At 35.9% G+C, this 72,089-nt stretch overlaps 1 protein-coding gene across 1 annotated transcript; it reads left to right on the forward strand.

The window, feature by feature from the left end:
- The first annotated feature begins 31,377 nt into the window (after nt 1-31,377).
- LOC136216830 (putative two-component response regulator ARR21) lies at nt 31,378-36,770 on the forward strand. The gene is made up of 9 exons (XM_066003406.1): nt 31,378-31,449; nt 31,534-31,737; nt 33,931-34,007; nt 34,084-34,436; nt 34,714-35,263; nt 35,378-35,464; nt 35,948-36,016; nt 36,129-36,200; nt 36,363-36,770. The coding sequence occupies exons 1-9, from the start codon at nt 31,434-31,436 to the stop codon at nt 36,450-36,452; spliced, it is 1,518 nt and encodes a 505-aa protein (XP_065859478.1). The 5' UTR covers nt 31,378-31,433; the 3' UTR covers nt 36,453-36,770.
- Nucleotides 36,771-72,089: the final 35,319 nt, after the last annotated feature.

Below are 72,089 nucleotides of genomic sequence, written 5' to 3' on the forward strand. Positions count from 1 at the left end.
AACGTGATTAAGCATACAAGTCCATTTATTTTTGTACAAAACCATTTGAATAGGAAAACGATTCAAAACACTATTATGTACAATGGAAAGACGATTTTAATTACAAGGTTCGCTTAATCCGTCGTTGGAACGAATTAAGGTTTTAAAACATGATATTTTGAAAACGGTTTAAAAAGGACAAGAAAATGTTATTTACACTTTAGGAATATCTAGAAAAGCTTTAATTTAAACAAACAAATTAAACTCTCTTTTTGTGGTTTATTTTCCCCTTTTTCCACTCAATTATCCTTTATGTGAATAAAATGACAACAAGTAAGGAATTAAATCCAAATTCACCCAACCAAAACACTTTTCAAATCATATATATAAATATAGGAAATTTAAAAGGAGAAGAAGAAAAATATACATATATATTTTGATAGAAGTGATAACTATACATATATATATTTAAAAGGTAAACAATAAAGACTTTGATTAATAGATAAAAATGATAATAATATTCACAAATAATAAGAAATTAAATTTAACCCCAAAACTATTATCATAAGTGTATATAGGAAATAACCCCCAATAACCCCAAAATGTCTACCATGTCTAGTTTAAATGAATTTAAGGAGAAAATCTATATATATACATATAATTTTATTAAATCAAATTAATGAAAAATAATATCCAAACACATTAAATAAATATATACAAAATATTTAAAAATTCTCTTGGATGCATATATTACATAATTATACATATGTATATAAAGGACCAAAAGTCTAAAAGTTGAGAAAGAGGGACCAAAACAGCATTTTTTACATTTCAGCAGCTTTACCGACGGAAAATCCGTCGGTAAACAGCCTTTAGTGATAGAAAACGGAAAATTACAGAATTAGTCCAACAGTTTCCAGATTCGTTCAAAAGCTTTAGATTAAGTCTAATTCGATCATTTTGGATCTTCGAACTACCAAAAATGGATCATAGTCTATAACGGAGTTTCCTAAAACGACGTTTTTATTTTCAAACGTTATTTGAAAATATCTTTTTAAAACTTATAATTACAACGTTTTTAATACCTGAACTACCTTTTAATCGGATCACGGTTCGTATTGGGATATCAAAACGAGGTTTTTTATTTTAAAACAAAACCGAATTTTAACACGGGATAAAAATAAATAAATACGGGAAATTAAATAAAACGTGACAAATAAATAAATAACTAAATAAATAAAATTATGACATGAAAATAAATAAATAAAGGAAATAAATTAAATAAAATAAAACGAGTCTAGTCCTCGGATAATACCTCAAGTTCGGTATTGACGGTCGAAGTCGGTTGATTCCACAAATCGTGATTTTCCGGTTTTTTTTTGTGTTTTTCGTCTTTTTAGCAAAAATTTAACTTTTGGGAAATTCGGACTTTTTGAGAAAAAAAATATTTTTCTCAAAAAAAATCACTTTCTCTCTCTAAAAATGTCTTGAGTGAGAAAGTCTCCAAAAATCCCCCTCACCCAAATGCATGGGGATCCGTGCCTTATATAGGCATGGATCCCCGGAAACATTGGGCGACGCCCGATTAAAATTGGGCGTCGCCCGAAGTAGGTTGGGCGAACGCCCAACTTATGTTGGGCGAACGCCCAACATAGTTGGGCGAACGCCCAACTTTCGTTGGGCGTCCGCCCAACAAAAGTTGGGCGTTCGCCCAACCACGTTGGGTGTCCGCCCAACGAAGGTTGGGCGTTCGCCCACCGGTGTTGGGCGTTCGTCCAACGCCCGTTGGGCGTTCGCCCAACATCGAGGGGCGCTCGCCCAGAGGCTGCCAGGCGCGTGCGCCCAGCGACCGTCGGGCGTATGCTCCGCGCTGTTGGGTGTGCACCCCGCGCTGTCGGGCGTACGTCCAACTGTCGTCGGGCACGCGACGACTGCCGCTAGGCGCTCGCACCATGTTGCTGAGCACTCGCGAGCCGTCCACTCGGCGATCGCGACTCCTAGTGACCTCTCGTTTTCGTTTTTTTTTATTATACATTTTTTTCGCGTTAAAACTCCCGGAACCAACCGCTTCAACCGTCTTGTTTCAGGTTTTCGTCACAGGTCCTCCGACTCGGTGTCTACAGTAACATCATTCTTTCTTGTTAATATTGTATTTTATTTCATTCTTTTTATGCACACCCGATCTCGAAGTTGTCCTCTCATTCCTATTGATCTCGAAATTGAACGTACTCTTTGTAGGATTCGGAGAGAGAAAATGGCAAACCCCAACGTCGAGGTCAACCAACCCGAAGGAAACCAAAGGCCGCATGTGAATAACATCCGCGGGGGCAACGACACGCGTTCGATGATGGAGATCCTTGCTGCGCATCGTCCCCAAAACCGTAACGGAATTGTCACCCCCACGATACCGGCCAACACGTACGAGATAAAGACTGGCATGATCCAGCTGATGCAACAATGCGGTCAATTCGGAGGGGAACTCCATGAGAACCCCAACGAACATCTCAATAAATTCCTTATGTGTGCCGACACCTCTCGGCAAAATGGTGTTCCCGTTGAGGCTGTGAGACTAAAGTTGTTTTCTTTTTCTTTAACAGGACAGGCGTAGGAGTGGCTACACTCGTTGGAGGCGGGATCCATCACGTCATGGGAGGAGCTCTAGAAGGAGTTCCTTTCCTACAATTTCCCACCGTCCAAAACGGTCAAGTTACGGACTGATATCACGTCTTTTAGGCAATTGGAATGCGAGGCCCTTCATGCAGCTTGGGCTAGGTTCCGGAAGTTGCTCCGAAACTGCCCCCACCATGACATCCCAAAGCACGACTTGGTAAGCACCTTTTACCACGGTTTAACCCCTACTAATCGTGCGACTGTTGATTCCGCTGCAGGTGGGGATCTATTTCAGAAGTCAAAAAGTGAGGCCTACGAGCTCATTCACGAGCTCGCGAGAAAAAGTGTGCAATGGCAAGAGGATCGGCTTGCCGGACCGTCGCGACATCAAACGTTCGCTGTGGAGAAAGAGGCTCTGAAAAGTTCCATAGCAGAGACGAATAAGAAACTTGACGCGTTAATAGCCCAGCTGAGCCTCAACAAAAGTGCACAGGTCCTGATGTGCAATCACTGTAGTGGAGACCATGACGGACTCAATTGCCAAGATGGCAGCCCTTTCGTCGGTGACATCGAGAATGTAAGTTATATAGGAGGCAATCCAAGGTATAATCCTAACCCGAACTCCTATCACCACTACAATAATAATAACAGCGGTTGGCGGCCTCGGTACCAACACCCGAACTTGTCATATGGCAATAATAATAATGTGTTGAGGCCCCCATCCGGCTTTGAGCAAGAATATCGGGAAAACGGGTTAGGGCAATCACAAGCGATGCCCGGTAATTAGAACACACAACCCCCCGATAATGTGCACGGCCAGTCCGTAACGTCCTTGCTAAAGGATATCTTAACTCGTTTGGCCGATAGTGAGGTGTTTTTTAGGGACCTTAGCCGCCAAGTAGCCCATCTGAATCGTCAGCAACAAGAAAGGCCACTAGGAACCCTCCCAGCGAACACCGAACAAAATCCGCGGGGCAAAAATCGGAAGTCCGGACAGGCGATAATGCTCCTGAATAGTGGAAGTTCGGACCCGTCAAGTTCCAACACGGACAACTTACATTGAGCCACCGCACGAGAAAGTCGAGCTACTTCGACTCTAAACGTAGCATTGGTTTGAATTTCTCGAACCTCTTGTTTATATGTATCATATCCGCTTGTTCTTTTAGGCGCTATCCTTATTTTCTTCAATTAAAATCAACGAAAAACAAATCCCATACGAATCCAAATAGCTCACGCGGGGCATGCACACCGTCATGCCCCGCGCATCTGAGCCTTTGGCCAAAATCGGCCTAAAATGCATCGTTCACGCATGGCATACTCCCTTTTACGCCCCGCGTGATCGCCTTTCTTTCCCATATCAAAAGCCCGGAAACTGAAACACGCGGGGCGCCCCTCTTCCTGCGCCCCGCATATTTGAGTCTGTGCCCAAAAAAGAGCTCAAAACGCAAAGCCTACGCGGGGCGCCCCCTTGGGCACGCCTCGCATAGGACAAGACCTTTAAAGGGCCTAATTTTTAATTTCATGTCTATTTTTGTTTTTGTTTTTCTCTTCTTCTACGACGTCCTTGGAATAAACGTCATTTTAATAACGCGGAGGGTCGTGCAACCCCGCACTTTCAGTTTGTTTTGCACTAGCAAAAACAAAAATAAATAAAAATCAAATAAACAACAAAATAATTGAACTAATTTATCGATTCTGAAATTTTTCCAACACATACCTCCCTCGGAAATAAAAATAAAAGTTCCGTTATTTGTCCTTAAAATAAAAAGACGGAACACAAAGGATCGGTTTTAGTAAGAAATTTTAGTCTTAATTTTGAAGTTCTAGAATTTATGCAAAGCCTAGATTTATACTAAACAAAAGCATCGAGTCCTAACCCACATGTCATCTCCATAATGAAATTTAATAAGGCAATAAAAACGGGATGTTTGAAAGTTTAGCGAAGACTCGATAGTACACAATTTGAACCCGAAATTTTGTGAGGTAATTTTGAGCCTAAAGGAGTTCGTACGAGAACTCTATTTCTTTCACAATTTTTCGAGAGCTTTGACTTCACTCGACTCATAGAGTTTGCACCTAATACCGGGTTAAGTACACCTAGTTTGGTTAAAATGGAAATAGATGATAAAACGAGCCCACTTAGTCTAATTCTTTTTTTAATTTATTTTTCTCGTTTTTATCAACCTCTAGGAAACCCCCTTGAGCCTACTAACCGACTTTTTTGTGTAAACACCCTTTTTAACAGTTAACCCTTTTCCCTCTTGATTAAATACCAACAAAATCGATTTGCACCCGAAATAAGTCAAGGCCTTAAAAAGTGAGCTCCATAAGTTCTCGAGATCGTTTTTATGCCGCGCTCAAAACAAAAAGAAAAAAAAAGAACATAATAAAGAGCAAAAAGGCATTCTCAAGCTCCACCCGAGCAATTTCGAGTTATATTTTACAAACTCATCAAGGCCAAAATAAGATACGGTGTAGTCATCAAAATGGTATTTAAACTCGAGTCTTCAAAAATTAACCACTAAAAAAGCCACCCACATTACAACCCCCCTCCGGGTTCATTTTTAATATTGTCTAAACCATAACATAGGAGAAAAAAAACCTGGATAAAAATGCAAACTCAAAGTGATCTCGGGTAAGTGCAAAGAAGAGTGTTAAAACACCGACCCACCAAAGTTTGAGCGTAAGAGTGAAATCCCTTGGTGAGATACTATCGGGTTCTCAAAAGATAATCAACCCCCGTTAATATTGCCTATTAATTTTGATCATGGAGGTTTCAAATAAGTTTTGGTCACTCGATTGTTTGCATAGGTGTTTACCGAAAACTTTGCATAAAACTTTAACTTTGAAATCACGCACTTGGTAAAACCAACAGACGGTTTGTTTCTTAATAATCTCAATCCCTTGTCTTTAGATTTCTTTTACTTGAGGACAAGTAAAACTTTAAAGTCTGAGGAGGTTTGATAGGGGTATTTTACCCCTATCTTTTAGTAAAATAATGAAATAAAAATAAATTCCGTACTCTCGGCTAATTTTCCTTATTTTTGCTTAATTTAGAAAATAAAACGTCAAGCTAACTCGACTCTCAAGAAGTGTATTTCAGGTACGAGCAAGGAGTGAAAATATACCAAGATACGTGGGGCGTATCATTCCTCACGCAGGGCGTGAAACATCAGGTCAGAAATAATTGACTTATCCGCAGGCACCACGTGGGATCTAGTCATCAACACGCGAGGCGTGTACCACCATACGCAGGGCGTGGAACATATGTCAGAAATGATTGGCCTAATCCTAAAAGTCAGACTGCACGGTCTCCCTAGGTCAACTATCCATACGCGGGACGTACCACCTTACACGCGGGGCGTGTAAGGAAGTTCTTCAATGCAAAAAGCTCAGAGACACATTTACGCGGGGCGTGCTTCAGCTACGCACGGCGTAAAGGACCCAATTCAAGCAATAAAAACTTAGAAACTCAAACACGCGAGGCGCATCCCAGTCTACGTGGGGCGTGTTTGAGACAACAAGATCTGGAATTGGTCCACATGCAGGAGATTTCTGACGGAATGGGCAAACACGCGGGGCGTTCCACACCCTACGCGAGGCGTATTATGGGATTTCTGCACAAAATCATGTTCCTCCATGCTTGCACCTTGTGGAATTACAATTTTACCCCTAGCTTGATGTGTATAAATAAGAGTGACCAGCACTCATTTGAGACACCACCATATAGATCATACATATCTTAGACACCTTGTAATTCTTGTCATTAGTAGTTTTAGATTTTGTTTTAGGCTTTATATAGCCAAACTCTTCCACCTTGAGAGCTTGTTCGTTGATTCCGGCATTCCATCAAAGTTCGCTCCATTTCCGTGCACCAAGCTCGAAAGCTCCACTATCCAAGTCCTAACAGACGGCTTTGAGTCCGGTTAGCTAGTTCCGAGGGTGGATTCTTCCCTTTACACTTGCTAATTAGCTTGAACTCATCCTATGTACTAGGCTTGGTTGTAATTCATATTTACATTCTCCATATTTATAATCTATGATTCATAATCTTCTTTTCTATATACGTGTTGATGTTTGTTACTTGTTTTGATATTCATAATTGATCATTGTGTAGGAGAACGCGATTTCCGACGCCATTCGGGCTATCTTTAGGGATTCATATATGTGTTGCCTTACCGGAAGTGACAAATCGGAAACCGTAGGAATTGACAAGCCACGGAACTTACGGGCCCTAATTTCTGATCCCGAGCATTAGACACACCTTTACTAGGAACCACGTAGTCTAAGCACTTCACGGGTCGGTCACACTACACGTAGTCGTCATTGCAAGAACAAACCATCAACCGTGTAAACATTAGAAGTCATTATTTATCATATTTATATCTTATCGCATCCACATCATTTCATAGAGTTTCGTTATATAAATTCGCCTCACCCGTAGTTAGGAGTAGTTTGTAGTTGGCCCCCACATCAACCTCAAAATATTCACCGCTTAAATAACGTATAAAACCGAGTCGTTTAATACTTGCAGTTATAAATCCCGCGGATTCGATACCCGGTCTTAACCGGATTATTAATTGATACGACGGGGTACACTTGCCCCTAAGTAGTGACGTCTAGTAAAGATAGAGCACTCAGAAAGATCACATCCATAGTCACAACGCACTTACCATATATATTTTGTCGTAGAAAACACTACGCTAGACGTTAACCCTATCAATGAACTCAGATTTAGTTTGGTGGACGGATATTCCGCCTTTTTGTATCTCAGCTTTCTTATGTAATTTAGGAGGTTGGCAGGTCTACAGATTTGTTTAGTTAGCTTTACTCTGTTTCTGACTACTCTTGTAATTCTTTATTTTCCTTTTAATAAATTGGTTTAGGGATCTAGTGTTGAGAGTGGGGGTGCCAACCTAGTTGGGATGCCTGCAATTAGCACTCTTTGATTGCCAGCCTTTCAATCAAAAAAAAATTAAAGCATTCAATTGTGGATAATTAATTAGGATAGCTTGATTCAATTGTTCCAATTGAATTATTGGTTATATATAATATTTTAAAAGAAATTAAAAAAAAAATCAAACATTACCTTTGGAGAGGGCTGCAGAACCCTATATATAATCGGTTGATAATATTAATTTTGTATCATACTCTCTCCAATGAGAGAATATAATATAATAGGATATATTGAATTGTTCAGTATACTTCATTATAGATGCTCTAATAAATTATTTATTCTTTTGAAGAAATATATCATGGAGAGATCACATTCGCTCTAGAAAATATTTTTTATGTTTATTTAGGATAGTGTAAATTTACTCTCATGTAGATATTTTAGCTCATTTTTGCGTTTACGACAATATTTAGTTGGTCATTAAATGTTATTGAGAATAGCAACATTTTTGTAGAAAATAGTAAAATTGAACTACGGTTTGTGTTAATAGGATAAAATTGAATTTTTTTTTATGATAAGAGTATAATTGAAATTTTCCAATAATTTTTTTTGGACCCAAATTATTAGTAGAAAAATGAAATTATGAAATAGATGGTGCAATATTGCAAATTAACAATTTTTAAATGCGTATTTGAAAACTCCTTCAAAAAAAAGCGTATTTGAAAATTAAAATTCATACATATAATTTTATTTGTTATTATTAATTTCTTTTGCAAATACATTCGATTAATTGCTTGGTCATACTTTTTAGCAGTTTCCAAATAATTTCACGAAGAATAATAAAATTTGACATATTTTGCAGGGGCAAAAGTCCTTTTACTACATGACCAGAATTTCACATGACTAAGTTTTTCCAATATTATTCATACCGTAACGACATTATATCTATGGGTACCCGGCACTATCTGATCTTAATGGGACTATCCGTACCTTGTATAAAAAGATATGGGATGGTTATGTAATCAAAATCATTATCTATTAGGGCAATAAGACGAGTATGTGAATACCTCTAGGGTACCCGATGCCCATTACCAGTTATAACTCTTTTATATATTAAAAATATTATTGTTTTTTTAGATGTGAGATTTGAATCTCAACCTTTTGTTCTTCAACTATTGAGTTATACCACTAAACTACTTTATTCTTAATTATTAAGGTTCAATTTGTCTAACTTTGTTTGTCTAACTAGGAAATTGAAGACAACATACAAGTCTTCTAGACCTAACTTGTTTGTCTAACTAGGTTCAATTTCTTCCATATGGCAACTATTGAACATCTATGCATTGTTTGGCATGTTATGCTACCTATAAGCAATAGACCAAAAACAACTAGCCACATACAACATTCTAAAATGTAAATAAATCAATCAACAATGCAATTGTTTCAACTATGACAAGGGTTTCACTTTAATAAATAAGAGCATGCTAATAGACAAACAATAACAACTATACAATGTATGGCATGTTATGCTACCCACGGGCAACAGACCAACAACAATAAGTTAGAGCATGTTCCAAACAACTGTTAAACATTTATGCATTGATTCTGACCTTGTGAAGTTCATCCAATGAAAGTACTTAGCTATGCAATCAACATTAGAAATTGCTACACAACTGGGATGTAAGACTACAAGGTAGATAAATTGCCCATGTTTGTTTTAAGCCATAGAGTGACTTAAACAACTTGTAAATAGTTCCATAGGGTTCATTTCGTAAAGTATTGAACATCTATGCAATTGTTTCACTTCAAGTAGCCAAAGATTTTATTTCAATAAATAAGACCATGCTAATATGGATTCTGTTATAACTATTAAACATCTATACAATGTTTGGCATATTATGCTACCCACTAGCAATAGACTAACAACAACTAACCACAATTCCAATACAACATTCTAAAATATGAATGAATCAATCAAAAAGGCAATTGTTTCACTTCAAGTGGCCAAGAGTTTCACTTCAATAAATAAGAGCATGCTAATAGGGACTCTGTTACAACCACTGAACATTTATGCAATATTTGACATGTTATGCTACTTGTAAGGGGGGGAGTTCGACTATAGGCAAACTCAACCCCAACCATTAGCAAAGCTACGAGAAGGCTTCGGCGTCGAATGGCGAATGGAACATATCAACGTACACTGATGGTAGAGGCCGAGTTGGTATAAGCAACACTATAGGGGATATGGACTACCCTAGCGTTGGATCTCCGCCACCCCCTAGGTCAGTAGTCGGTACTGGCTTAAGCGATCCACCCTCGTCCACTAGGCACAGGAGAGTCGGGAATTCGTCCTTCGTGAAGGAAGGCAGATGTCTCCATAAAGGGGAACTCTATGGACATTATAGGGATGGCGAGTGCCCATAGTGCGTGCCCGTTATAGGGCGAGGTTTAAGCATATGGAGACCCTTTGGGACGGAATACCGACATACGTATTGACGGGATGCTGGAAGGGGGTAGACCCCTTTGATAGGAGTTGGATGGCCGAGACTTGGGGGAAAGTCGAGGCGCCCATGGGGTTTTGGCCTGGCTCAGACCTGGCCCCATGACTTTTGGTATCAGGAAAAACCCTAGGGTTTTTCGATTTGGGGTTCAACTTCCAATTCGAACTCATCCCGAGGGAGAAGAGAAGCAATCCAATGCAAAAATCGGAAATTGATAGAAGCAGAAAATAAAGTTGGCGAACAACAACAACAAGATGTCTATCAAGCAATATGTGTAATGAGTTTTACTTAATTTCAGTAAATCAGAGGATTTAGATACTTGATCAATCGTGTAAGTGGGCTTACCTTTGTCTCATGATTAGTTACGATAATATTATTTCCTTGATGTTTGGTTTCGGTTGTGAATGTTGGTATGGTTGCATTAGAATGTACTTTGACTCCCAACATTCACATAAAAAAATTGTGAATACTGTGGTATTTCCTTTGGTTCTTTTGCGAGGTGCAAAGTTTAAGAAGAGCTTGTTTGGCTAGTCGACATTGATGGTCTTCGTCGACCTACCAAACCCTTGCTCTCCCGAGCAACGATCAATGGGGACGTTGATCCTCAAGTGGGGGAGCGTCCATGGAGGAGGATTGGACCCAAATGGACCCCCTTTACGGTATATTATGGTAAATATATTGAATGGTGGGTTAAATGAAGATGGAAAATAGAAGAACAATGAGATGAAAGAACCTGGAGGAAGGAAGAAGACTCGGATAAAGGTCTTGAAAAAAGAAAGAGTACTGGGATGAAGACCCTTGACAATAGAAAAGCATTTTTCAAAAGTTTGAAAACTTCGGAAGGTTACTTTGCTATTATAAGGGAATGTGTCGGCATTGGCAACGCAAGAAAAGATCTTCGGTTGAAGATATTCAAGTGGCAGAGAGTAATAACAACAAAGTGATGGGTGAGGTGATCCATTTTCAAAGACAAGCGAATGTAAGTGGAGATCGATTGGGAAAGAAGAGTGCGGACAAACTTGGTAGAACCTCAGTGATGTTCGAGGAGGAAGTGAAGCTCCGTTTAGAGGAGGCGGCCTTGATGAACAAGGACATTGATCCTCTAAGTGGGGGAGGATGTAAGGGGGGAGTTTGACCATAGGCAAACTCAACCCCAAGCATTAGCAAAGGTACGAGAAGGCTTTGGCATCGAATGGCAAATGGAACATATCAACGTACGCTGATGGTAAAGGCCGAGTTGGTATAAGAAACACTATAGGGGAGAGGGACTACCCTGGCGTTGGATCTCCGCCACCCCCTAAGTCAATAGTCGGTACTGGCTTAAACGATCCACCCTCATCCACTAGGGATAGGAGAGTCGGGCATGTTGGTCCCGTGTAACGTGACAGTATTAGTTCCAAGGGGGGGGGGGTTAGGAACTATTATAAAAAATTTCTATGAAGGCTGACTTATTTTAAGTTTAATATTTTTACTCAGTCTCTAGGTCAGCATCGCTGAGTAGGTTTTGAGACAGCTTTAGTCAATTGCTAACCAGAGTTGTTTCAATTGTGAGTTAGGAAGCAACACTTAAGTGAGTTTCCAACTCAGCACTCAGATTACTCAGCTCAGAGTCTACAAGTTGTTGTTTTTCTGAGTAATATTTAGCAAGCAATATATATATATATATATCAAAAGATAAAGGGTTAGAAGTTACTCAGCAGACTTATCTTGGTTCGGCCTCTCTGCCTACGTCCAGTCCCCGGAATCCTTCCAAGCTTTTTGAATCCTCTACTGAGCTCTTTAAAAGTAGAGCACAAACCGTTTACAATAGCAACTAAGTATGCAAGAGTACCGTCCTCTATTCGTCTACTCAATCCTATCTCTACCACTGAGTACTATAACCGAGTACTCAGCCTCTCTCTACCACTGAGTACTATAACCGAGTACTCAGTCAGGCTCTCTTTTCTAACCTATTACAAATGATTCAGAATTTGTTCTCACTGAGTGAAGAACACTTTAGATGAATAAAATCACTCTAGACTTTTACACAAAGATAGGAGTTTGGTGTAAGTGCTTGCTTTTTCTTCTCAAGACAGAGCTTCTATTTTGTACTTTATCAATGAATAGACTTGATGAAGATCTGTTTGTCTGTCTTCTTTGATTCAAGTGATGGATTGGTCTTTTTATAGAGATATTTAAGGCGCCAATGATTTGAATCCGACATAGCCGTTGTGGGGAAACGGTCTTCATTCGTCATCACTTGGTCAGCATACAATGCTGCAGGCCAATCCTGTCTTCTGATTGTTTCAGGAAATTGTCAGACCTTGTCTTCCAAGTTGACGGATCATTGACGCTGACCTGATGACTACTCAGCTTGACTCAGCAGCTTCGCCTTCAAGCTTTTCTAAAGAAGACATTTCTTTTCATAGAGCTGAGTTGCATTCTACTCAGCTTCAGCTGTGTGACTTGCATCCGCTGACTTTCTCTTATAGATATTCAATTCCTGTTCTTGTTAATTAACTTACTCAACATTGAACAAACACATTAGTACAATTAAATCAAAGCACTTAAATTTAATTGTTTTGGAATGTTTTTATCATGGTGATTTACTTAAATAATTTTGTCAAATCAAAATCGTGTGGAAAGGTGTTTCAACAAATTCCCCCATTTTGATGTTGGTAAAAATATTCAGTAAGGAACTCAATGTTGAGCTCCCCCATGATAGTTGACCTTTTCAAAAGCTTCTGAAGATACTCCCCTGTAAGGGTTGAATCCATTGACTTAGTTCAGCTCTAAACCTTTTAAGATTTAATCGAGTGAGTCTAAGGTTTGAATCTACTGACTTAGTTCAGTTCTAAACCTTTTAAGATTTAATCGAAATGACTCTAAGGTCAGCTTCAGAAGAAGATCAGTACTTGGAACATTTTTCCATTACTCAGTGTCAACTTGAGGCTGAATTGGGATTTGAGGTGGAATTAGTTCAGAGTTGTCTTGAGCATGAGTATTTTCCTTTGCTAGCTCGGTGTGTTGAGCAGCAGGAACTTCGAGCGCTTGCTCAGTAGAAGATGGAGCAGCAGTGTCGGCAGAAGATTTCCCCTTTTGGATTAGGGAGTCGGCATGTTCCTGAGTTTGAGGAACAGACGCTTGATTTTCCTTAACCTGACTTGGAGTGGGTTCAGTGATGTTGGTGAAGAAGTTGAATTGTAACCCAGTCAAGTTGGTAATTGGGTCCCTCAGTGGCGAGTCGTCAATGACATCAATAAGCTGAGGTTTGTGCGACTTCTTCTTAAACCTCTTACCACTGCTATCTTTGGAAGTTTTCGTGTTGGGTGAAAAGACAGCAGTTGGTTGCTCAGGGGACTCAGGGGAGGAGTTGAGTCCGAAGTCAGCATAAAGGTCTTCAGCAACCTTGTTCTTCAATGGAGACTCATCTCCTTATTGTTCAGTATGCTCAGATGCAGCTGTGTTACTGGGTTCAGTAAATTTTAGATTGTCAGCTCCAGGCTGTTCCTCAGTAACAATTTGCTCTTCCTCCTGACCACGAGGAGTCTTTTCTAGATCTATCTCCTGAGCTCACAGGAAGTGAGAGTCCTTTGAAACAACGAAGTCAAGTGGAGTTGCATCCATATGAGTCATCTCAAAGGATCTCTTCCTCTTTAGGGGTTGCTCAGGTGTACCGTCACTTTCCTCTTCAGGCTCAGTTCTCTTTTTCTTTGCCTCAGTTCGTTCAGCCTTTTTCTTGGCTAGGTCAGCTTGAGGAGGTTTGGTCATCACAACCTTGATCCTTTTAGCTGTCTCAATGACAGGTTTAGCTTTAGGAGCACGGTCAGCTTTTCTCTTCTTTTCCTTTTTGGGCAGCTCAGCTTGCTCCTCCTCTTCCACGATTTCCTTCCCTTTCTTAGACTTTCTTTTGAAGGGAAGACTGTGTGCTAAGACGGCTAAGATTCCTGAGGTGATCTCAGTTCCAGTTACACTTATTTCCCCCTTGAAGCTGAACTTGTGATCTTGAAGAATTTTGGTGATGAGAGAGCCCATCCTGAGTATCCCGGTGCTTCGTTGGAAAGCCCCAATGAGAAAGACATGCATGTTGAGTGGTTGGTAGTTGAGCATATGCCAGATGAAGCATTACTCAAAGTTTGACGATGAGGAGGTGGCGTTGACCTTTGGGAAAAGGTAGTTAGTCAGAATGTAGTGTGCTTGTCTTTGAGGCTGACCCAAACAAGTACTGGAAACTTCACCCAGGTGATCCTTGGGCTTACAAAACTCAGCCTTGTACTCAACGTACTTGTAGTCATTTGTTCTCCTCAGTTCTGCTCCTTCTTCTTTGAGGTCTAGCAGTATGGCGAGATAGGATGGGGTAATGGTGATTTGCTTCTAGTAACGTAGGTTACCATATAGTCAGCGTCATCATCAACCACAGTCAGGTTAGCGTAGAACTCAGTTACTAGTCTTGGATAGGTTGTTCTAGGTAGTGAAAAGAGGGTAGTCCATCCTTTCTTTAAAATCCACTCGCAGAAGGGTTTCTCAGCTTCAACTAAGCTCTTAGAGAACCAGCGGGAATGGAAGACGTTGAGTTTCCTAATGCTTTTGAAGACAGGAGTGAACTTTCTCTCCTTAGGTTTCTTGTTCTTCTTTGAAGGAGTTGATTGCTCAGTACGGGGGTTTTCACCGAGGATGCTGACCTCACCCATGGGTTGGTCAAGCTGACCATGGTTTTTTTGTTGGGATTCTGAGGAAGAGGTTTCTTGGTATTCCTGCTCAGCTGGAGAGGGAGGATTAATATCAGAGCGGTTGTCCTCGTATTGGTCACTAGAATTGTTCTGGGAATCGTTCGACATGGTGCCCTTGGGAAGTTCTTGTGAAAAACGCAGAAGGTTGGAGTTTGAGAGAGAGAGAGAGAGAGATCGAGTGCGAAATTATCAAGTGTAGGGTGAATAGTGAGAAATCGTCCACTATATATAGCCGAGAGAGGTTGATCTGATAGGTCAGAGTGGCGGTGCGAATTTGAACCACTCAGAGTCAATTAATTTTGAGATTAATGACACGTTTGGCGCATGGTTCTCCTAATGATTACCCTTACGTCATCCTAGTTGGCTACTCAAATTCGCGTGCAAGCATTAATTGGGCAAGTTGATTTACTCAGTATCTATGGTGCCCAACGTTTGAGATTCTAAGAGTCATATATTTGCATTGTGAGTCACTCAGTGTGCATACCTACTCAGTGTGAAGCACTTACTCAGCATGCATAGTAACTTAGCATTTAATGATCATTCAACATGGTTAACAATTTAACACATAGTGATCATTTATCACAGACGTTTACTCAGCATATGCAATAATTACTCAGTATGTTATGATCACTCAGCATTTAGCGTACTTAGGAATTTATTGAAGAGGATTAAACATACCGATAGTTTCCCTTAATACGCCAAACTATTCATGAGCCATCGGCTTCGTGAAGATATCTGCAAGCTGTTCATCCGTTGGAACATAGGTCAGCTTGATCTCACCTTTGAGTACATGATCTCTGATGAAGTGATGCCTAATACTGACATGCTTCATCCTGATGTGCTGGATTGGATTCTTTGACAAGTCAATGGCACTCTTGTTGTCACATTTGACTTCAATGGTTTTAGTTTGAACTCTATAGTCCTCTAGCTGTTGTTTGATCCATAGCACTTGGGCAACACAGCTTCTACTAGCAATGTACTCAGCTTCAGTTGTTGACAGGGCTACTGACGATTACTTCTTACTGAACCAAGACACTAGACAGCTTCCAAGGAAATGACATCCTCCTGAGGTACTTTTCCGCTCAAGCTTGTCTCGTCCATAGTCAACGTCAGTGTACCCAACGAGTGTGAAATCATTTGTGTTAGGATACCATAAACCTGCATTCACTGAGCTTTGCAAATATCTAAGGATTCTTTTTACAGCTATGTAATGAGATTCCTTAGGGTTAGATTGATATCTTGCACAGTAGCATACTGAGTACTGAATATCTGGCCTACTTTCCGTTAGGTAGAGTAGAGAGCCAATCATACCTCGGTACAACTTGTTGTCTACTGACTTGCCTTTTTCATCAGCACAGAGTACAGTGTCAGTACCCATTGGGGTAGATATTGGCTTACAATTTTCCATTTCGAATTTCTTCAATATCTCCTTGGCATACTTAGTCTAGCTGATAAAGATGCCATTCTTGCCTTGTTTGATTTGGAGTCCAAGGAAGAAGTTGAGTTCTCCCATCATTGACATCTCAAACTCAGTTTTCATCTGCTTAGTAAATTCCTTGCACATAGACTCATTAGTAGCACCAAAGATAATGTCATCAACATATATTTGTGCCAGCAGGGTATCTTTACCCTTTCTCTTAATGAATAAGGTTGTGTCAGCTTTTCCTTTGACATAATTTCTGGTCAGTAGGAAGTTGGTCAGCCTTTCACACCAAGCATGTGGTGCTTGCTTTAGGCCGTACAAAGCCTTTTTGAGTTTATAAACATGGTTTGGGAACTTTGGATCCTCAAACCCCGGAGGCTGACTAACGTACACCTCTTCATTTATAACTCCATTAAGAAAGGCACTTTTGACATCCATTTGAAATAATTTAAAGTTCATAAAGCTAGCATATACACACAATATCCTTATAGCTTCTAATCTAGCCACAGGGGAAAAGGTCTCACCATAGTCAATACCTTCCTGCTGACTATAACCTTGAGCTACGAGTCTGGCTTCCTTGTTCATCTAGCTTATTTCGAAATACCCACCTTGTTCCAATAATTTTCTGGCTTATTGGATTTGGCACCAAGTCCCACACTTCATTTCTTTTGAATTGATCAAGCTCCTCTTGCATTGCATTTATCCAAAACTCGTCGTTCTCAGCTTCTGAGAAGTTTCTTGGTTCAAGAACTGACACGAAGGCTACGTTGCTGAGATATCTCCTGAGTTGATTTCTGGTCATCAAGGTGTTCTCATCGGCATTAAGAATGCTACTTTCAGAATGTCCTCTTGGAACCTTGATCTCTTTTGGCAATGTAGTGTCCTCAGGGGTAGGTGTTTCAACAATCTCTGCAGGTTTGATTTGGTCAGTAAAAATAATTTGAGGTTCGTTTTTACCTTTGGTCAGCCCTTGAGGCAATGACTCAGTGGCTCCATTTTGGTCAGCTGATGCTGAGTATTGGTCATCCTCAGATGATTGATTTGCCTTTCCTGCAGGGTCAGTTTCTTCGAACTCAACATGTACAGACTCTTCTAGGACCTGAGTTCATTTATTGAACACCCTATATGCTTTACTGTTTGTTGAATAGCCTAAGAAGATAGCTTCGTCAGCTTTTGAGTCAAACTTAGCAAGGTTGTCTTTAGTATTTAGAATAAAACATTTGCAACCAAAGCATGAAAATATCCAATGTTGGGTTTTCGTCCTTTCCAAAGTTCATAGGGGTTTTTTTAAGTATAAGTCTGACTAAAGCCCTATTGAGTATATAGCAAGCTGTGTTGACAGCTTCACTCCATAAATACTTTGGAAGCCTATTCTCACTCAGCATTGTCCTAGATATTTCGACTAAGGTTCTGTTCTTCCTCTCAACTACCCCATTTTGTTGAGGAGTTCTAGGAGCAGAAAAATTATGGTCAATGTCGCTGGCTTCACAGAATTCATCAAATTGTTGATTTTTGAATTCTCCACCATTATCACTTCGGATGTGAGCTAATTTCAGGTCTTTATCATTTTCAAGTTTTCTAATTAGTGTTGAAAACATCTCAAAAGGTTCATCCTTGCTACTCAACAGGATGACCCAAGTGTACCGAGAAAAGTCATCAACAATGACCAAGGAAAATTTCTTACCACCCAAGCTCAGCGGCTGGACTGGTCCGAAAAGATCCAAGTATAGTAACTCCAATGGATGCTTGGTTGAGACTACATTTTTACTTTGAAAAGATTTCTTAGTTTGTTTTCCTTTCTGACAAGCATTGCATAATTGATTCTTCTCAAACCTGAGTTTAGGCAATCCCTCAACTAATTGCTTTCTTGCTAATTTGGCAAGGAGGTCCATGCTCACATGACCAAGTCTCCTATGCCATAGCCAGGAATTATCTTCCTTTGACACTAAGCATATATTCTTTGAAAACTTCTTTTCTAAGTTCAGTATGAAAACGTTGTCAACACGAGGTGCAGTTAAAATCAACTCATTTATTTTGCCCTCGAGTATTTTACACTCAGTGACATCAAATATAACCTTTCTACCGCTGTCACACAGCTGAGCTACGCTCAGAAGGTTATATTCAAGTCCTCTGACTAGGGAGACTGACTCAACAGTAGAATTACCACCAACAGTACCTGACCCTACAATCTTACCCTTTTTGTTGTCTCCCAAACTTACATTTCCACCTCGTTTATGCACAAGTGTGATGAACTGAGTTTCATCACCAGTCATATGCCTTGAGCATGCGCTGTCAATATACCACAACTTTGACTTCTCAGCACACCTCAGGCTTACCTGCAATACAACTAGTTATCTTTAGGTACCCAAGTCTTTTTGGGTCCTCGTTTGTTAGGGTCGGCAGGTGATACATCATACTTAATTTTATGACGGCACATATTTATAGAGTGGCCATTCTTCCCACAGAAGTCACAATAGACTTTCCATTGGGGATACCTTGCATTCTGGTCAGCACTTGGGTGCTGAGCATGCCAGCATACCTTTGTGGTATGTCCTCTCTTTCCACAGAAGTCACATTGGACATTCTGCTAAGGATTCCATCTCCGCTGACTAGTACCTGAGTACTCAGCTTTTGAATAGAACCTCTTCTTAGCTGATGTATTCAGGTGGCTCTTGTATGGATGTGATGTCCTTCCTCAGTTTTTTAGAATCTGATTGGACTTCAGAGGCAAACCTGTGCATGATTTTTAAGTTTTCATCTTGCCTAGTATTGTCCTAGAGAAGATATCGGAGATCACTCAGCTTGACCTCCTCAATCTCATCACATCGCCTCCTGAGTGCTCGTATTTTCTTATTACACTTTTTGATAAGTGTATAGAGATCACTCAGGGCATTAATCATTTCATTTCTGAGCAAATGTGGAGACATTACCTCAGTCGTGTGTTTCTCATAGTCAGATCCACCAGAGAGTTCATCTTGCTCAGAATGGCAGAGGTCAGCAGACTCGTCAGCCATGAAACAGATATTTGCTGACTCGATGGCATCAGCTTCTGATGATGTTGAGTTATCACTATCACTCCAGGTTGCCACCATTGCCTTTCTACTCCCCTTCTTATCTTTCTTCAAGGTGGGACAGCTTAACTTAATGTGTCCAGCTTGATGACATTCAAAGCAAGTGACTGGTTTTGAGTTGTCTTTCTTGTGTCTGCTGTCACTTGACTCAGCTTTGTATTTGTCACTTTTCTTGAATGGCCTTTTGTTGTATTTGTCATTTTTCCGGAACAACTTCTTCATTTTTCTAGTGAACATGGTCATTTCCTCATCATCTGATGAGTCGGCTTCAGTTGAGTCAGCTTTCATGACAAGAGATTTTTGCTTCTTATCCTCAGTCTTTTCTTTGGCCTCAAAGTTCTTCATTGAGATCTCATGGGTCAGCAGAGATCTAATGAGCTCATCATACTTATAGGTGGTCAGGTCCTGAGCTTCTTCAACAGCTGTTTTCTTTGCTTGCCAGCTTTTGGGAAGACTCCTTAAGATTTTCTTCACATGTTCTTCCTTAGTGAAGTTCTTACCGAGTCTCTTGAGCTCGTTGATTATATTAGTGAATCTTGCATTCATTTCAGAGATGCCTTCATTGTCATTCATCTCGAACAGCTCGTATAACCGCATGTGTTGATTCACTTTTGACTCTTTGAACTTACTAGTTCCTTCGTAAGTAACCTCCAGCTTCTTCCAGATTTCTTGTGCTGACTCACAACCTGAAATCTTATTGTATTCTGCAGCATCTAACGCACAGTGAAGCATATTTATAGCCGAAGCATTATTTTGCAATTTCTTAAGGTCATCCTCTGACCACTTAGCCTCACTTTTGACAGTTTTTACACCGTCAATGATTTCATAGGGAACAAAAGGACCTTGGACTATAGCTAGCCATGCACTCATATTTGTTGCCTGAATGAAATTTTTCATCTTGTTTTTCTAAAACGTGTAGTTGGCCCCGAAGAACAAGGGAGGCCGAGTTATGGATAATCCCTCAGGGAGTATCTGAGTTGTTTGGTTTCCAGGAAGAAAACGAGTGCTATTCTCAGCCATTATAGGGATCAGCTCAAGATAGTTTTACCTTGATTAGTGAGCTGTTAGGCTCTGATACCACTTGTTGGTCCTGTGTAATGTGACAGTATTAGTTCCATTGGGGGTTAGGAACTATTATAAAAAATTTCTATTAAGGCTGACTTATTTTAAGTTTAATATTTTTACTCAGTCTCTAGGTCAGCACCGCTGAGTAGGTTTTGAGACAGCTTTAGTCAATTGCTAACCAGATCTGTTTCAATTGTGAGTTGGGAAGCAACACTTAAGTGAGTTTCCAACTCAACACTTAGATTACTCAGCTCAGAGTCTACAAGTTGTTGTTTTACTGAGTAATATTTAGCAAGCAATATATATATATATATATCAAAAGATAAAGGGTTAGAAGTTACTCAGCAGACTTATCCTGGTTCGGCCTCTCTGCCTACGTCCAGTCCCCGGAATCCTTCCAAGCTTTTTGAATCCTCTACTGAGCTCTTTAAAGGTAAAGCACAAACCGTTTACAATAACAACTGAGTATGCAAGAGTACTGTCCTCTATTCGTCTACTCAATCCTATCTCTACCACTGAGTATTATAACCAAGTACTCAGCCTCTCTCTACCACTAAGTACTATAACCGAGTACTCAGCCTCTCTTTTCTAACCTATTACAAATGATGCAGAATTTGTTCTCACTGAGTGAAGAACACTTTAGATGAATAAAATCACTCTACGCTTTTACACAAAGATATGAGTTTGGTGTAAGTGCTTGCTTTTTCTTCTCAAGACAGAGCTTCTATTTAGTACTTTATCAATGAATAGACTTGATGAAGATCTGTTTGTCTGTCTTCTTTGATTCAAGTGATGGATTCGTCTTTTTATAGAGATCTTTGAGGCGCCAATGATTTGAATCCGACATAGCCGTAGTGGGGAAACGGTCTTCATTCGTCATCACTTGGTCAGCATACATTATTGTAGGCCAATCTTGTCTTCTATTTTCCATCAAGAGCCAGGTTTGTCTTCTTACACCAGGTTTGTCTTCTAGTAAATGTCAGATGGTCCATGCTCTTTCTCGAAAAAGTCTTCCAGACAGATTTCTGAGACTTCTGATTGTTTCAGAAAATTGTCAGACCTTGTCTTCCAAGTTGACGGATCATTGACGCTGACCTGAAGACTACTCAGCTTGACTCAGTGGCTTCGCCTTCAAGCTTTTCTAAAGAAGACATTTCTTTTCTTAGAGCTGAGTTGTATTCTACTCAGCTTCAGCTGTGTGACTTGCATCCGCTGACTTTCTTTTATAGATATTCAATTCATGTTCTTGTTAATTAACTTACTCAACATTGAACAAACACATTAGTATAATTAAATCAAAGAACTTAAATTTAATTATTTTGGAATGTTTTTATCATGGTGATTTACTTAAATAATTTTGTCAAATCAAAGTCGTGTGGAAAGGTGTTTCAACAGGGCATTCGTCCTTCATGAAGGGAGGCGGATGTCTCCATAGAGAAGAACTCTATGGACATTATGGGGCTTTCGAGTGCCCATAGTGCGTGTCCATTATAGGGCGAGGTTTAAGCATAGGGAGACCCTCCAGGACGGAATACCGACAGACATATTGACGAGACGCTGGAAGAGGATAGACCCCTTCGATTGGAGTTGGCTAGCCGAGACTTGGGGGAAAGTCGAGGCGCCCATGGAGTTTTGGCGTGGCTCAGACTTTTTCCCATGACACGACTCACAAGCAATATACTAACAACAACTAGCCACAATTCCAATACAATATTCTAAAATATAAATAAATCAATCAACAATGCAATTGTTTCACTTTAAGTAGCCAAGGGTTTCACTTCAATAAATAAGAGCATCCTAATAGGGATTTTGTTACAACTATTGAACATCTATGCAATGTTTGACATGTTATGCTACCCACAAGCAACAGACCAACAACAACAAAAAATTCTAATACGAAAAATAAATGAACATTAGAATCCTAGAAAATTCAAAAGAGTGGAGACTCGGATCAGTTCATACATATTCAAGTGAAAACAGAATCCCTAAAGTATTGAACATCTGCTAATAAGTATACAATTGTTGGGTATATATGCATTGTTTGGTATGTTATGCTACCCAGAGGCAATAGACCAACAACAATATGATTACAAGGTAGATAAAGCCATAGTTTATAAATTGTCCATGTTTGTTTTAAGCCATGGAGTGACTTACACAGCTTGTTATAAATACCCAACGGCATAAAAGTATAAACTATGAAACATCAAAATACTCTTTAATCGATATCCTTATGTAGATAAACAATGTTAAAATCCATGCAAATTCATAGGAACGGAGACTCATGTCAGTTCTTACCTATTTGAAGTGAAAACAGAATCCATAATAAAGCATAAGGAACATTTTAATGAACAAGACAATACTTATTTTCAATCTATCACAAATTAATGGAGAAGACAATAAATATCCTTTTAATGAAGAAGATGAGTTTACCTGAGACATAATAACAACATTGCTAATATCCCTGCAAAAAAAACCCCTAATACTTCGATCATGAAAAGCTAGATGAAGAAACAATATTTACAAACAAAAAGAGCAAAATCTACTTTTATCGACATCACCCACAATAGCTTCACGAAATATATTGCCAATGGCAAGGAATTAGAGTGTATCTAAGAGAAAGGCCCACCTGTAATATGAATGTAAAATGCTAAATCAGTTCATATATATGATAAAGACACATCATTTTCCTTAGCAAATCTGATGATTATTACAATTACCTATGATAAAGACCCAGCCTTTTATTGGTAAGTTAGACAATTAATACATCCTTATTCCAGCTGCCGCAAGAGTAAATCTGATGATTATTATAGGTTTGATCAGGAAAAGCTAGATTAAGGAACAATAAAACCGTAATACATCAAGGAAGAGAACAAAATGAACTTACCATTTCTATGTTTAGAAACAGAGATTTGCATGGAGAAAGGTTCCATGGATTTAGCCGAAGAGAGGGATGAGAGACCTAAACCCTGAACCATCAAGCATAAGAGATGAGCTGAAGAAACCTAATTTACCATGTAAACTTTGGTTTATATATGATCTGAAATGTTAATTAAAACGTGTGAGCGCGTTAAATTGGGGAGAGGTAAAGATTGGTTGCGAAACACATTTTCAATTGCCGTTTTTTTGTTTTCAGACAACGACGACAGTTATATATAAGTCGTGTCATCTGATGATTAAATACCTTTTCGCTCAAAATCGCGTTTTCTTTATATGACAGACGTCTATCATCGTAACGTCATATGTGATTTGAGCTTGTTTGTAGATGACATAAATTTAATATAGTGTCGCGAAAAACATTCAGACGACACGAAAACTAACTTGTGTCATGTGAAAGTGAAAATGGCGTAGTGTACCTATTTTTTTAGTAAAATTCAAAAGAGTATTAGCAACCGATAGTGTGTAAGCCCATTACATATACACAAGTATTAGTTACTAGCAATATAAATATCCGATACAAAAACCTATGTTTTAAAGAACCGCAAAATCTGTTCAAATTTCATGAACTAGAAATAACATTGTTCGTATTAAAAGTTAAAACCGTTGCAATTAGCATCTTTGTAGTGACAGAAACTACATCCGTCACAAATAAACTGTTGCAAATGCGATCTTTTTTTTATCAATACTCCCATATTTTTACATATCATCGAATAAAATAATAATCGTTATATGTGATTTATAAACACATTACATAAACGTAAACATCATATTAACAAATTTTTAAATGCCCATGGTTTTTATTTTTTGAAAAAAAAATGCCCATGGTTAATCCACTAATCCAAATTGAAATAATAATTTAATAATGATAAAGTACGAAGAATTTCCCAACTTCTGCAACCATTGAACTCTTCCATGGAGACTCTGCTAAAATCAATCACAAAGAAACCAAATATCCCGGAATCATTATTGCAATACCTCGGACTTCGATTTCAGGTTAGAGATATTGCAATAATCCAAAGCCATAAATTGCCAAATCTCACCCAGAGTTGCTCGACTTAGTTCTTATATCCAGCGAATCGCCAAAGTAGAGAGCGTGGTTCGGGAAGTGAAGCCTGATAATTTTGTACTTGAGCTGTGTTGAACAATGTAAGTTCGATTCTTAATTTATTCATCGATTTAGGGTTTTAATTATTATTTTTTCTCTGTTCTTAGAATCAAAGCCAATGGTAGTTGTGGAGAGACAATCTCTAAATTGTCTATACATAGCCCAATAAAATATTATGATTGAATTCTTACTAGAGTGGAACCGAACTAATTTTTAAGTATCAATATAAAACTTTTTAAAATTAAGTTATATTGTGTTTAAAAATAGAATTTAGGACGGCCGAATAGACCAAAAAAATTAAAATTTTGGATTTAAGAAGGATATAACAAGCCAAAAAATTAGAAATTTTGATTTAAGAGGGCGCAACAGACCAAAAAAATTAGAATTTTTGATTTAGAGTGGGCCCCACAAACCAAAAGAAAATTGGAATTTTGGGATGCGAATTCAGCAGCCCATCATTATTTGTTAGAAACAGGAGGCCGGAATCACAGAAGTTTCAAATTTCGTGGAGATAGGAGGGTCGAAACTACTCGTTGTCATGGTGGTTTCAGCGGCCGCTCCGCTGCTGAATTCAACTTATATATGGAATAGCTTAGTTGTTGATTCCTAATCTATGTTGCAGTGAAACGAAATTCGGAGTAGGACACGTTGCTGTCATTGTCCTGATTATAATGTGGAATTGCTATCTTTTTCATATTATTTCAACTTATATATGGAATAGTTTAGTTGTTCATTGCTAATCTATGTTGCACCGAAACCAAACTCGGAGTACCACTAGTTTCTATGCGCATTTCCTAAATATTCAAAATAGGAAACACTTTTCTTCCGGAAAACACAACCGGATTTCGACTATAATTCTAGTTAATTGAAACTTTATCTTTAGCTAGAACTTCTTAATTGATGATAATTTTTTTTTTCTGCTCATTGTTGTAACAATATATAGAGTATAAATACCAATTCTTTTATATTATTATACTTTTAACATTTATAAACATGTCCCTATATTTTTTTCACACTTTCCCCATATTTCGGTTTCCTATGCCTTTAGAAATAGCATTTTCTGGTATCTGTTTCTGTTTCTGTTTCCGTGCAACATAGATGCTAACTCTAATTACATGAAAATGATCAATGTTAATTATGGGAATTGGGAATTGGAATGGCTTAGTTGGGAGACATGCTTATCTGCATTCTTAAGTTAATTACTTGACTGCCTATATTCTACACTTGGAAGGTGAACTGGAAGTTTTCTATCTGTACTGATCTTCTTCTAGATTCAAAATATTTCAAGAAAATTTAACAATTTATGCTATTACAAATCTTTATGTTAGAATTAATAAGACTGGAAAGGAAATATGTATCTTGCTCTCATGGAATTTCAAGGGATAGACATGCATTGAGGGGCGGAGACAGGAGGGCCGGCCCCCTCCGGCCGTCGGAACCACTAGGATCACTAGTAATTTTGGCCCTTCTATCTCTACAAAATTTGAGGTGTTGCGGTGTTTCGGTCCCCCTGTTTCTAAGAAATTTAGATGGGGTGCTGAATTAGGATCCCAAAATTGGCCCAGCTCCTGTTAGGTTCTCTCTAAATCCAAATTCCAATTTTTTTTGGCTTGTTGGACCCTCTCTAAATCCAAATTTCTAATTTTTTTTTTGCCTCTTAGGCCCTTCTTAAACCTAAATTTCTAAATTTTTTTGCCTGTTGAGCTTTCTAAATCCGAATTTTTTCAATTAGATACAGATTTAGCAAAAAAAAAAAAAAAAAAAAAAAAAATTACACATTACTCGTTAAAAAGGCCCACAATCCAGTATTTGCCACTGCATGCATTGTAGTTAGAATTCCTATTTTCCAAAACATGAAAAATATGCATATGTACCATACAGAATAGCAAATTTCTCATCAATCAGTTGATGGTTATCTTTAACATTTTCATATATTGCAGAGTTTATTTACAGAGCTGGGATTATTTACACTAGTGATGAAGGTGAGGTTGGCCAACAATTAAGATCAAGCATGTTTTCATTGAGTGGGACGATCTTTTTGGTGCTGTTGGTCGTGGCTTAAACTTGGGTAAGCTCTAAGCTGAAAATTTTAGGGTACTCTGACCAATAAATTCACGACACACATGCATAATAAACACAATATGATAAATACTCACATCAAAGCAATGTAAGTGGGTTTTATGCCAACTGTTATTTGGGCTGTGCTTTTGATGTTAAATGCGATATTTTTCTCGTTTATTTTGCTACTCTGTTCGCATTTTGAGTTTAAAATTTGAATAAACATTTTACTTATAGGATGGCGAACTGAGGACGAACTCTGAGTTGGCCACTAAAGTATTTTGTGGCGAAAAAATAGCATTTAGTGGCGAAATATTTCCCCACAAAATGATCAATTTCTTGTAGTGTTATGGTTGCTTCCATTGGTATCTATGTAAATTTCGTCAAAATTAAATCTCTAATATCAATTGTTCAATTTTGTGTTTATTATTGGAATTTCAATCTTAGGAGCGTCCTCTTGCCAAAATATTGGCAGGGGAAGGCTTGCTCCCAGTACACCCTTGTGGTGGGACCCCTCCCCGAACCCTCGCTTAAGCGGGGACGCGTAATGCACCGGGCCACCTTTTTTTATTGGAATTTCATTACTTATTTTCATTAAGTAAATCAGTATTTACTTACAAAAAGATAAAATTGAATTAGAATTCTATGTTGTTGAGGCTAAATTGAGCTAAAGTTTCTACCATAGAGACAACGTGTAGCTATTTTATATAACAAGGGTAAAACAAATATTTCTTAATAGGCAATAACCTTGCCTTATTTGCCTTCTCTAACTTTTGTGAAGTATTTGCTTGATTTCTCAGTGTGAAAGACGAAATCCGCGTGTTAAGAGTGTGCTGCCGAAGTCTACTTTGAAAAAACGGATGAAGAATTCTGGTAGCTTAAGGTTAGACGTTCCTAAATTTTGTCTTTTGGTTTTGGCGATACTGAACCAATTGTCAATCGAGATTAACATATGCTTTTTTTTTTACATTTTTACTGAGTTTGCAGTTTTCTGTGTCGTGTTGGAAAGAGGAGATCGAGTAATAAAGAGTATATCGCTGAAGTCTCCATTGAGAAAACGGATGAGGAATGTTGGTAGCTCAAGGTTAGGGAATTTTTAGTAAGAGCACCCAATGTTCCCAACATCCCCCTGGCACAATCCCAATGGGGGACGTTGGGAACACCCGTTGCCTGCAATAAGTTATCCACGGTTAGACGGTCGGGGACAAAGCAGAGGGAGTATCCTTATTTGGATGATTAGGCAGGGACATTTTCAATTGCAATTGTAACACCAGAAGTATCATTCTTGGATGATTAGGGAGGGACATTTGCAATTGCAACTGTAACACCAAATGTCGAATTAAATTTGATGAAACTACTTTAAATCCTCATCGAGAGTTCAGTAGTTTGTCCTGACCTTGGCAGTGGGTAGGCCTACTCTTACCTAAACTTTATTGTAACCGAAAAATTTGATGAAAACCAGTACAATGAGCATCTTTTTATTTACAGAGTAATAGAAATGTAACCATTATATTCAACTTATATTATATAAGAGGCATTTGTCAAAAATGCCCCAAATACTTGTCAATTATAAGTAAAAACTACAAAAGCATTAGGGGCATTCAGACCATTATCTCTTAATTTTTTTATTTTTCTCTTTTCTTTAATTTCAGCATCTTATTTATTAGTCAAACTTAAAAGAAAATCTGGCTTTAAATAAAAAGAAAAAGAAAAGAACATTTTTATTAATTATTCAGTTCTCAGATTTTGTTTGAAATGCATGCAGTGTAAGAAACTGATGTTGTATTTATGAAAAGCTGAACCTAGAAAGTTCATATGCTTTTCATAAATGCAATATGAAATTTGAAGATATTCTTTTTTTGACATTTTTAATGAGTTTTGTTGTCTTCTGTGTAGTGCTGGAAAGAGAGAAATCCGAGTGTCAAGAGTGCGCTGCCGAAGTCTAGTTTGAAAAAACGGAAGAAGAATTCCGGTAGCTTAAGGTTAGACATTCCTAAATTGTCTTTTATTTGAAGATGTTATTTTTTTTACATTTTTTTACTGAGTTTGCGGTTTTTTTTTTTTTTGTGTAGCTATGGAAAGAGGAGATTGAGTGTTAAGAGTGTGTCACTTGAGTCGGAAAACCGATGATGAGAAACATTAGTAGCTCAAGGTTAGAGGATTTTATTGAGAGCACTGGATGTTCCCAACACCTCCATTGGGATTGGGCCAGATGGCATTTTGCGCCACATGGCACAATTCCAATGGGAGGCGTTGGGAACACCCGGTGCCTGCAATTCCTAAATTGTCTTTTATTTAAAGATATGTTTTTATTTTACATTTTTACTGAGTTTGCCGTTTTTTTTTGTAGCGCTGGAAACAGGAGATCGAGTGTTAAGAGTGCGTGGCTCAAGTCTCTATTGAGAAAACTGATGATGAGGAACCTTTGTAGCTCAAGGTTAGGGGGATTTTATTGAGAGCACAAGATGTTCCCAACACCCCCATTGGGATTGCGCCAGATGGCATTTTGCGCCAAATGGCACAATTTCAATGGGGGGCGTTGGGAACACCCGGTGCCTGCAATAAGTTATCCACGGTTAGCCGCTCGGGGGAGAAAACAGAGGAAGCATCATTTGGATGATTAGGTAGGCACATTTGAAATTATAACACCAAATGTCTAATTTTATTTGATGAATACTAGTACACTGAATGTAAGAGATATTGGTCAAAAAAGCCCCTAATACTTGTCAGTTAAGTAAAAGCATTAGGGGCATTTTTGACATTAACTCTTATTTTTGTTTTTTCCTGCTTTATATTAGTCAACTTATTAAAAAGAAAATCCAGGTTTTAAATAAAAAGTAAAAAAAGACAACATTTTTTATAAATTATTAAATTCTCAGATTTTATTTCCCATTCATGCAGGGTAAGGAATATATTTTGAACGTTGCAGTCTGAATGTGAACTCTGAAAAGCTGAAGATAGAATGACTCATATCCCTCTCATAAATTACATGAGAAATTATATGCATTTTAGGGGATAAAGCCAACAAAACCCCCAGATACTCAACTTGACACTGCAGAAGCATATTAAGGTTAATTTTGAACTAGTTTACATATAAGATTAAGGTAATATTCAGAGATTAGGTTAGTGGTTTTGTGAGGGTTTGATAAACTGTGGGTCTAAACAGTGGTTTTGTGGGGGGTTTGAGGGTGGTTTTGTGTTTAAATTTTGGTAACTGATATCTCCTATAACACAGTTGCCTAGTGAGGTTCTTCTGATGTTTTTACACTTGTACAGATTGATTGAATAAATTCTTCAAATGTTCTGTTGACTCCTACTTATATTTGGTTGAATTTATAAAAGTATATGTATACGTATATATATATATATGCCAATGGTACGGGTAAATAAATACGTGGATTAACCGCGTTAAATGCATTCGAAGAATAAATTATCAAACGCGTAATTAGATTATAGTTGACACCAGTTCTTCTTGTACGGTTATGTGCTCGATAAAATAATTATATCGTTGTACGGTTCCGTATATGATAAACATGATTGCATCGTAACACTTAAGGTTTGTTTGAATGGTTAAGGCTATAAGTCGTTTAAGTTAGAGAATTTGAGATCGATTTTTAAGGTATGTAGAAAACTGTAATTGAGAGAGGATCTAGCTAAATGGTTTATGATGAGACTCGAATTAAGATATCGGACAAACTAAAAATAACGATTGTTTTGTTATGAAAAATAATTTCTGGTTTTCTAGATATTCAAGTTTATCAAATTTTAAATGCAGTAAATAAATGCACATATTTAACGAATAAAAATCATGAATAATACGTGTTAAGATATATTCAAAAAATAAATAATCAAATGCGTAAGTCATTATGATATAATTTCTTGTTGTACGGTTACATACATTTTTATCGTTGTTATACGGTTACGTAAATGATTACATTGTCATGGCAAATAATTTCTCATTATTCTATTCTAGATATTCTATTAATAAATGTTTAAGAGCTTGATAATTTATTTTTATTATACTTTTTTTTGTGTGTAATATATAGTTTACAAGAAAAAATAATAGAGAAAAAACATCAATTCAATGCAAATTATCTATTTTTAGAGAGATAAAAGTTAAAAAAAAATGATAAGATAGAGTTTGCAAAAATTAATAGCAAAAAGCATTAGGAAGTTTTTTATCTTTCATTTTTTGATTAATTAAACCTTTATCTTTTATTTATATAAATTAAGATTCTGATCTTTTATTTTTTGGGACTAAGACTAAAAAATTAAGCCCTTAATGGCTAAAAAATATTGGGATAAAGTATTAAAATAGGCATATGGTTTTTGGGGAAGTATCAATTTAGACTCCATGTATAAAATAGCACCAATATAGATTTAACCTTTAAAAAAGATATCAATTTAGGCCTCGATAACGGAACGTGACACGTCATTCATATTAATCGGTTAAGTTCTATTAATTGTACGTGGAGAGAGAAATCAGAACTTAACCGAGTAATATGAATGGTCTGTCACATTCCGTTATCGATGTCTAAATTGGTACCATTTTTTAAACGTTAAACCTACATTTGTGCTATTTTGTACATGAAACCTATAAATTGATACTTCTCAAAATAAAACATAGGCCTATTTTGGTACCATATCCCAAAAATATTTACCTCCGTTAACTGTGAGTTATTCATTTTAGCCGCGTTCTGTATTTTCACCGTTTAATAATAGTTTTTAATATGTGAAATACGGCTATGGGAAAACCGTAAAAACCTTAATTCAAACGGTAAAAGATATAATTGTAAACACAGGTAAAATAAATAACACATTTTTAATTTAATTAAATGTTGACAACTAATTAAATTTAGCCACCTGTAATAATAAGAGCTCAATGTGTCCAAATAAAAAATAAGGGCTTAATGAACCAAAACAGAAAATCCAAGGGACTGAATATGATTTTTACCAAAAAAACACTTCTATAAATTCATGCATTCCCAGCTCTCTCCTTCACACCATATTAGCTAGCATCTTCAGAAACAAAAAAGCTCTCATTATCTCATCTCTCTCCTTTCTCAAAAAACTTGATTCCCATGGCAAACGACAAAGGTATGTAATTCAGAATTTAAAAGTTCAAGATTCAGATTTATTACTCAGTCCAGAAACTTAATTATCTTTTTTTTTTTGGTGAAGGTAAAGGAATTTGTTTCAATGAAATGGAGAGCTCTGCATCTTCTGAGAATGGAAGGAGGAACAGGAGGAGAGGAAGAAAGAGAAATGAACAAAACTCTGCTGCTGCTGTTGCTGCTCCACGTAGACCCAAGAAGCCAAAAGTCGTCTGGACTGGTGCACTTCATTGTCGCTTCTTGAAAGCCATTCTCTATTTTGGTTTAGAGAGTAAGTAATTCTATCTACGTCAAAATTCATTTATAAGGCTATTTTTACAGTGTTTTCTGGTGATTTATGAGTGTTTTTATGGAGTTTTTACAGAGTTTTCTGGCAACCAGTGGATGCTTAAACCCCGTGAACTGGTCTCCCCTTGACCGTCAAAATTCTTTCTATTAACTTTTTAAAGCTTGCTTTCTGGTGATTTACGTGTGTTTTTATGGAGTTTTTACGGAGTTTTCTGGCAATCAGCGGGTGCTTAAACCCCATGAACTGGTCTCCCCTTTACCGTCAAAATTCTTTCTATTAACTTTTTAAAGCTTGCTTTTTCTGGTGATTTATGTGTGTTTTTATGGAGTTTTCTGGGATCAATGGGTGCTCAAACCCCTGACGGGTCTCCCCTTGATTTATGGGTGTTTTTATGGAGTTTTCCGGCGATTGGTGCTCAGACCCCTGACTGGTCTCCCATTGATCCATCCAGTCTGCATATCCAAATTATTTTTTTAAGTTTTTATTTTTAAAGTTTTTCTCTATACATCAAAATTCATGGATATAGTGCTTTTTGTGATTTCTGGGTGTTTTTATGGAGTTTTCCAGCGATCAGTGGTGCTCAGACCCCTGACTGGTCGCCCATTGATCCATCCAGTCTCCATATCCAAATTCTTTCTTTTATGTTTTTAAAGCTTTTCTCTGTACGTCAAAATTCATTGATATAGTGCTTTTTGTGATTTCTGGGTGTTTTTATGGAGTTTTCCGGCGATCAGTGGTGCTCAGACCCCTGACTGGTCGCCCATTGATCCATCCAGTCTCCATATCCAAATTCTTTCTTTTAAGCTTTTAAAGCTTTTCTGTGTATGTCAAAATTCATTGATACAGTGCTTTTTGTGATTTCTGGGTGTTTTTATGGAATTTTCCGGCTATCAGTGGGTGCTCAAACTTCGTGGCCGTTCTTCCCTTGATCTCTCTTTATGTGTATATGCAAATTCTTTCTAGTAACTTTTTAAGTCTTTTCTCTCCGGGTCAAAATTCATTCATACAGTGTTTTCTGGTGATTTATGAGTCTTTTTGCATGAAAAAATTAAATCTTCTTACACTGTTTTTATGGAGTTTTCCGGCCATCAGTGGGTGCTCAGATCCCTGGCCGGTCTTCCCTTGATCTCTCCCAGTCTGTATATGCAAATTCTTTCTATTAACTTTTTAAATCTTTTCTCTCTAGGTCAAAGTTCATTGAACGACTGCTTTCTAGTGATTTATGGGTGTTTTTGCATTAAAAAAAAATGAAAGCTTTTTTTAATCTGTTTTAATGGTGTTTTCCGGTGATCAGTGGGTGATCAGACCCCTGGCCGGTCTCCCCTTGATTGGTCTTTGTCTGTATATCCAAATGGGTAAATAATTTAGTAGTCCCTTTCTTTTTACCTAACATACTGTTTAGTCCCCTGTTTTGAAAAACACATTATAAGATCCTTATCTTTGATCAATATTAACTCCTTGGTCCTTTTGTCTAAAAAAAACTAGATAAAAAGACCAAATTGTTAATATTAACAAAACATAGAGATCTTATAATGTGTTTTTCAAAATAGGGGACTAAACAGTATATTAGGTAAAAAGACGAGGACTAATAAATTATTTACCCTATCCAAATTCTTTCTATTAACTTTTTAAAGCTTCTCTCTATACATCAAAATTCATTCATAGAGTGCTTTCTGGTGATTTACCAGTATTTTTTCATAAAAAAAATTAAAGCCTTTTACACTGTTTTTATGGAGTTTTCGGTGATCAGTGGATGCTTAAACCTCTAGTCGGTATTCCCTTGATTTGTTGTTGTCTGCATATCCAAATTTTTTCTAGAAACTTTTTAAAGATTTTCTCTCTACATCAAATTTTTTTTACACTGTTGTTATGGAGTTTTCGGGCGAGCAGTGGTGCTCAAACCCCTGATTGGTCTCCCCTTGATCTGCCGTGTAGGTATATCCAAATTCTTTCTATTAAACTTTAAAAGCTTTTCTCTCTCAATGAAAATTCATTCATAAGTGTTTTCTGGTGATTTATGTGTTTTTGCATTAAAAAAAATTAAAGCTGCTTAAGTTGTTTTTATGGAGTTTTCTGGCGATCAGCGGGTGCTCAGACCCCTGACCGGTCTCCCCTTAGTTCCGTCCCTGTTTGTATATCAAAATTCTTATTAGCTGAATTATTTGATTCATGCAGAATCTGTTCCAAGGAAGATACTTGAGTTTATGAATGTTGAAGGTCTCAGAAGAGAAAATGTTGCCAGCCATCTCCAGGTGGGAAAATTTATCTTTCTTAATAATTACTAAAAGGAAAAAAAAAATAATTGGAATTTTGTTTTTCTTTTTGTAGAAATATAGAATATTTCTGAAGAAGGTTGCATCATCAGGCTTATGGAAATCAACGATAAGTGCCGAAAGGATACTTCGGTCGTCTTTTGCGACGGGATATAATCCGTCGTTAACCAAGGAACTTAATCTCCTATTCCCTCATAAACCATTGAGCGAATTTCAACAAGCACATAGAGGAAATTTCTACACTGGAGAACCCCCCAGCTTTAGACTCAATGATTATGAAGCTTCAAGTAGTAATTCTGCACCACGGCTCACCTATCAACAATCCGATTTGTTATATGGTGGTAATTACAATTTTCAGCGACCACCTTTTGGCAACACAAGCCTGTTTCAGCAACAAAACCTGACAAGGTACTTAATTTTCTAACAATAAATTTTATTATTATTATTGAGGGCGAGCCTTGGTGCAACGGTAAATGTTGTTATCGTGTGACTGAGAGGTCACGGATTCGAGTCTTTGGAACGGCCTATTGTCAAAAAATTGGCAGGGGAGACTTGCCCCAGTACACCCGTGGTGGGACCTCTTTCCGGGCCCTCATTAAGGGGGGACACCTAGTGCACCCGGCAATTAATCTTTATGTATTATGTATTATTTCCCTTATTATTTTTATGTTTTTATTACTGATAGGTATGGGATTCAAAGGCAATCCAACTATGGTGCGAATGGGTTTCCAGCTCCTCCACTATCAATGTATCAGTCACTGAACAACCATGCCGGATCAAACTTTCAAAATTTTGGCAGTCCGTCTCCACATTACCATTCGGGAAATTATGCTAATTCAGGGAGTGCAAACAATTTGGGACCTATGAGTACTAATTTCGGTACTAATTTGAATAGCAACATCAACATGTTTGAAGCTTCTCCTAATGTTGGTTATGGTTCGATGGATTGGACTAACAACATCGGAAACGATGCAAACACCACATTTGCTGTGCCTAATCAAGGAGGCTTTTCTCCTAATCCTCCAATTGTTAACTCGTTCGGACAAGGAGTGCTATCTTCTCCGGCTTCTCCTCTATTTGGTAGTGGTAACCATATTCCGGAGATACCCATGTCGGGTCCGAGTTCTAATGCTAATCATGGAACTGACTTTGGCTTCAATGGTGTTGGTAGCACTTCTGATAATCAAGAAGAAGAGCGAGAGATTGAAGATAGTGAGCTTGCAAGTTTTATGAAGGTGAAATTATGTGCACACATTTCATTTAAGTTTATCATTTTATGATAATTGAAGTGTTAATTTCTTTAATCTCTTGTTAATTTGTGTATTGATTGATGGTTTTGATATGTGTAGGGTAAAAGTCTGGATGATTTATTGGATATTGAGAAGGCATTTCGAGTTGATTTTAACTTGGGCGCGGATGGCCAAAGCTCGCAACAGGTAAGTCTTTTTTTTCGTCTATTCATCAAATTTATATTATTTTGTGAACTCAATTGTCACGTAGTTCTGATTGAACTTGTATTCTTGTCATTCATTCCTAATGCAACACTTAATAAGACTCTAGGGTTTCGGTTTTGGTATTACTCTAGCAACGGTTTCACAAGGGTTTCGGTTTTGGTATTAGTCTACCCACGGTTTGGGCCGGGTTAAGGTTTCCAAACTTTTCCTTTTTCGATATTTTTAAATGTTCAAATACAATCTCCATCAAATCATCAAAGGAAAAGTGAGACTCAATTTTTGTTTCCACTACTACCTTTTAGCTAGTTTAGGGGCCAAGTGACAATATTTTGAATAGATTAGAGGTCAAATAGTGCTTTAAACTTAATAATAAACGCTTTTAAAACAATGTTTTATTCCATATCATGGAGACGTTTAAACACGATGATAGTTTATTCTTAATTGTTTCTTTTTTTACAATTCCAGGTTGTGGAAAATGCCAATTTTGGCACCTATGGAAGTACTACAGATGACTATCTTCAACATTTTGATCAGGCAAGTTTACTAGACGAAAATCTATTTGCTCCAAGAACGCGTAACATTCCTTTATATATAAAAGCTTTCTCACAAAATATAACATGTCTTTTTGTCATATATTGTTTTGTAGCCACAGCGCAATCTCGATGAACCTATGGAGTCAGAGGCGGATCAAGAAATCGGAACATATGATGATGATCAGGCATGTTGAGATACATATTTTCCATCATTTCCTTTCATGCTTTATATACGCACCCCGCGCACCATGTCATCCGTGTGTGCCGGACTAATACTTTGTAAAATTAACAATAACTTGTGATTAAACATATAGCAGCAAGGCTAAATATTGATTTTATATGTGCAGGAGCTGGGAGAAGATTTTCTGGGGATCATGCTTGGAAACAACACCCTCCCCCATGGAATAATGGATAGCTTACTAGGAAAAAAAAACTAGATTCAATCATGAATAATTTTTATGTTTCAAAAGATTGAATTTAGATTTTATAGTATGACTTTTGTTTTTTTTTTTGAATGAAAGCTGGCAGCTGGCAGGAGCGAACCAAGGACATCCTGACTAGGTCGGCACCCCCTCCAGAACACCCGAAAAAAGACTTTTGTTTAATTTTATAGTTCTTTTTTAGTTTTATGACTGTGGGATTTTGCCTCATCATATGGGGTTATAAGAGAATGAATATTTTCCAATCCCAATTAACTATGTGAGATTTATCTAATGGATGTTTATTTATCCTTCTTGTTAGCACTTCTATCTTATCTAATTTTTTGGTGACTAAATATTTATTTGTTCTAGGAAAAACCTATAATTAAACCCCTATACTTTCTCCATTTTAAAATCATGCCATTGATTATTTATTTTTCCAAATTGAGCCTTTGATCGTTGAATTTGTCATCGATCTAGCCGTTTTTTAACGCCTCCATCGAGTTTTCCTTAGAGGTGTTTCAACATCATGACATGAATTTCTTTTTTATGATAGCTCTTTTTAAGCTCAAATTGTGAAACTTTTGCAACTGCAGAAAGTTTGAGACTGTTATTCTAGTTCTGCTACTGAATTTAAAATTAGAGACCATTATCTCTTAATTTTGTTTTTTCCTCTTTTCTTTAATTGCACCATATATTAGTCACTATGTTGCTTGCCCAAACACGGATACCGATACGGTATCCGACAGGGATACAGACATGGAAAACGTCTTTTTTATAAAATATAGGACACGTAAATGTGTAAATATTAAAAATATTGGGGCACATTTATAAATATTAAAAATATATTTTATATTTGAATTTTTGTAATATAACTAAATAAACACATATAAAAGAAATTATAAAACTCCTATCTCAACGTAATTATTAAATACATGGAATATAAATAATGTCAAAAAACGTTTTGAGAAAAAAAGATAAAACAATGGAAGCTTTTGCCTCTGTCTTTTGGTTTATCTCAGATTTTATTTTTGTTGCACATACAAATCGACATACTCTTTTCGATATTCCTACTTGTTTTCCCTTCAAATAACTATCAACCATAATTGCTCTATTTACCTTTTTTTCTCGAAATAAAATCCAATTGTTTTTTGTCTGGACAGGTACAAGTATCCAACTTCTGAATATTACCGAAACAGTCCCGAAACGTATTCTAGCAATTTCCGGGAGTTTCTGTATCCAAAACGTATCGAAAACGTGATATGCGGGCATGTTGATGTTTCCTTGTATCATAGATTAGTCATCTTAAAACAAAATCCATAATTTAAATAAAAAGTAAAAGAAGACAAAAAAATTCTTAATTATGCAGGTGTCAGATTTTGTTTCAAATACATGCCTTGTATGAGAAACTGACATTTCTCTAACCTAAAAAATTCATAACCTTTTTCATAAATGTAAATGAAATATTCAGTTTAGGGTATAAAGCCAAGAAAACCCAGATTCAGTTCATGAACAATGCAGAAACAACATTTTTATGCAGAAATAAACTTTTGGAAAGTAAAATCTCTATAACATACTTACCTAGTGGGAATTCTGGTTTTGGATTTTCTATTCAATGTAAATTTTTTACACCTGTAGGGTGATTGATTGCATGAAGTTTTCAAATAATTAGTTAACTCTTATTTATTTTGTTTTCAAAATTGTCAATTTTAATTATAAAAAAAATGTCATATTTTAAACCTTTTTATAATTTCAACAAACTAAATGTATAAATACGCCAATAGTAGGAGTAAATAAATATGCGGGCTTAATGTGTCTAAATAAAAGATCAAAAGATTAATAGCCGAAACTACTGTATCTTAGGAAATCGAAACTTTATCTAAGACTATTTCAATATGCCCACGTTACAGGCATATGAAAGTTTTTTATAAGGGTTTAGCTAGGGTTAAGGTTTCGGATTGATAAAGTTGATCGGAATCTGGATATATATATATATATATATTGTCAAGGAACCGATTGAACTAAAAGCTCGAACTGATAGTTAAGGCCCAATCATATATCTTATATTAATCTCCAACACACCCCCACACGCAAATGCCCATTGGGCTTGCAGCGTGCACAACACAGGCCCATCCCACCATGTGCTTTTAATTCCACATAATAAAGAGGTTGCCGGGACTCGAACCCTCGACCGTTTGGTCCAAGCGGCTCTGATACCATGTCATGGAACCCATTGAACTAAAAGCTCGAGCTTATAGTTCAATCGGTTCCATGACATGGTATCAGAGACTCTAGGACCAAACGGTCGAGGGTTCGAGTCCTGGCAACCTCGTTAATTGGTGGAATTAAAACACATGGCCGGACGGGCCTGTGTTGTGCACGCTGCAAGCCCAAGGGGCATTTGCGTGTGGGGTGTGTCAGAGATTAATATAAGATATATGATTGAACCTTAACTATCAGCTCGAGCTTTTAGTTCAATCGGTTCCATGACATATATATATATATAAGATTTCTCATACAATATAACATGTTTTTTTGTCATGTATATTTTTTATGAGTAATTTTTATGTTTCAAAAGCTTGAATTTAGTTTAATTTTATATTTCTTTTTTAGTTTTATAAGTGTGGAATTAATATGGGATTGGTACAATCTTTAAAGCAATATTTGTATTTTGCCTCATCATATTTACCAATCCCAATTATAAACTATGTAAACCGTTAAATGGCCAAATTTGGTCATTCACCGTTAGATCTATGCTCATTAAAATCATACGGTGGAGATTGAAAGCATCCTAAGCTGTAGATTTAATGAGCATAGATCTAATGGTAAATGACAAAATTCATTTAGTCATTCAGAGTCCAGGTGAACGCTACTTTGTAAGATCTAATCTAATGGATGTTTATTTATCATTCTTGCTAGCACTTCTATTTTATCTAATTGTTTTTCGTATTTAAATAGTTATTTGCTTTAGGCAAAACCTATAATTAAACCCGTAAAGTTTCTCTATTTTAAAAATCAAGCCCTTGATCTTTTGGTTTTCCAAATTGAGCCTTTGATCATTGAATTCTTCATTGATCTAGCCCTTTTCTAACGCCTCCATCGACTTTGCCGTTAAAGGTGTTTGACATAAGTTTATTTTTTATACTAGCCCCTTTAAGCTCAAATTGTGCAGAAAGTTTGAGACACAGTTCTGCTACTGAATTTGGACTTAGAGACCATTATCTCTGAATTTTGTTTTTTCATTTTTTCTTTAATTTCACCGTATATTAGTAAACTTAAAACAAAAGCTAGGCTTTAAATAAAAAGTAAAAGAAAACAAAAATTTTATTAATTTGAAAAACATGCAGTGAATGGAATAAATTTGGAAGTCCAGGAATAAATTTGAAAGTTTAAGTCTAAATGAGAAACTGATGTTTCTCTGAAAAGATGAACCTAGAAATTTCATATCCTTTCCATAAATGCAATATGAAATTTTATTCAGTTTAGGGGAGAAAGCCAACAAAATCCCAGATTCAGTTCATGAACTATGCAGAAAGAACATTTTTATTTTTGGAAAATTAAGTTAAACTGTAAAACTAATTAAGGTAATAATCAAAATTAGGGTTTGAAAGGGGTTTGAAATTTTGGAAAGTAAAATCTGTATAACATACTTGCCTAGTGAGAATTCTGGTTTTGGATTTTCTATTCAATGTGATAGATTGCATGAATTGTTCAAATAATTTGTTGACAGTTACTTATTTTGTTTTCAAAATTGTCAAATTTGAATATACAAAGAAAAAAGAAAAAATGTCACATTTTAAACCTTTTTATAATTTCAACACGTCAATCGTACGATTAAAAGAATACACATATTTATCGAATAAAAAAAGAATAACGCGTGTTAAAATGCATTCAAAAAATAGATAATCAAACTCAATTAGATTATAGTTGATACTGTACAAGATATAATGATTACATTTTTCGTTATTTATAGACATTTAAATTTGTAAAATTTATACTTTTTTATAATTTCAATTTTATATATATACGCCAATCATACGGGATAATGAATATGCATATTTAACGATTAAAAAAGAATAACGGGTGTTAAAATGCATTCAAAGATTAGATAAGCAAACCCATAGTTAGATTATAGTTGATACCGTACATGATATATAATGATTACATTGTTCGTTATTTTACGGGTTTTTTCTTTCGCTGTATCCATCGGTGTCGTTCTTCTTCCCCTCTTCTTTTAGCTTTTTTTCAAGGTTAAATCTCCAGCTAAAGTACTCCAGCAATATTCTTGTAGCTTAAGGTAAGATGTTCCTAAATTGTCTTTGGTTTTGGCGATATTGAACCAATAGTAAATTGAGATTTGAATATATGCTTTTTTTATTTATAATGAGTTTGTGGTTTTTTTGTGTAGTGTTGGAAAGAGGAGAACGAGTGTTAAGAGTGCATCGCTGAAGTCTCCAACGAGAAAACCGATGAGGAATGTTAATCATTGTATTAATCAGTAGTTCAATTCAATTACACTTTATATAGGTAGGTTCGGTTATTTCGGTAATTTTACCATAAAATCGAACTGGCCGAAATAACTGAAACAATCTATAAATTATAACTGAAACCGAAACAAATAGACTAAACTGAATTTCATCGGCTTGGTCGGTTATTTCGATCCATTCGATTTTTGAATACCCCTACATGAATGCACATTTTTCTTTTTTCATCCATGATTCCTTTCATATGTTAAGGGAAAACATTTTCTCTTTCACTACATCGCATGGAAGAGACAATCGCACAAATGACGGTACATAAAAGATTTTTTTCCCTTTTTCTCTTTTTGAATATTTCATTTACCATATTTGACTTTCTTAAACGTTTTTCCTTTTTTATTTTTTTAAATATATACTTATACTCAATCTTATCGTTATAAATTCCTTCAATTACAAAGAACATTGGATATATGATTTTTCATCTTTATCTTTTAAATTTAGGGTTTTTTTCTTACGTTGTATCCATCAATGTCGTTCTTCTTTCCCTATTCTTTAGCTTTTTTCAGGGTTAAATCTACGGCTAAAGTACTCCAGCAATATTCTTGTAGCTTAAGGTAAGACGTTCCTAAATTGTCTTTTGGTTTTGGCGATATTGAACCAATTGTAAATCAAGATTTGAAGATATGATTTTTTTCATTTTTAATGAGTTTGTGATTTTTTTTTGTAGTGTTGGAAAGAGGAGACCAAGTGTTAAGGGTGCGTCGCTGAAGTCTCCATTGAGAAAACTGACGAGAAATGTTAATCAGTAGTTCAAATCAATTACACTAGGTAGGTTCGCTTATTTCGGTAATTTTACCATAAAAACTGAACATACCATAATAACTGAAACATCTATAAATATATGTCTTTCCTTCCTGCCGCTCCTGCCGTCTGTCCTGTCGCTATCCGTCATCAGAAATACCAGCGTTAGACCGCTGGTTCGAAGGTTGCCCATCTCCTCATGGTATGCGCGAAACAGGCTGCTTACAGTTTGTTTGACTTAATCTTTCCTCATCTGCACAAAAGTACATATAAGACATTCTTTCTCGTAATTTAACCCTAAAAACACTCTTAATTCATTATAAATAACATGTTAAGTCTCTTTTATTTTATATACATAGAAACCCTATTTAGTTTTCTTCTCCTCCCTCAACTTGCTGGCCGACTATATCAAAAAATTCTTAGAGTTTGATCATTCAACTTTCAAGGTCGGGGATGAAACGGAAAATAGACTTGAAACAGAAAATCGTATGGTTAGATTTTGATGTTAGAGGTAAGTAGTTAATTATATACATAGTTCTTTGTTTGCTTGTTCATATGTCTATTTTAATTGACTGTTATACTTGTAATGGATGTGAATAGTTAATTAAATAGAGGGTATGTTAATTGTAGGTTTGTTGTCGTGTTGATTTGTTAAGATAAATTGTCTATTGGTTTGATCTTCGTGTTTATCATGTGTATCTGGTACATTGATAATAGTCATGTTGGTATAAATAAATTTGAGAAGGATGATGATGATGGTGATGATGATAATGATATGAGAATTGAGCAAAATATATATATGAGATGTGTAGTTTTGAATTATAGAAAATGTAAGAGAATAAGAAAGCTTAACTAGGATAGTATATTCAATGGTTGCGAGTGAAATGAGAAAACGTGAATATTGACACCGGGTATTTGTTACGATAGGGTGTCCGGTACCGGGTATTTGTTACGACAGGGTACCTAGATGTATATTATTGGGGTACCGGGTATTTGTTACGATAGGGTACCCCGTGATATGGATATTATGGCCATGCAACCATTGAGTATTACTATACTAGAGTAAGCAGGGCCCTTTGAAAATAAATAGTAAATATTAATTATTAGATATTTTGCTTGATAACTAATAAATATTAAATGTATTTAGCTATACTAGAGTAAGCAGGGCCCTTTGTATGCGCGTGTGGTTGTGCTATGCATATAATTAGCTATCTTACTGAGCCCTCCAAGCTCACCCCACTCTCCACCAGTTTTCTTTTCAGGTTAATGTCATTAAATGCTTCGTGATGCTAGTTTGGATCGGCCAGTATGTAGAGTCATCAGTTCTTAAGTGTATGCTTTTATTTCATAAGGGATTTTATTGGTTTGTGAGTATCAATTTGATGATACGTTGAATAGAAATTTATTATTGTTTATATATTTCTAAATATATAAACAATAATAAATTTCTATTCAACGTATCATCAAATTGATACTCACAAACCAATTTTTGAAAAGGGGTGTTACATTAATGGTATCAGAGCGGGTCTACGTTCCTAGGGGTTAGAATAGAAGAAGATATGATACATACCGGCCGAGCGTCTAGTGAAAATTATTTAGAGTCATAACATTAATTACTCATTTATTTTCGAGGACGAAATTCCTTTTAAGAGGGAATGGACCATTTTACCTACAAATAAAATATATAATAATTAGTTACATGGCCATGTCATTTTATAGGATGTATTGAAAGAAAGAAAACAAATTAAGTTTTTGAACTGAAATTTTCGTTTTGGATGCTTGAACAGTCGTTTCTTTTCTTGTTAAAAATATGTTAGAAGTTTTTCAAAGGATTTGAATGTTCTTTTTTTTATTATTATTAGTTAGTATGTTTATCAGATTACACGATTTTGGTAAATGATAAATTTAAGAAAATAGTTTGGCAGTATAGGTTTTAGATAGATATTTTCATGGTGTTAGTTGAATATTATATTTAATTATATCGTATCAAATTGATTTCATAGTGTTAAAATAGGTTAAATGGTTTTTTGAATTTATAAAGAGTAGCGTTAGACTTTTGATTATTTGTTTATTATTTTAAACTGTAGAAAAAAATTGAGTTTATATATTTTATAAAAAAAAATCATTTCTGTTGTAATCATGTGCGACTCTTTTATATATGTACATGTATTGATCCCACAACTAAATTATTGTAATTGTATTTTATTTCATTCTCTTGCTCCTTATTAAAAGTATAGTTTTCCGCTGTTGTTTTCATAATCATTTATGTTTCTGTAACCAAAAAAAAAAAATAATCATTTGTGTTTCTTCTTTTTAATATGTTTTAGTTCTACTAGAGAATTAATAAATTTTCATCTTCATCTTTCATGTCATTGAGCTATTTGGATCAATTAATATCTTATTCAGTGGAAAAGAAAAGAAAACTAACCTTTTCAATTGGCAATAACATTCTTACTTTTTCATGTTAAGATATATTAAAAAAATTTCAAGGAGTTTTGTTCTTTTTACATTTACTAATCAATATTTCTGTCAGATTCTATTAGTATTGATTTAATTATACTTTTTTATTTTTAATTATTTTTCAGATTTATTTAATTATATTTTGGAAACTCAATAAAAGAAGGATTGCCTTTGTTTTATTTGGACGAGTCATTTGATATTTCAGTAGAAAATAAAATAAAATAAAATAAAAAGATAAAAAAAAATTCCACGAGAAGTTTTGAGCAAAAAGAGTTATTTTCATGCAAATAATATTTGATTTTGTTTCACTTCTATGTCAAGTTTGAATTTATTAAACTCTTTTTTTTTTATAAGTGTTGGGGTTTGAACTGCTAACTTCAAGAATTTATTATACTATTTGCTTGTCATATGAGGTAAGTTAATTTTACAATATTTTTTTAAGAGTTAATTTTACAATATTATATATCAGGTTACTGATAGATATGCATCTCTTTAAAATCATTAAGGTGCCATTTGATAAAACTGAAAATTAAGTGTCAAAAAAAATATTGAATTTTAAGTGTTTTATTTTATAAGTGCTGGAATATTAAATGAGTTATCAAACAATTACGTGGTACGATTGAATCGAATAGGTCCTTATGGACGAAAATTCGGCCGATTGTGAACTTTCAGGATACTACCTTATCCAATATTTGTTGCAAATGCCTAACTCTTTCTATTTAGTTATTATATATCTAATGCTTTTAGTGGAAAGCCAATTCTTTGTTTAGATTTCATATTTGATCAACTGGGTTTTCATATTTAACTAACTGGGTTTTCTTATATTTGATTGTTCGTCTCACTTGGTTTTATTTGAATATGTTTTTTTTCCCTAAGAGGAATAAGTTCTCCTTATTTTTATCTTCAAATTGATTTGTTTTGATCAATTAAATTGTTAATTACTAAATTGTAAAATTTTACCTTAATATTTTTTTTTGCTGTTACCTTATTTTGAATATTTTCTACAAATATAATTCATATATATTTAATATATACCACTTGTGAATTTTGAGGACGAAATTCATTTTTAGGAGGGAAGAACTGTAACGCCCGTAAAAATTTATATAAGTATTTAATCATTTTCATATGCTTTCGTTTTATCTTAAAAAAAAGAAATAAAAACTATTATATATATATATATATTTTTGTTTATTATTATTACTTTTTAAATGGTGTATTTTCTTAAAATAATAATAACAATATAAAAGAAAATACTAATTTAAAGGAGTATAATAGCTTTCTTCCTTTTTAATAAAAAACACTATCTATAAATAATCTCTATGAATTAAAAATAAAAGAAAACTTATTTCATTTAATTTATGCTTCTAATTTGTCATAGATAAAGATGATAAAAAAAAATTAGTTACAAATATCTTACATATACTTTGTGTTGGTTTTAAAGTCCTCCACTATTAATACTCTCAATTTGATTAAAGTTGGTTTTCTTTTTATTTATTGAATTTTCGTGGTTCAGGATAAACTTTTAAAAAAAAAATATTTGAAAAAAAAATATAATTTCATTAGTGCTAAATTCTAATTATTTTGGCACAGTAATTAATAACTGTTTCAGAAAATTACAATTTAAACCTCTTATCTTTTTGTTATAAATTCCTTCGATTACAAATAACATTGGATAGATGATTTTTCATCTTTATATTTTAATTTTAGGGTTTTTTCCTTTCGATGTATCCAGGGGAGGAGCAAGCCTAGGGGCCGGAGCCCCCTGGCCACCGGCTCTACCCTTGAGTAGTATTGATTCGTCCCCGTGTAGCCCCCCAATATTAGTTTATATAAACTTTATGTAGTATCATTTCAATAATTTAGAGTAGATGGGTTGGTTTGAGACATTTGTTTAAATTCAAAAGATCATGGGTTTAAGCCCCACCAGCCTCATTTGTTACTATTTTTTTCCATTCAACTTTATTTTCGAATATTTAGAATTATATTGCCATTATTAAATTAAAATTTACATGATGAAAAAATTTAAAACTAAAAAAATATTTTAAAAATGTTATAATTTCTATTTTTTAGATATTAGTGTTGAATTTGTATAAAATTAAATATGCCTCTTTTTTCATGTTGGATTCTTTTAATTTTTTGAAAGCACATGTTATAGTTTATATTTTTTAGATATTAGCGTTAAATTTGTATAAAATTAAATATGTCTCCTCTTTTCATGTTGGGTTCTTTTAATTTTTTAACCCACACCAAAATGTCGATGTTTTAACGTGGTGGAGGCTAAAACCGAATAGACTGAAATGACTGAAACAATCTATAAATTATAATTGAAACCGAAACAAATAGACCAAAAACTGAACTTCGTGGCTTGATTGGTTAATTAGATCCATTCGATTTTTGAACACCCCTTCATGAATGCACCTTTTTCTTTTTTCATCCATGATTCCTTTCATATCGTTCAGGGTAATACTTTTTCTCTTTCACTACATGGCATGGAAGAGACAACCGCACAAATGACTACGTACATAAAAGTTTTTTTTTTGCCTTTTTCTCTTTTTGAATATTTCATTTACCATATTTGACTTTCTTAAACGTTTTTACTTTTTTATTTTTTTAAATATATATTTATACTCAATCTTATCGTTATAAATTCCTTCAATTACAAAGAACATTGGATAGATGATTTTTCATCTTTATCTTTTAAATTTAGGGTTTTTTCTTTCGTTTTCATTCTTCTTTCCGTCTTCTTTTAACTTTTTTTCTAGGTTATATCTCCGGCCAAAGTACTTCACCAATATTCTTGTAGCTTAAGGTAAGACGTTCCTAAATTGTCTTTTGATTTTGGCGATATTGAACCAATTGTAAATCAAGATTTAAAGATATGCTTTTTTTTCATTTTTAATAAGTTTGCGATTTTTTGTGTTGGCAAGAGGAGACCGAGTGTTAAGAGTGCGTCGCTGAAGTCTCCATTGAGAAAACTGACGAAGAATGTTAATCAGTATTTCAAATCAATTACACTAGGTAGGTTCATTTATTTCGGTAACTTTAACATAAAAACCGAACATACCAAAATAATTGAAACAATCTATAAATTATAACTGAAACCGCAGCAAATAGACTAAAAACTGAACTTCATCAGCTTAGTTGGTTATTTCAGTCCATTCAGTTTTGAACACCCCTACATGAATGCATCTTTTTCTTTTTTCGCTCGTGATTCCTTTCATATCATTCAGGATTAAACTTTTTCTCTTTCACTACATGGCATGAAAGAGACAACTGCACAAATGACTAGGTACATAAAAGATTTTTTTTTCCTTTTTCTCTTTTTGAATATTCTTTTTTTTAAATATATACTTATACTCAATCTTGTTGTTATAAATTCCTTCGATTACAAAGAACATTGGATAGATAATTTTTCATCTTTATATTTTAATTTTAGGGTTTTTTTTCTTTCGATGTGTCCAGGGGAGGAGCCAGCCCAAGGCTCGGGGGGGCAGAGCCCTCCGGCCACCGGCTCCACGTTTGAATAGCATTGATTCGGCCCCGTCTAGCCCCCTAATATTAGTTTATGTAAACTTTATGTAGTATCGTTTCAATAATTTAGAGTAGATGGGATGGTTTGAGACACTTGTTTAAATATAAAGGTCATAGTTTTAATCCCCACCAACCTCATTTCTTGTTTTTTTTTCTTTCAACTTTATTTTCCAATAGTTGGAACTATATTGCCATTATTAAATTAAAATTTAATTGATGAAAAAATTTATAACTAAAATAATATTTTAAAAATGTTATAATTTCTGTTTCTTAGATATTAGTATTGAATCCATATAAAATTAAATATGTCTTCTTTTTTCATGTTGGGTTCTTTTAAATTTTTTTACCCACGTATTATATTTTTTATTTTTTAGGTATTAGCGTTGAATTTGAATAAAATTAAATAGGTCTCCTCTTTTCATGTTGAGTTTTTTTAATTTTTTGAACCACACCAAAATGCCGATGTTTTAACGTGGTGGAGGCTAAACCCGAATAGACCGAAATAATTGAAACAATCTATAAATTATAACTAAAACCAAAACCAATAGACCAAAAACCGAACTTCGTCGGCTTGGTCGGTTATTTCGGTCCATTCAATTTTTGAACACCTCTTCATGAAAGCACCTTTTTCTTTTTTCACCCACGATTCCTTTCATATCGTTCAGGGTAAAAAAATTTCTTTTTCACTACATGGTGTCACATACAGACGCCGAATTAAGTAGAAGGACTTGTTTAGTAATTTTACTTTTGTTAATTAATTATGTTACTTGAGATTGCTTTTTTATTGTTATTTTTTTCCCTAAAGAAAAGCTCTCTTAGGAGATGGCGTATAGCAGTTAGAGTAAGGAAGTGGGGCAAGGAAGTGGGCAAGGAAGTGGTGGCCACCTTTCATGTAGTGGGTCTGCTTTGTAACTGTTTTTATCTTCTTCTCTATTTAAGAGAAGCATCCCTGTATTAGTTTTTATGCAATTAATTATGAAATATTCTCCTCCTAAATCTCTTCTTTCTTCTTCCTGACCTCACCTCTATTCTTTTCTTCCAATTCTAATTCTGGAATTCTTCTGTCAGAAATTAGTCCTGACATTTGGTATCAGAGACAGTTCTTCCTCCTGTCGTCTTTACCTTATATGGTAAGAAACGCTGCTAAGAGAACTCGAGCTGTGAAATGAGCACAAGCCATGGAAGAACTTGAACAACGGATCAAGGCAATGAATGCCAAGATCTAGGAGCAAAATGAAATTACAGCTATGGAAATGGAGGCAATTAAAAACCAGTTCAATGATGTGCAACCTGTCCAACAGCAGAGGATTGATTCTATTCTTAAGGAACAATCCAAATCCCAATTCTCGATTGAGGAAGTTATCAAAAACTTATCTAGCCTAACCCAAATCGTTAAAAACAACTCTCAACCACCCCAAAATTCTTCTTCATCTTTCACTAAGGATAAGGGTAGTTCATCCTTGTTTGGCCAGCATGACAAGGGAATCTTACAGACTCCAGGGGCATATTTGAGTTCTGAGATCCCTGAAAGGGCACCTTATTTTAATAAGATGCTGCCTAAGTGCAACCTGCCTCCATTTGACGGCACAGAAGTTGAGATTTGGCTGAGCAAATGCGAGAAGTATTTTCAACTGTTCGAAGTAGCGGAAGGAAGAAAGTTGGATCTTGTGGATTTATTTCTGCAGGGAAAGGCTGAAAAATGGTTCAAGAATTGGATCAAAAGCCAAGCTGTGGTTAATTGGGAGATTTTTGTTGAGGAAGTCACAAAACGATTCCAAGAAGTGGAAACCATAGATGTGGTTGAGCAGTTTTCGAGGTTGCAGCAAACGACTACTATCCTGGATTATCAGGATCAGTTCGAAGAGCTTAAGCTCAAAATGGAGAAAGTTCATCCCTCTAACTCTGAACAATTTTACGTTTCAAGTTTTGTAGCTGGCCTGAAACTTGAATTAAGATCTGCTGTGCGCTCCCATGAGCCTAGTAACATATACTTAGCCATTAAACAAGCTAAGTATCAAGAGGCACACCTCAAAGAAGTAATGGAGGTAATGAAACCCAAATCAACCTACAAACCAAACACTACATCCAAACCATGGCAACCAACAACCATATCGACTTATAAACCACCAAATCCACCTCACCCACTTGGAATCCTCACCCAAAAACCTTCCGAACCTAGACAACTAACCTATAACCAACCCTTCAAAAGAGTTCCTAGAGCTTGCTAGAAGTGTGGGGATAGATATGTTCCAGGACATCAATGTGCTCCGAAGAAGCTCAACATGATGAGCGCTGAAGAAGTAATTCTAGAAGTTGGTGAAACCCCTCTAGAAGAGGAAATATAACTTGAGGTTGAAGGAGATGATCAAGAACAGTCCGCTGAGCAGATCACTCTCTCCATTAATGCCATCGATGGTGGAGTAAATGACAATAACTTGAGGTTGAAGGGAGTGCTTAACAGGAGAAACATCATGATATTAATAGACAATGGCAGCACCCATAGCTTCTTGGATGCCAATTTTGCTGCTATAGAGAAACTTCCTTTGGTTCAAATCCATCCAGTTGCTGTGACTGTAACAGATGGCAGGCAGCTATTGGTGAATACCAGATGTGAGGAGTGTCAATGGACAATGCAAGGGGAGAAGTTCAACTTTCCATTACGGACTTTGGCATTGAGGGACTATGACGTAATTTTGGGCACTGATTGGATGAGGCAACATACACCAGTCACATTTGATTTCGAATTCAATCGGCTTCTCATTCATAAGGACAAGAGGGAGATTGCACTTAAAGGAATAGCAGAAGGGTCTAAGTTGAAGGGCATGACTCTGAAGTCCATTAACCAAATGGTCTCCAAAGGATGGAAGGGAGTGACACCAAATTTATTCTTAATGTCAGTAACACCAGTTAACATGGCAGCAGACACAGTCAGTCATCTTCCTCAGGTATCACCTTTATACCAACCCTTAATTGTTGAATATCAGGCTATATTCCTTCCACCTACTAAATTACCCCCTCATAGATCCCATGATCACTCAATTCCCCTTAAAATTTCCATTGACCCTATCAATGTTAGACCCTATCGATATTCGCATCACCAAAAAAATGAAATAGAACAACTAGTTGCAGAAATGCTAGACTCATGAGTTATACACCCCAGTCAAAGCCTTTATGCCTCCCCTGTTTTACTAGTTAAGAAAAAAGATGGAACCTGGCGATTTTGTGTTGACTATAGAGAGTTAAACAAAGCTACCATTAAAGATAAATTCCCCATTCCTATCATTCAAGAGTTAATAGATGAATTGCATGGTGTTAAGGTGTTTTCTAAAATAGACCTTAGGGCTGGATATCATCAAATCAGAATGAACCCCAATGATGAACACAAGACAGCATTTCGTACTCATTCTGGTCACTATGAGTTTAAGGTTATGTCATTTGGTTTAACAAATGCCCTAGCTACCTTCCAGTCACTAATGAATTCTATTTTTGCCCCATACTTGAGGAAATTTGTATTGGTGTTTTTTGATGATATTTTAATTTATAGTCCCACAGAAGCTGATCATTACAGGCACCTTCAGTTAGTATTTCAATTGCTTGAGCAGCATCAGTTGTTTGCTAAAGCTTCTAAGTGTGACTTTGGAGTGTCCCATATGGCTTATCTAGGCCATATTATCTCAGCAGCAGGAGTAGCTACAGATCCTGCCAAAGTTTCTGCTATGGTTGATTGGCCACTTCCAACAACACTTAAAGGACTAAGAGGGTTCTTGGGGCTGACCGGATATTATCGAAGGTTCATCAAGGGATATGGTGAGCTGAGTAGACCATTGACCGACCTTCTTAAAAAAGATCAGTTATGCTGGTCACAACAGGCAACTGATGCTTTCAACAATTTGAAGAGCATCATGACCAAAGCACCAGTATTGGCTCTTCCCAACTTCAAGAACCTTTTGTTTTGGAATGTGATGCAAGTGGAATTAGGATAGGGGCAGTTTTAATGCAAGGAGGAAAGCCACTCTATTTCTTGTCTAAGACTTTGAGCCCAAGAAACCAAAGGTTGTCAGCTTATGAGAGAGAGTATCAAACATCTATTAGAACAGAAGCTTCACACTTATCTACAACACAAATGAGTATCTAAACTCTTGGGACTGGACTATGTCATTCAATATAAAAAAGGGGTAGATAATAAAGTTGTTGATGCATTATCAAGGCAGCAAGAGGAGGGACTTAAATCTTCTACTCAACTTTTTTTCCATTTCCATGACCATTCCTACATGGATGCAGGATATACAACATACATATATTGGTGATGAGCTAGCTCAAAACCTTATCCAACAACTTATGATCCAGCCCTCCTCCCATCCTCCTTATTCATTCAGTAATGGTGTATTGAGATATAAAGGCAAACTTTACATTGGCTGTAACCCCCATCTCGGTCACATTAAAAATATACAGAAACTCAAGTATTTATCATTATTAATCATAGACATCCAAGTAACTAATAAAGTCTCCTCATTTATTTTTATCTATCAACAACCATAATCATTGAACCAAGCCAACACTATTTAATCAATAACGTTAAATTCGGTCTAACCAATTAGTCCAACAAATAGTAAAGTAAAATCCTAAATATGCCAATGAAAACGCGAATGGGAATGATATGTTATGCTGGCCGACCTGAATGCAAGATAGAACTGGAATCTAACGAGTAGGAGAACCTCTGAACCTAGCCTGAAAAATGTGGCAAAGGGTGAGTTGCCTACTCAATAAACATAATTACATGTATATATGTATATATAATTGTATTCTCCTACTCAATAAATATAATTTAATCAATAAACCACTGATATATATATAACTACAATAACTCAAGCATGACACATTTTACTACCGATGATAACTCTAAAGCTTATTACGTTCTTTTTAAGGGCCCAGCTAAACTTAAGTTAAATATGTCCAATGGTCTCATGGTTAAGCAATTCATCAAAATAGGTATGCGCTATCGTCTACTCTTTCAAGACACGCAACCAAAAAGAAAATCATCTTATAATATTTTCATAACGGCACTGTTATCGTCTACTCTTGTAAGACACAGTACCAAGATCGTCCCAAAATTAAATACCACCCTATCGTCTCCTCTTTCAAGACAGGTGCTTGTGATCACGGTATTAATAAACCTTCAGACCATTGTACATATTCGCTCAAGCTAGCAATTTAAATTTCATGTTGAACGGATCACCGTTATCTCTCAAACCACTAAAACACAGACACAAGTCAAAATACTCCTATTTCTACTCCAACAAGTCACCTTTCAAGTCACAACTTGAATCCAGTGTAGTATACAAGTATTTCAACTAAAACTAACACTGCCAACAGAATCATGAGAGGATATTTGGAAAATAAATACATAATGCAACACATGTCAACACAGTATTATCCAAATGAAATATATAGCTAATTAGGTAAGGTGTATATAATTATATATATATATATATATATATATATACAAATAATCACGTTTACCTTTCGTCTAAGAAGCTAATTAAATTGTTTGGGTTCGTATTGACCCGTCACTTGCTCCCCTATAAATATAGAAGTTCCATAAATAAATGAATAAAATATGTTTATATAATGATAGGTATAAGGATATAGGCCACAAGTTATTATCTTTGTATCTACATATCAAAAATTCAGAAAACAACAAGTCTTTATCATATATTGCACTATGAATGAGAGGTTTAAAGCCTCCCATTTATTCTAGCATTTTTACCTATTTCTTCCAAGGGTTTTGTTTGTTGTAAAGTAAAATTTTATGGTATGAACACAACTTAATTAAAAATTCATAGACTCACTAATTGACATCCACTTGAACATATCTACCACATCTATATTCCTGTCAAAAGTTCCCAAATAAAAACTATTAACTATTCTGTTCCAGGCATATCAATTTATTTAAAATTCAATTTACAGGATGTTCTTCATTATATCCAGCATACAAACTAAGTCATAGTATCATTTAGGTCTATATAATCATTCGACATAAATCTGAAATTTAACCCTTAAGAATTTAGTTTTCCTAACAGACTAAGAATTGAGAAAAAAAGATAAGCAAAGTAAAACTCTGTCGAAAACGCTCACCAGAGTTTAACTGGAGCATGGTGGCAGTTCGTCGAAATTATTAGAAACATGAGCCGGAACTGCCACGAGATAGCAAGGGTTCAGGGGAGTTTAAAAATACTCTTCTTTCACTACTAGAACTGATTAAAAAGTCGGGATCTAACACTTTTCCGGTGACATATACCCACTCCGGTCACCACACTTTTCGGTCAGAAAAATAGTAATAGTGATCTTAAAATCTTCCTTACGAAATAAGGAATCTAATGGTATGATTTTCGTTTTAAGAGGTGGCCGAAAAATCCAATTATGAAGAAAAATAGGGTAAAAGAAAATAGGAAAAACTTGGGGAAGGTGAACAGCAGTTTTCCCTTTTCTATCCAAACTCTCCCTCCTTTCCCGTAATCCAAAATCAAAAAAAAATAATAATAATAATAATAACAATAAGATAAATGGGTCCACATCCCTTTTTTTTAATTTGGTTATTTGGTGTTTGGGAATTGGATTAAATGGGTCCCCACCATTTAATTCAATTTACTTGATTTTTGTTTTTTTATTTATTTATTTTATTTCTATTTATTATTTATGGTAGATAAAAATTTAGGACGTTACAGTTCTACCCTCCTTAAAAGAATTTCGACCCCAAAATTTACATACCTATATGATCAAACATATACGGATATTGTTTCATCATGTTTTCTTCGAGTTCCCAAGTTGCTTCTCTAAGCGACTTGTTGTGACTCCACCTTACTCGTACCATAGGCATTTCTCGCCTCCTCAACTTCTAAACTTGTCGTTCTAATATCTCTACTGGCTTTTTTTTACTGTCAAATTCGTATTTACAATCTCGATCTCCGGTTTGGGAATCACATGACTCGGGTCCGACTTATATCTCCTTAATACAGATACGTGGAACACATTATGAATCTGAGATAGTTCACTTGGAAGATCTAACCTGTATGCCAAAGGTCCGATTCGTTCAGTAATTTCATAAGGTCCAATGAACCTTGGACTCAACTTTCCACGTCTACCAAAACGTAGTATCCCCTTCCATGGCGATACTTTCAGAAATACTTTATCCCCAACTCCATAATCCATTTCTCTCATGTGTTGATCTGCATAAGTTTTCTGTCGTTCCTGAGCTGCTTTAAGGCACTTTTTCACCACATCTATCTTTTCTACTGTTTCCTGAACCAACTCGGGTCCTTCTAATTGTCCCATACCCTCAACATCCCAACAAACTGGACTTCTACAAGGTCTCCCATAAAGTGCTTCATAGGGTGCCATACCAATACTACTGTGGAAGCTATTGTTATAAGCAAATTCAATCAACGGCAAGTACATATCCCAATCACCCTGAAAGTTAAGTACATAAGCTCGCATCATGTCCTCCAAAGTTTGAATGGTCCTCTCTGACTGTCCATCTGTTTGAGGATGAAAAGCAGTACTGAAATTTAGCTTTGTTCCCATAGCTAACTGCAAACTACCCCAAAATCTAGAGGTGAATCGGGGATCTCTGTCTGACACAATGGAGACAGGTATGCCATGTAGTCTCACTATCTCAGCAACATACATCTTGGCCAATTTGTCCATTGGATCAGTCTTTCGCATCGACAAAAAGTGAGCAGACTTTGTCAATCGATCCACAATTATCCAGATAATGTCATGCTTCCTCATAGTCCTTGGTAACCCAACTACAAAGTACATAGTAATATGCTCCCACTTCCATTCTGGAATAGTTAAAGCTTCAACTTCCCAGCAGGAGCCTGATGTTCTATCTTGACCTGTTGACAAGTCAAACACTTGGAAACAAATTCAGCTACATCTTTCTTTAAAGTAGGCCACCAATAAAAGGATCTTAAATTCCTATACATCTTAGTCATACCAAGATGCATGGTATAAGGGGCATTATGTCCTTCCTTCATAATCTCAAGTCTCAAATTATCCACATCTGGCACGCATATTCGGTTTCCCATCACCATTAACCTGTTTTCCTCAACTGTAATATCGGGTCTCTTGCCCTGTTCCACTCTCGCATACATTTTCTATAAGAAGGGATCTTGCATCTGTGTCAATCTAATTCTCTCCCTCAAGTCCGGTTTCAGCTGTAAGGTAGCCATAAGTCTAGTCACCTCATCAACTCTCAAATGTACATCCATGAATCGCATCTCCACTAAAGGATTCTTGTTAGAGAACATGCCAAAATTCCTTCTACTCAAGGCATCTGCAACCACATTAGCCTTTCCTGTGTGATAATCTATTATGCAGTCATAATCTTTTAACAGCTCAATCCATCTTCTCTGTCTCAAATTCAGTTCCCTTTGAGTGAGAATATATTTTAAACTCTTGTGATCAGTGAGAATCTGAAACGTCTCCCCATACAAATAGTGCCTCCATATCTTTAAGGCATGAACTATTACTGCTAACTCCAAATCATGTGTAGGGTAATTCTTCTCATGAGGCCTCAATTGCCTAGAAGCATAATCTATCACCTTCCCGTTTTGCATTAGAACACATCCCAGCCCTTGACCTGAAGCATTTGTGTACACAACAAATCCTCCACCCTCAGATGGTAACACAAGAACTGGATTTGATGTCAATCGCTTTTTCAGTTCATCAAAACTCTCTTGACACTTCTCATTCCACAGAAATATAGCTCCCTTTTTCAGTAATTTAGTTAAAGGAACCGCAATTAATGAAAATCCTTCGACAAATCTTCTGTAGTAACCAGCCAAACCAAGAAAACTTCTCACGTCTGTCACATTCTTGGGTGCTTCCCACTCCATAACTGCCTTTACGTTTGAAGAATCAGGCCTAACACCTTCACTAGATACCACGTGGCCTAAGAATACCACTTGGTCCATCCAGAACTCACACTTACTAAGCTTAGCATACATCTGTTGTTCTTTCAGAATTTGCAACACTATCCTCAAATGTTGCTCATGTTCTTCTGATGTTCGCGAGTAAACTAGTATATCATCAATGAAGACGACAACAAAACGGTCTAGATATGGCTGGAAGGTCTTGTTCATCATCGCCATAAAAGCTGCAGGTGCATTTGTAAGTCCAAATGGCATTACAAGAAACTCAAAGTGACCGTACCTTGTACGAAAAGCAGTTTTTGGAATATCAGAATCTACCACCCTCAACTTCCAATAGCTCGATCTTAGGTCAATCTTAGAGAAGCAGTGTGCTCCCTTCAACTGATCAAGAAGATCATCAATTCGGGGTAAAGGATACTTGTTTTTAATTGTTACCCAGTTTAACTGCCTATAATCAATGCATAACCTCATGCTTCCATCTTTCTTCTTCACAAACAAGACAGGTGCACCCCAAGGCGAAGTGCTAGGTCTCACAAATCCTTTATGCAATAACTCCTCCAATTTCTTCTTCAACTCATGTAGCTCAACTGGTGCCATTCGGTATGGTGCAATGGATATAGGAGGAACTCCTGGTATGGTCTCAATAGTGAAGTCTACCTCCCTATTAGGTGGTAGTCCAGGAAGATCATCTAAAAATACTTCAGGAAACTCCCTCACGATAGGGATAGCTTTTAATTTTGTACCCTCAACTCTTGCATCAATAATGTGTGCCAAGAAGGCTTCATTCCCCTCTCTAATCCATTGAAAAGCCTGAACCGCTGACACTAGACACGAAGGCACTATTGACCTTTCTCCCACAAATATCACCCTATTATCCTCATCCATACCCAATGTTACCTCTTTAGTATAGCAATCAACTACTGCCCTATAATGTGACAACCAATCCATGCCCAAGATCACATCAAACTCATTAAAATCTAAAATAGTTAAATTAACTAGAAATTCTTTCTGACTCACTCTTATAGGACAATTTTTTACAACGTTATTCACTACTACACTATCCCCAGTTGGCATTTGTACCCTCAAATCATAACCTAGAGGCTCTACCTTCCCAGACACTTTCAAAGTAAATATAGGTGTTATGTATGAATGGGTTGACCCAGGGTCTATTAGTACAAAAGCAGGAGTATCAAAGATAGTAATCGTACCAGATATTACATCAGATGCAGTTGGTGCTTCATTTCTGGTCATTTTAAAAACTCTCGGATTAGGTTGTGTTTGAGTCCGAGCACCTGTTATGGCATTTTGTCCACCACCAGGATTCGATCCACGACCTCTACCTCGACCTCTACCAGCTCCAGCTGCGTTGTCTACTGTGTTGCCTCTTCCTACAACCTGAGATAAGGCCAATCTACCAACCCCCGTGGCATGTGGACACTCATTTTTATAATGGCCTAACTCACCGCATCCAAAGCATGTAATCTTCCGAGTTCCCCAACACTCTCCCCTATGATGTCTTACACAAGTATCGCAAGCAGGAGTGGAATCTGACCTTGCACTTTGCCCAGCTCGCTAACGACGACGGGGTACACTTATCCCTTAGTAAACTAAATCTAAGTCACTTGTATTCAAGGCGCCAGCAAGCTGGGCAAAGTGTTAGGTATCTTTCATTTATTGTAATTTACTTTAGCCTTTCCCCCTTGAGAACGAGCTGGCAGGCAGGTCCGAGAAAAAAAAAATTCGGGAAAAAAAAAAATTCCCAGCTCGTCGCGAGCTGGCAGGCAGAAGGTCCGAAAAATATTTTTTTTTATTTTAAACCCGAACACTTAAAAAAACGTAAAAGAAAACTAAACAACTAAACTAAAAGATCAATGTATAATCTAAATAAAATAAACCTGAAAAGTTTTATTAAAACTTGGGTTGCCTCCCAAGAAGCGTTGCGTTATAGTCGGTGAGCTCGACATAGAAATCCCTCCTAGGTGTATGCTGACATTCGCGTTAGGAATTCAAATTCCTGAATAAATAATCCGTACATGCAAAACGGATTATCAGTTTCAAAGAATTTTATTGAAAACAAATGATCAAATTTAAATAAATTATGAAAAAGTTTAGTTTGCTCCCTTTTTGATTCTCTAGGTAGATCAAAGAGAATGAAAATTTCTGGACTTGGAGCAAAATTGAACTCTTCTATCTTTGGATTCTTCTCTAGAGGCTCAATTTCAACTGATTCCTCAATTAATATTGAAACTTTTGGTTTCTCATAATTAGGGATCAGTTCTTCATTATTAATGGGAAAAGATATTACCTTATCAACCTGACCTACCAAATTGGGTTCTTTAATTGATTCTTCCGCGGTTGAAACAACTATGATCCCTTTTTGTATGCATAAATTTTTAATTGAGGCATACAAATCGTCAGTTTGATCTTCGTGAGTAGATAGAAAGTTAAGCAAATGCGTAATAGACTCCTTATTTCCATTGTTTCTAGCCATTTTCTCAAAAAAGAAGAATCATTAGAAATAACAATAAAAATTAAAAACAAATATTCACAAAAAGAAAAGTATAAAGGAATTATATATAAACAAGTATAAACGATTATAAACAAGTATAGAATAACAAGTATAGATGATATTCACAAAGATATTCACAAAGGAATGCCTAAACTAACAAATCGACCTTTGGGTCGATATTGCAGAAGAAATAAATCCCCGGCAACGGCGCCAAAAACTTGATTATTGTCGGTTGTCGGGTATTTATAGAATTAATCTACTATCCCCGGCAACGGCGCCAAAAACTTGATGCACCTTCCGTAAGAAGACTCACTAAGGGATAAGTGTACCCCGTCGTTATCAAGTAATAAAATCTGGAAAGTCCAGGTATCGAATCCACAGGACTTATTTACCACAAGTATCGAGCTACTTGGTCTCAGGTGTTATCTAGGCTTTGTGGGTTTTGAGTTTGTTTGTTTAAGTTAATCTACTCCTAGGTTGAATTACGCTACTCCTAGCTAAATTATACTAAATCTAACTAAGTTATTCTACGCCTAATTAAGTTAAACTACTCCTAATTAAGTTATACTACTCCTAGGTGATCTTTCACTAATGCAATTACCCGAAGGAACATGGTATGAACGATAATAATGAAGTTAGGTTATTAGGTCTATTGATTAAAAACCTAATCTAAGTCACTTGTATTCAAGGTGATTAACCCTACTTACCCTCCTGAAGTTCCTAGTGCGTGATTCCCTTGTAAGGCCGAAACTAGGTCTAAGGCTCAGCAATTTGGGCTTAATCAACTAAGAGGTCGTCAATCTCCTAGGCTCTAACTAGGTCAGATTCAGCTCGCAATATGTGCCTACTAGATTTTGGGGCTTTTGAATGAGTTAAACTAATTGAATAAAGCGTAAGACAAAGATTAAACAAATAAGCATAGAACAAAATAAGAGCTAAAATATTATTAAAGGCGAAGAACAATGTCACAGGATACAATTAGCCTAGGATTCATAGACTGTATCAAAGAGTACAAACAAGGAAAGATAAAAGGTGATACGAAAATCCCTTTTAGGGAACCTGTCTACTCTGCAGTCGGCTTCCTAGGTCTTAAGGACGGACCTTGAATATTCCTCGGTGAACAGCTTTGAAGGAGCTTCAATGGAGGTTGAAGAAGATGGAGGAGATGGAGAGGAACTTCAAGGGGAAAGCTAAAGTAAATTACAATAATGAAAGATATCTATAATTCCTAACAAATGGAACTATTTATAATGAAAAACTAAAACCTATTCCTAATGGAAAACTAATTAATAAAACCTATTCCTAATAAAAGGCTAATTAATAAAAAGCTTTCCTAATGAAAGACTAATTAATAAAAAGCTTTCCTAACGAAAGACTAATTAATAAAGAGCTATTCTAATGGAAAAATAACTCTTCAATTATTATCTAATAAAAACTAATTTATCTTTGGGGATAAAAAATCTAATTATTTAAATACAAAAAGCTCAAAGATAATCCCTAAAACTCTGCCAAAATATTCTGCATGACTTTTATTTGCATTTGATGCGCCGAGTGGGTCCTTGATTCTGATCTTTAAAAATCTACACATTTATCTCTAAAAATCTGCACATAATCTCATAAAATATTATTTAGATAATTCACCCAAAATTAATTAATTATCCTACCAAAAATCCTTTTTTAATTACCAAGTCAAATTTGATTTATTTTTGGTAGGTTAATTTCTTAATTTTGGGTAAAGATAAAGCTCAAAATAATAAATAGAGATTAATTTACTAAAAGTGACAAAATACTTGACAAAAGTTAGGAATATTTAATAAAAAGCTAAAAAGTAATTTAAAAACATAAAATTGACAAAACAATAATAAATTACTATTAAAGTAAATAAAAAGAAAATAAAAGATACAAAATCGTCCCTAAAACCGTACTAAAAGATAGGGGTTTTTGACCCCTATCACACTTCCACTAAAAGAACTCCCTGATCCCATACCAAATCCTTTGTTGCTCCCCACAGATGGTGAGTTATAGGTGCTCTGTCCACCTGAACCCCGACCAGCACTTATAGATCTACTACCCTCAAATCTACCTCCTCCTCTATAGCTACTACTAGTCTGAGAAAAATTGCTCCTTCCACTAGAAAAGGACTGTGAACCACCCCTTTTGGTTGATCGGATCTGCTCCCCTTGACCTTCAGATCTAGCCCTCTTAGCTGCCAAAACTTGTTTCTTCTTATTAAGAGCCTTCTCAACTCTAATAGCTGTCTGAAAGAGAACACGGTAATTCCTAGCGCAATTGGCCACTCCTACTCTGATAGCAGGGATTAGACCCTGCTCAAATCTATTACAACGGTCATCTTCAGACACAACAAATGGCGCATATTTGGCCAATGCAGCAAAACGACTCTCATACTCTGCTACCGTCATCTCATTCTGTTTTAGAGTTAAAAATTCCATTTGTTTCTCATCACGGTATGTCTGAGAACATTACTTGTCATTGAATTCCCTTTTGAAGTCATCCCAAGTGATCATTTGATCGCCTCTAGCCCTCTTCACTGATTTCCACCAAACAAGTGCATCACCCTCTAAAAGAGTTACAGTATATCTCACTTTATTCTCAAGAGGACATTCAATTGAACCTAATACATCCTCAACCTTTTCAAGCCAAAGATCTGCTTGCTCGGGGTCTAATGTCCCTTTGAAGGTCTCAGCTCCAAGCCTTCTGATCCCCTCTAGGTTCCTATCAAAAGTTGGAGCATGTGGGGCAGGTGCTTGCACATTCTGAAATCGTGTTTGTATCTGAGCCGCCATCGTGCCAATGGCTTCAACAAATTGTTGCATACCTGCAGGCATACCATGTGCCCCTAGTGACGAATTTCCACCCGAACCAGTTGTTAAGCCCAAAATATACCTAAAATATCATTAGTAATTACATCAATATTGCTACGAATTTGTGCTATTTATACCTGTTTAGAATGCTTTTACTCTCGAATATGTTTCTTTCTTGCAAGGTACGTAAATATTTGGTAAAATCCAAATAGGAATGAAAAGAGCTTAAAACAGAATAAAAACCCTACAAAAAGAGTCAGAAACAACAAAGATCAATTACACCTAAACAAGGACAAAGATGAAGTCAGAAAAAGAAGAAAATGTCACATTCTTGGTTGAGGAAACAAGATTCTCGGTAGAGAATTTACAAAAGCCGCGACCGAGAATCTCAAATTCTCGGTCGCGAGACGCGTCGACCAGCAGCTCCTTCCCTTCGTCCGAAGACCAAATAAATGCTCCCCCATTCTCGACCGAGAATTGCCATTCTCGGTAAGTGCAGAAATTCGTCCAAGTATAATGAACACATATTTAATTCAAAGAAACGCGTTCATTCGGGTGGATAAAGACGTCCTTTCACAACGGATACGATCCTTCACAACAGACACGACACTTCAACCACGACTCTTCAACATCTATCAATAAAGAGTTGATGGAGAGTTGGAGGGATATAGAAGAAAGAGATTAGTATAGAATTTATGCAGAAATTCCGAGTCAAGTGATTCAGAATTTAGACTTCACTTCTGTAAAAAGCAATATGATGTACACACATTATTTATTCAATAATAACAAACACAGTAGCGTTTAGATTTGTTCATATTAGTTTACATTTTGGTAGTAGATTGACCAGTCTCTATTCCGAAGATTCAGCGAGAAGATTGAGTAGAGAATCCTCCCCTGAGCCTGACAAACTCTAACGAAACCCAAGGAAAGGATTGACAACATGTTCACTTGCACGTCGTCGAATGTTTTCATGCTCCTTGTTCTCTGTAAACTTATATCAATTTATATTTCATCTAATAAAGTCTGTTATATTCGATAGATTTTCATGCAGCACTTTGGTAAAGGATCCGAAGTGGATTGCCGGTGTTTTCATTAAAACGTAGTTTAATTCAAAATCTTTACAAGGAAACTTTGTTGAACACTTAGACAAATTATTATCTCGGTAGAGTTTTAATTTGGTTAAGGTAGCGATCTAACCCGACCGTATGAGGATTGACTACAATTCAAAGCCTAAAAATTAGAGGTTCCGTCATTTATTTCATCGTTATAATTTATACAAAGTTTAAAGTTGAAAGTATATTTAACCATTTCAAAATAAGTTTTTGTTAAAAAACGTTCCTTGTGGGATCAATATCTTTTATTACTACAAGCGTATACCGTGCACTTGCGGAAATCGCTCAACACCAGCAGGTGCATTCTGACCTACAGACCCTTCACTAGATGCTTGGCCAACACTATCATTCCCATTGGATGACATGATTCTGAAATGTGGAAACAACAATATCAATTATCATGTTAAAGTATGCATGTGTGTACTATGTTCTAGATCCTAGGAATATCACAATACCTCCAATACTCCCTAGGAATCGTAAAACCGGCGCTCTGATACCATTAAATGTAACCCCCATCTCGGTCACATTAAAAATATACAGAAAAGTATTTATCATTATTAATCATAGACATCCAAGTAACTAATAAAGTCTCCTCATTTATTTTTGTCTATCAACAACCATAATCATTGAACCAAGCCAACACTATTTAATCAATAACCTTAAATTCGGTCTAACCAATTAGTCCAACCAATAGTAAAGTAAAATCCTAAATATGTCAATGAAAACGTGAATGGGAATGATATGTTGTGTTGGCCGACCTGAATGCAAGATAGAACTGGAATCTAACAAGTAGGAGAACCTCTGAACCTAGCCTGAAAAATGTGGCAAAGGGTGAGTTGCCTACTCAATAAACATAATTACATGTATATATGTATATATAATTGTATTCTCCTACTCAATAAATATAATTTAATCAATCAATCACTGATATATATATAACTACAATAACTCAAGCATGACACATTTTACTACCGATGATAACTCTAAAGCTTATTACATTCTTTTTAAGGGCCCAGCTAAACTTAAGTTAAATATGTCCAATGGTCTCATGGTTAAGCAATTCATCAAAATAGGTATGCGCTATCGTCTACTCTTTCAAGACACGCAACCAAAAAGAAAATCATCTTATAATATTTTCATAATGGCACTGTTATCGTCTACTCTTGCAAGACACAGTACCAAGATCGTCCCAAAATTAAATACCACTCTATCGTCTCCTCTTTCAAGACAGGTGCTTGTGATCACGGTATTAATAAACCTTCAGACCATTGTACATATTCGCTCAAGCTAGCAATTTAAATTTCATGTTGAACGGATCACCGTTATCTCTCAAACCACTAAAACACAGACACAAGTCAAAATACTCCTATTTCTACTCCAACAAGTCACCTTTCAAGTCACAACTTGAATCCAGTATAGTATACAAGTATTTCAACTAAAACTAATACTGCCAATAGAATCATGAGGGGATATTTGGAAAATAAATACACAACGCAACACATGTCAACACAGTATTATCCAAATGAAATATATAGCTAATTAGGTAAGGTATATATATATATATATATATAATATATATATATATATATATATAAATACAAATAATCATGTTTACCTTTCGTCTAAGAAGCTAATTAAATTGTTCGGGTTCGTATTGACCCGTCACTTGCTCCCCTATAAATATAGAAGTTCCATAAATAAATAAATAAAATATGTTTATACAATGATAGGTATAAAGATATAGGCCACAAGTTATTATCTTTGTATCTACATATCAAAAATTCAGAAAACAACAAGTCTTTATCATATATTGCACTATGAATGAGAGGTTTAAAGTCTCCCATTTATTCTAGTATTTCTACCTATTTCTTCCAAGGGTTTTGTTTGTTGTAAAGTAAAATTTTATGGTGTGAACACAACTTAATTAAAAATTCATAGACTCACTAATTGACATCCACTTGAACATATCTACCACATCTATATTCCTGTCAAAAGTTCCCAAATAAAAACTATTAACTATTCTGTTCCAGGCATATCAATTTATTTAAAATTCAATTTACAGGATGTTCTTCATTATATCCAGCATACAAACTAAGCCATAGTATCATGTAGGTCTATATAATCATTCGACATAAATCTGAAATTTAACCCTTAAGAATTTAGTTTTCCTAACAGACTAAGAATTGAGAAAAAAGAAAAGCAAAGTAAAACTCTGTCGAAAACGCTCACCGGAGTTTAACCGGAGCACGGTGGCCGTTCGTCGGAATTATCAGAAACACGAGCCGGAACTGCCACGAGATAGCAAGGGTTCAGGGGAGTTTAAAAATACTCTTCTTTCACTACTAGAACCGATTAAAAAGCCGGGATCTAACACTTTTCCGGTGACATATACCCACTCCGGTCACCACACTTTTCGGACAGAAAAATAGTAATAGTGATCTTAAAATCTTCCTTACGAAATAAGGAATCTAATGGTATGATTTTCGTTTTAAGAGGTGGCCGAAAAATCCAATTATGAAGAAAAATAGGGTAAAAGAAAATAGGAAAAACTTGGGGAAGATGAACAGCAGTTTTCCCTTTTCTATCCAAACTCTCCCTCCTTACCCGTAATCCAAAATCAAAAAAAATAATAATAATAACTATAAGATAAATGGGTCCACACCCCTTTTTTTAATTTGGTTATTTGGTGTTTGGGAATTGGATTAAATGGGTCCCCACCATTTAATTCAATTTACTTAATTTTTGTTTTTTTTTATTTATTTTATTTCTATTTATTATTTATGGTAGATAAAAACTTAGGATGTTACATTGGCAATCAGTCAAACCTCAAAAATCAAATTATTGAAGCTTGCCATAGTTCACCTATTGGGGGTCACTCAGGAATTAAAGGCACGCTCACTCGTTTGCAGCTACATTTCCATTGGCCAAACATGCCCCATTCTGTGACTAAGTGGATTGCAGCTTGTGAAACTTGCCAGAGATGTAAAGTTGATCATTCAGCCTATCCCGGACTCCTTCAACCTCTACCTATTCCAGATGGCGCTTGGCAAGACATTGCCATGGATTTCATTGAGAAATTACCTAAATCATCGGGGTTTGACACTATTCTAGTGGTGGTTGATAGATTCTCAAAAGGGGGCATTTCATTGCATTATCTCATCCCTTTACTGCTGCAACTGTAGCAAGGGTATTCCTATATAATATTTTTCGTCTACATGGAATTCCAAAGACAATTGTCTCGGGTCGTGACAGGATATTTACTGGGTTGTTCTGGAAAGAACTTATGAAGCTCTTAGGGACCAAACTGCACTTCACTAGTGCCTAACACCCCCAATCTGATGGCCAATCAGAATGTTTGAATCAATGCCTAGAGAATTATCTGCGTAGCATGTGTTTCTTGCAACCTAAGAAGTGGCATTCCTGGTTGAGCTTGGCAGAGTACTGGTATAACTCTACTTATCATAGCGCCATCAAAATGAGTCCATTCCAGGCATGATATGGGGTAATTCCTAAACTACCTATCCTACCAGTTCAATCTACAGACGTGGCTGCAGTAGACTCCTTACTTCAGGAACGTTCTAAGCTTAATGCATATCTTCAAAGTTGTCTTTCTGCTGCCCAAAACAGAATGAAACAACTGGCAGATAAAAAACGCACAGACAGAGAGTTTCAGGTTGGAGACTGTGTGTTTTTGAAGCTGCAACCCTATAGGCAGACTTCTTTGGCTTTCCGAACTTCGATGAAGCTCTCTGCCAAATATTATGGCCCCTTTCAGGTGTTGGAAAGGGTGGGCAAAGTCGCTTACAGATTAAAACTACCTCCTACTTGCAAAATACACAATGTGTTCCATGTGTCCCTCCTAAAGAAAAAGGTGCATCCTGCACTTTCCCCTCTGACTACTTTACCACCTGTTAGTGATAGTGAATTTGTCATTGTACCTGCGAAGGTAATCAACTCACGGACTGTGTTTATTGACGGGGTCTCTACACCACAACTCTTAGTACATTGGGAAGGCATGCCTACAATTGATGCTACTTGGAAAGCTGAAGATATGCTTAAAGTACAATTTTCAGAATTCATGCATTCTTGGGGTCAAGAATGTGCTCAAGGGGGAGGAGTTGTCACATACAGACGCCGAATTAAGTAGAAGGCCCTGATTAGTAATTTTACTTTTGTTAATTAATTCTGTTACTTGAGATTGCTTTTTTATTGTTATTTGTTTTCCCTAAAGAAAAGCTCTCTTAGGAGATGGCGTATAGCAGTTAGAGTAAGGAAGTGGGGTAAGGAAGTGGGCAAGGAAGTGGTGGCCACCTTTCCTGTAGTGGGTCTGCTTTGTAACTGTTTTTATCTTCTTCTCTATTTAAGAGAAGCATCCTTGTATTAGTTTTTATGCAATTAATTATGAAATATTCTCCTCCTAAATCTCTTCTTTCTTCGTCATGGCCTCACCTCAATTCTTTTCTTCCTATTCTAATTCTGGAATTCTTCTGTCAGAAATTAGTCCTAACACAATGGCATGGAAGAGACAACCGCACAAATGACTAGGTATATAAAAGATTTTTTTTGCCTTTTTCTTAAAGGTTTTTCCTTTTTTTTAATATATACTTATTCAATCTTGTTGTTATAAATTCCTTCGATTTCAAAGAACATTGGATAGATGATTTTTCATCTTTATATTTTAATTTTAGGGTTTTTTTTCTTTCGATGTATCCAGGGGCGGAGCCAGCCCAGGGCTCGGAGGGGCCGGAGCCCCTCGGCCACCGGCTCTACCCTTGAGTAGTATTGATTCGTCCCCGTGTGGCCCCCAATATTAGTTTATGTAAACTTTATGTAGTATCGTTTCAATAATTTAGAGTAGATTGGATGGTTTAAGACATTTGTTTAAATTCAAAAGGTCATGGGTTTAAGCCCCACCAACCTCATTTCTTACTATTTTTATCCTTTCCACTTTAGTTTCGAATATTTAGAATTATGTTGCCATTATTAAATTAAAATTTAATTGATGAAAAAATTTAAAACTAAAAAAATATTTTAAAAATGTTATAATTTCTATTTTTTAGATATTAGCGTTGAATTTGTATAAAATTAAATATGTCTCATTTTTTCATGTTGAGTTCTGTTAATTTTTTTGACCCACATGTTATAATTTTTTTTTGTTAGATATTAGCGTTGAATTTGTATAAAATTAAGGGTAAATTCCAAAAAAATCCCATGTGGTTTCATGTTCTTCCAAAATTAAATATGTCTCCTCTTTTCATGTTGGGTTCTTTTAATTTTTTGACTCACACCAAAATGTCGATGATTTAACGTGGTGAAGGCTAAAACCAAATAGACTGAAATGACTGAAACAATCTATAAATTATAACTGAAACCGAAACAAATAGACCAAAAACCGAACTTCGTCGGCTTGATTGGTTATTTCAATCCATTCGATTTTTGAACACCCCTTCATGAATGCACCTTTTTCTTTTTTCACCCATTATTCCTTTCATATCGTTCAGGGTAAAACTTTTTCACTTTCACTACATGGCATGGAAGAGACAACCGCATAAATGACTACGTACATAAAAGTTTTTTTTTTGTCTTTTTCTCTTTTTGAATATTTCATTTGCCATATTTGACTTTCTTAAATGTTTTTCCTTTTTTATTTTTTTAAATATATACGTATACTCAATCTTATCGTTATAAATTCCTTCAATCACAAAGAACATTGGATAGATGATTTTTCATCTTTGTCTTTTAAATTTAGGGTTTTTTCTTTCGTTTTCATTCTTCTTTCCGTCTTCTTTTAACTTTTTTTCTGGGTTATATCTCCGGCTAAAGTACTTCACCAATATTATTGTAGCTTAAGGTAAGACGTTCCTAAATTGTCTTTTGGTTTTGGCGATATTGAACCAATTGTAAATCAAGATTTGAATATATGTTTTTTTCATTTTTAATGAGTTTGCGATTTTTTTTGTAGTGTTGGCAAGAGGAGACCGAGTGTTAAGAGTGCGTCGCTGAAGTCTCCATTGAGAAAACTGATGAGGAATGTTAATCAGTAGTTCAAATCAATTACACTAGGTAGGTTCGCTTATTTCGGTAATTTTACCATAAAAACTAAACATACTAAAATAACTGAAACAATCTATAAATTATAAGTGAAACCGGAGCAAATAGACTAAAAACTGAACTTCATCGGCTTAGTCGGTTATTTCGGTCCATTCGGTTTTGAACACCCCTACATGAATGCACCTTTTTCTTTTTTCGTCTGTGATTCCTTTCATATCATTCAGGGTTGAACTATTTCTCTTTCACTACATGGCATGAAAGAGACAACCGCACAAATGATTAGGTACATAAAAGATTTTTTTTCCTTTTTCTCTTTTTGAATATTCTTTTTTTAAAATATATACTTATACTCAATCTTATCGTTATAAATTCCTTCAATTACAAAGAAAATTGGATAGATGCTTTTTCATCTTTATCTTTTAAATTTAGGGTTTTTTCTTTCGTTTTCATTCTTCTTTCCCTCTTCTTTTAACTTTTTTCTGGGTTAAATCTTCGGCTAAAGTGCTTCACAAATATTCTTGTAGCTTAAGGTAAGACTTGCCTAAATTGTCTTTTGGTTTTGGCGATATTGAACCAATTGTAAATCAAGATTTGAAGATATGCTTTTTTTCATTTTTAATGAGTTTGCGATTTTTTGTGTAGTGTTGGAAAGAGGAGGTCGGGTGTTAAGAGTGTGCCGCTGAAGTCTCCATTGAGAAAACTAACAAGGAATGTTAATCAGTAGTTCAAATCAATTACACTAAGTAGGTTTGTTTATTTCGGTAATTTTACCATAAAAATCGAACATACCAAAATAACTGAAACAATCTATAAATTATAACTGAAACCGAAGCAAATAGGCTAAAAACTGAACTTCATCGGCTTGGTCGGTTATTTCGTTCCATTCAGTTTTGGACACCCCTGCATGAATGCACGTTTTTCTTTTTCCGCCCGTGATTCCTTTCATATCATTCAAGGTCAAACTTTTTCTCATTCACTACATGGCATGAAAGAGACTACCGCACAATGACTAGGTACATAAAAGATTATTTTTCCTTTTTCTCTTTTTGTATATTCCATTTACCATATTGGACTTTCTTAAAGGTTTTTCCTTTTCTTTTAATATATACTTATACTCGATCTTGTTGTTATAAATTCCTTCGATTACAAATAACATTGGATAGATGATTTTTCATCTTTATATTTTAATTTTAGGGTTTTTTTCTTTCGATGTATCCAGGGGCGGAGCAAGCCCAGGGCTCGGAGGGGCCGGAGCCCCCCGGCCACCGGCTCTACCCTTGAGTAGTATTGATTCGTCCCCGTGTAGCCCCCCAATATTAGTTTATATAAACTTTATGTAGTATCGTTTCAATAATTTAGAGTAGATGGGTTGGTTTGAGACATTTATTTAAATGGTATTTTACATGAAATTCATAAATATAATAATTATTATTATTTAATCAATATTAGTTATTTAATTAGTATAATATCAAAAGTATTAATCTTTATTTTGTAAATGTCAGATTCTATGAGTGGTTATTCGGTGAAATGGTAGTGGAAATAGATAACTGCCAAGCTTGACATATTTCATAATTTTTATTGATAAAGTTGTAGATAATTTTTAAATTTTGAATTTCCATGTAAATTCTCCTTATTTAAATTCAAAAGATCATGGGTTTAAGCCCCACCAACCTCATTTGTTACTATTTTTTTCCTTTTAACTTTATTTTCGAATATTTAGAATTATATTGCCATTATTAAATTAAAATTTACATGATGAAAAAATTTAAAACTAAAAAAATATTTTAAAAATGTTATAATTTCTATTTTTTAGATATTAGTGTTGCAATTATCAAAACGGTGTTTGGACTAGAGTTTTTAAAAATTAACCACTTACCACTAAAATGCCACCCACATTACAACCCCCCTCCGGGTTCATTTTTAATGTTGCCCAAACCATAATATAAGTGGAAAAACCCGGATGAAAATGCAAACTCAAGGTGACTTCGAGTAAGTACAAAGAAGAGCGCAAAAACACCGACCCACCAAAGTTTGAGCGTAAGAGTGAAATCCCTTGGTGAGGTATAATCGGGTTCTCCAAAGATAATCAATCCCCCGTTAATATTGCCTACTAAGTTTAATTATGGAGGTTTCAAATAAGTTTTGGTCACTCATTCGCTTGCGTGAGTACTTGTCGAAAACTTTTCGTAAAACTGTAGCTTTGAAATCACGCACTTGGTAAAACCAACCGGAGGTTTGTTTCTCGATTATCTCAATCCCTTGTCTTTTGATTTCTTTTACTTGAGGACAAGTAAAACTTTAAAGTCCGAGGAGGTTGATAGGGGCATTTTGTCCCTATCTTTTAGCGTGATTTACGGTTTAATTTCGAGCTTAATAGATAAGTTTAATTACAAAAATAGCATGTTTTCAAATAAATTACGAAATAAAAATCAATTTTACATTTTTAGTTGATTTCGTTAGTTTTTGATTAATTTCAGAAAAATAAACATCAAGCTAACTCGGTTCTCGAAGATCGTAATTTTCAGGTACAAAGAAGAAATCAATCAAGCACTAATTCATGGATTACGCGGGGTGTAAAACAGGGCACGCGTGGCGTAGAAAAATGCCCCTCAACACACGGCAGTCAACTGAGCATTCCCACATGGTCAACACTAACTACGCGGGGCGTAAATCATACTATGTGGAGCGTCTCCTGTGTGAATTGAAGACAAAAGTTCCAGGAACTCACTTACATAGGGCATAACCCAGACCACGCGGAGCATATTCCAGTCTACATGGGGCGTGGTTGAGTCAACAAGTCTAAATCTAGTCCACGTGGAAGAAATTATCAACAGGATGGGTTGATTTTTGCAGATACGCGAAGCGTACCACCTTCTACGCGGGGCGTACCTTGTGAAACCTGCAAAAATAGTGTGAATTCTTGTTTGTAACTTATATAAGTACGATTCTACCCCCGAG

Source organism: Euphorbia lathyris, chromosome 1 (assembly GCF_963576675.1).
Source record: "Euphorbia lathyris chromosome 1, ddEupLath1.1, whole genome shotgun sequence".
Taxonomy (NCBI): domain Eukaryota; kingdom Viridiplantae; phylum Streptophyta; class Magnoliopsida; order Malpighiales; family Euphorbiaceae; genus Euphorbia; species Euphorbia lathyris.

What these genes read in the sequence shown, in the direction of transcription:
- LOC136216830 (XM_066003406.1), top strand. An exon ending in TCTCTATTTTGGTTTAGAGA is followed by an intron (nt 31,738 to 33,930) that starts GTAAGTAATTCT and finishes TGATTCATGCAG; the next exon opens with AATCTGTTCCAAGGAAGATA. An exon ending in ATGGCCAAAGCTCGCAACAG is followed by an intron (nt 35,465 to 35,947) that starts GTAAGTCTTTTT and finishes TTACAATTCCAG; the next exon opens with GTTGTGGAAAATGCCAATTT.